Source organism: Hypanus sabinus, chromosome 10 (genome assembly GCF_030144855.1).
Source record: "Hypanus sabinus isolate sHypSab1 chromosome 10, sHypSab1.hap1, whole genome shotgun sequence".
Classification (NCBI taxonomy): domain Eukaryota; kingdom Metazoa; phylum Chordata; class Chondrichthyes; order Myliobatiformes; family Dasyatidae; genus Hypanus; species Hypanus sabinus.
The window spans coordinates 144,958,605-145,030,693 of record NC_082715.1 but is presented as its reverse complement, the minus strand read 5'-3'; the positions used below and the strand labels follow the sequence as shown (position 1 = coordinate 145,030,693).

The following is a 72,089-nucleotide window of genomic DNA, read 5'->3' as shown; positions in this document are numbered from 1 at the left end:
ACTTAGGTTATCAATATGCCTTCCCAGCTTTTTAAATTTCTCTTCACAATGTAATTACCTATTTGTCTTTTTGTCATCGGCGAATTGGAAGGACCTGAATTGGTTCACAGATTCTGAGATATATCATTCCAGAGACTCGACCATTAACGTCAGCACATCGTTTTTTGTCAGCCAATCAATTTTTTATTCATGTCAACATGTTATCACCTATTATTCAAGGCAGATTCAAATATTGATTAAAATTCCTTCGACTTCGAACAAATGCTTTCAACGAATATACGAACGATTATATGATACGATATAATGGCCGATCTGATGACTGCAGGTAATGGCTTAACAACGCCGAAACGATCAATCAACATCAACTGTGAACGAACAATTAAGCAATGAGATCGAGTAATAAATAACAATCCAGATCAGGGAAGACATTATACCTGTACCATAAAGGTTTATTTTCCAAGTTAGCTATTGATATGACTCTTCTCAATGTTTCAGTGCGGAAGTGCACGGAAATGACAAATCCAAAGAAATTACAACGTGAGATTCTTCGTCTGCTAAAACGTAGAAATACTGCGCATTCCAAGACTTAATCAAACGACGGCCTGTGTCTCTATGAACCAATATGCGCGCACCTGGGTGTCACGTGTGCATGCGTTGCTCAAAAAACAAGAAAGACATTGGAAAGCCATGAGGTAAAAACGATGATAACATGTATTTGCCTTTTTATTCTTGGAGGAAACGATCTCATTCAAACGATCCAATATATAATGCAAAATATGGTTGTCACAAAGGCAGTAAAAGCTGCCAGATGTTCGCGGGTTTAGATATTCCGAAAAGCGTCAGGGAGGGAGGTAAAGGAGATCGAGGAGTGGTATTGCCAATCAGGGAGAGTATCGCAGCTACAGAATGCGAGGATGTCGTGGAGAGATCGTTTTTTGAGTCTCCGTGGGTGGAATTCAGAAATAGGAGGAGTTGCAGTCACTCTAATGGGAGTATTGTACAGCGCACACCTCCCAACAGGAACTTCGAGGAGTAGGTCGGCAGGTCGATTTTGGACAGCTGCAAAAACACGCTCTTCCCTAAAGATTTAGACAGGGCAGAATTTGTTAGGTCTGTTAATGAAGGATTCCTGAATATGTGGACAGGCCAACTAGAGGAGAGGCCTTACTGGATCTGGCGCTAGCCAATGGAACAGGCCAGGTGTCTGGTTGCTCGTGGGTAATCACAACTCCCTAATTTACCATAACCTTGGAGAGGGATAAGAGCAGCTGGTTTTGAAGGAGAGGGAATTATAATGCTATTAGACATGAGCTTGTGAGCAGAAATTGGGAACTAATATTACCAGGGAAATAAACAAGGAAATGTGGAAGTTGTGTAGGGAACGCTAATGGGGTGCTGGGTAAGGTTCTCCCAAATGAACATGGATGGTAGGGAGAAAGGGGCATGGTTGACAAGAGATGTGAAGCATCCCAACAAGAGGATTAAAAAAAGTTCACTAAAGGTTTTTGAAGGAGAGATTAGACATAACTCTTGAGGGTTACGATGCAGCCAGGAAGGAGCTGAATAATGAATTTATGAGAGCTAGAAGGGGGGAATAAGAAGAGCTTGGCGAGTATGATTAAGGAAAACCCCAAGACGTTCTACACGTAGGTGAAGAACAGACGGATGACTAGAGTGAGTAAAAGAAGAGGAACTAGTCGGAGGAGTTAGGGGAGTTCCTTAATGAATTAATGAATTAATGTCTTCAGTGTTCACCGCTGAGAGGGATCTTGACTTGTGTGTGGACAGCCTAAAACAGGCTGACATGCTAGAACATGTGACGTTAAGTAATAGGGCATTGTCGAACGTTTGAAAAAAAAACACATAAGGCTCTGAGGCCCAATGGGGTATACCCTGTTTACTACGGGAAGAGAGGGAAGTGAATGATCCTTCTTGGTGATAATCTTTGCACCGTCATTAGACACAGGAGGAGTAGCAGAAGGTTGGAGGGTCTCAAATGCTATTACTTTCTTGAAGAAAGGGATTAGGGATAATCCTGGGAATTATAGACCAGAGCTGTATGTCAGTGGTGGTCAAACTTTGGAAGTGATTATTAAAAGCAGGACTTATGAGCAGTTGGGGAAGCATAGTCTGATCACATAGACTACAGCTTTTTGAGGGGCATTTCATGTCTCACGAAAACTTTCTCGAGAGAATGACTAAAGAAATTGATAAAAGTAGAGTGGTGTATATGACGTACCTGGATGTTAATAAGGCTTTCCTATATTGTGTGCTGCTCTGGACTCCTTCCTACTTTCAGCGAAGATGTCAACAAAATTGAAAGAGTACCGAGGAAATTTATAAAGATAATTTCTCGACTTGAGGACGTAAATTATGTGGAAAGGTTGAAGAGGTTAGCACTTTCTTACTTGGAGCATAGGAGAATGAAGGGAGATTGAATAGAGATGTACAGAATGATGTGGGGAATAGATAGGGTAAATGTAAGCATGCTTTTCACACTCGGGTTGGGTAAGACTAGAATTAAAGGTCATGGGCTGAGGGTGAAAGGTGAAATGTTTAGGGGGAACGTGAGGAGGAGCTTCATCACAGAGAGTAGTGAGAGTGTGGAGGGAGTTGCCGTGGAAATAGTGCATGCAGTTCGAGTTCAATATTTAAAATGTTTTAAATATTAAAAGAATATGAATGGGAGGGTACGGACAGCTATGGTCTATATAAAGAGCGATGGGATAGTTGACAGAAGGCTGTTGGTGCTGTGGATAAGATTGCCGTAGATGGTTTTTAATGCGGAAGAATGTGAAAGAATGGAATTTGGAAAAGCCAAATCAAAGGTTAAAGAGTAGATCCTTAGCAGTGTAGATGAGAAAGAAATCCTGGGGTCCACACCCATAGATCTCTCAAAAATTGCTGCGCGTCAATAGAGTTGCTTAGAAGGCATGTAGCCTTCATTAGTCAGGGATCGAGTTCTCCCTGACTATAACCAGCTGTAGAAAAACCATTTCCATGAAGAATACAACGCTAAAACTGGAAATCGAACATGCCGACGATGTTCAAATAAAGGCAGTATCAGGATTTCTTTTACTGTGTATGTAAATTTCGCTGACAAGTAATTACACCACTTATCCTGATGTAGCCATAGTGAATACGATTTCTTCAGTAGGAAAACCTACCGAATAGCTAGTACAACGTTTAAGCGACGTTGTCTATTTTACTTCCTCGAATGTCAAAGTTTGATCATCTTCACTATCTTTGCAAGCTTTTGAAAAATTATGCTGTTGTCGGACATATTGATCAAGGCAAAACGGACGCAGTAGATCGGGTAGATTTTAATTACTTTGGGATAATATTACATGCATGATATTAATTTAAATGTTTATTTTCTCCGGGTTGAAAAATGTGTCAGCTACAATCGAAAGTTTAACATCAGTACATGAAATTCATTTGTTTTATTTTAAAGAAACAGCGTCTAAACATATTGTATTACAGACAGCTGGATCGCGCGATGTTTGTTTGAAATGGGGTTGCCTGAGACTCGTGTTTAACCACGCAGGAGTAACGCTCGTGTGAGTTCCAGTCTGAGGCTGGCAGAGTCAGGTAACTGCTCGCACTGAACGTGTTGTCGGCGTCCTGCTGGATCCGGCTGGTCTCAACGCCATTCCTTCTCGTACTGCCGTCCACAGTCCACTCGATATTCACAGCGGCCGGATTAAACCCGCTCACTAAACACACCAGGGTGGCGGTGCCCTGTCCCCGAATTTCTTCCGCAGACGGTCGAAGGACGGATACGGCGGGTTTTCGCGGACCTGTAGAGAGAAAGAAGTGCAGGGAAATTAGTTATTAATTGTTATAAATTGGAATCAATCTTTGCCTTCTTTCAACGATTTTACAACCATAAAAGTCAGAACGCATGAGAACCTGGGCGTTTTGATCTTCCACAAACGCAATAAAGGCAATATACATCATGAACATTAGAAATAACTCCAAAGTAAAGGAAAGAGAGGATTTCTCATAACAGCAAAATTCAAAGCAATAAAATAACAAATTTCGATGGAATGGCAAAAGAAAACCCGACTGGAGAAGCTTCGCTGACAGAAACCTCTATTCGTGAAATATTCTCTAATATACGTAAGATATACTTTATATATCCCATGATACACCGATCCAATCTGATGTAACTGTGCTATAGTTAATATCGTGACAGATTTTTGCCATGGTCCATGGTGTTAAATCGTAAAGACATGAATCACAGAACCAGTAAGAAACCCCGAAAGAGATATGGCAAAGCACGTGGCAAAACTCCGAAATGTCGTCGCAGCTATTCACGTAAAAAGCAAGAGAGATGGCGGTGGATTTGATTGACATACTGTGCCTTTGTCTCCTCTCGGAGATGCCAGAATTCGCCGCAGTAAAGGAGAATTGTGAATGGCTAAAAATCATGGAAATATTGTAATGGGAATAAATAATGGCAGTTAAAGTTTTATACTTGGATATTTTAGTTTTTAGTCCAACAATTAATTCCGAAAGTGTTGTTTGGACCGGGGTGATACACACTGAAGGAAAACCCGATAACAATTCTCAGATGTTTATGAAATCCAGAAGATGTGGACATCTGAGTCAAAGTATTCATCATCATTTTTTTTCAATGATTTGAAAAGTCGAACCCATTCACACAATAAGATATCAAGACTACAGAACTGAATTTACAAAGAAATTGTTTTACGGTAGTATCTCGGAGGAAAACGCAGCGAAAAGTCCGAAATGCTAAGGAGCGATTTTCCAGTGTTTCACACCTCAGAGTTGTTATTCAAGGAAAAATCACTTAGTACAGTAATGATCAAGTATCCAAATATAAGATATCCAGTGGCCATGCAGAACCGGGGAGTTTGAAATGTAAACAAAACAGGTGGGCTGAGTGATAATTTGATATCAAACCTGAGACATTTACACGGAGACGGCGCAGAAGTTCAAACACACTGGTGAGGCCGAGGTGGGCTTTGGGGTGGCGTCTTGCTGAAGGCAAATTGGGTAGAAGTTTGAACTGAGCACCAGAATCTTGATGACTTCCGGTTAATAGGTATAGAACAAGAGGAGCGCAAGTAACGTGAAAAGATCAAGTTGAGCAAACAAAGATCGAAATTAGGCCAAAATGGAAGTTAAACATAAGTGATAGTAGTTGCTATGACAAGGGAGAAGGAGCTTGGGAGGCTGAAAGATCTGAGGTTAGATAAGTCGACAAACTAGATGGACTACACTCCAGGATTCTGAAGGCGGTAGCTGGATAGATTAGACAGGCATTAGTAACGAGCTTTCAAGAATGGGCCAATGGGTCCGGTGTACTGGAAAATCACAAATATTACTCCACACTCTGAGAAGAGAGAGATGCAAAATGCAAGAAATTATGGGCCAATTGGTCTATTAATTTCTTAGTAAACATACTGATGTTTATTCGAAATATAAACACATTGAGATTGCTAGAATCCATTAGTAAGGAGGAAATTTCTAGGTACTTGGTAGCATCCGTTAAAATAAGCCGTGATCAGCATGGTTCCCTTAAGGGGTAATTTAGTTGACAAATCTGCTGAGATTCCTTGAGAAAATACGAGGTAGGATATACAAATACGAATCAGTGGATGTTATTGGATTTTCAGAAGACCATTGACAAAGTGTCACACATCAGGCTGCTTAACACGATAAGAGCATAAGCTATCACAGGGATAGACGGAGCATTTGCTGACTGGCAGGAGAAAAGCATGAGGATAATCTGTTCTGGTTGGCTACCGGTGACTAGTGGTGTTCTGCAAGGATCGGTGTTGAGTCTGCTACGTTTCATGCTGGAAGGTAATGATCTGAACGACGGGATGTATGGATTTGTGGCCAGGTTTGCGGATGATGCAAAGACAGGTGGAGGAGTAGACAGTGTTGAGGCAGTAGGAGTCTGCGGAATGATCTTGACGGATCAGGTGAACGGACAAAGAATTGACAGATGGAGTTTAGTGTAGCAAATTGTATGGTCGTGGACGATGGTAGAAGGAATAAAGGCACAGACTCCTAAATGGGGACCGAATTAAGAAGTCAGAGGTACAAGGAGACCTGAAAGTCATCCTGCAGGGTTCCCAAAATGTTAACCTGCAGGCAATACCAAGCTTAGTATTTATTTCGAGATGAGCAGTCTATAAAAGAAAAGATTAATTTCTAATGTTTTAAAAGACAATAGCCAGAGAAGATGTAGACCATTGTAAGCAGTTTTGGGCCAAATATCTCAGAAAAGATGTGCGTGCTGGCATTGGAGAGGGACGAAAGAAAAAATCCTGACAATGAAAGAGTTAAAGTATAAGGATCATTTGATGGTCCTGGGCTTGTACACGCTGGATTTCAGAAGAAAGGTGGCGGGGGGGGGGGGTGGTGCGGGGGGAGGATGAAGTCTCATTTTAACCTACCGAATACTGAAAGAGCTAGATTGAGTGGAAGTGGGAGAATGCTCCCTACAGTGTGAGAGGCTAAAACTGAGAGAAAATCGTTTGAATATAACGATAGCCCTTTAGAGCAGAGATGAGGAGAATTTGATTTATCCGTAAAGTGGTAAATCTGTAGAATTTATTCCCAAAGGATGCTGCGGAGAAATTTTGGGGAAATTTAAAACTGTGTTTATAGTCTCTTGATTAGCAACGGCTTCAAAGGTTATGGAGAGAGGTCAGGGGAATGAGCTTGAGAGAAAAATATACCAGCGATGATCAAATGACGCAGCAGATTCATGGGGTCGAATTCTGTTCCTAGGTTTTACTGTCTTAATGAAATAGAAGTTCTCTATCGTAATTCGGTAACATTCACAGCTCGGCTCTTGCCCCCATTAAGCTTCAGGTTCAGAATAAATTCTATCGTCAGTCAACTGTGAAGATGTATACGGTCAAACATAACAACGCTTTAGGAGACCAAGGTGCACAACACAATACACACAAACTAAAGTAATACTAGCAGAAATAAATTATAAAAAACTAACAGAAATTATTCCAGACGATTGGTATTCGGATCATTTATATAGTAACTTCCGGGCTCTAAACTCGACTACAACTCGGTTGTCTAGTGCAAAAGCTCATGCTGGGAATATATTTTAATACATTTGTTCCCTGGGAAACTTTTAAGAAACACTTGCTAGCAGCACGAAGCATTTATTCACGAAGCTATTTTAAAAATGTCATGGCAATGAACTCAGATTGTTTTGAAGATACTTTTCAGCTAAATTAAGTAACTACCAAGCAAACAGGATGCATATGTGTTAGTTTTCTGCCTGCGGTATTGGAAAACTAATGAGAGGCTGACTGTAAATCAGATCGAAGCATTAGGATTGATAATATTATTCCAAGGGTCAAACAAAAAAAAAACCCAAACAAAATCAAAAGGTGATTAGACCCCAACAATTATTTACTTACTGTTGAAATTCAGTTTGGTTTCTGTCCCAAAGATGAATATGTCGTTGCTGTCGTCCCAGACACCACAGTAATAATCGGCGGCGTCCTGCCATTGCACGCTGGTAATGGTTAAATGCATTTGGTTGTGCGATGAGTCTACGGAACCGGTGAATCGATCTGGAATTCCCGATCCTCTCGTGGAGCTTTCATACCACACAAAAACTGGGGCGCTGCCGGGTTTCTGCATGTACCAGCTCGTGTAGTAGCTGTCGATGCTGTCCCCTGACATGGTACAAGTGATTTTCACGGTTCTACCCGGAGATGACGATACGGACGGAGACTGAGGAGTCAAAGTTATCACCGCGTTTGCAGCTGGCGAAAATAACAAACAATTATTTAAAACCCTTAGGTAAAAAAGATAACATAAAGGACAGTATAAAGGATTAAGTATTCTACTTACTGAACAAACAGGACACAAGCGCGGCAAGAACCAGGACACATTTAGCCATGGTGAAGCTGATAAGAATCAGAAGTCAAAGGCTTTCGGACACAAGTCCTGTTCAGTGCTTTCGAAGCTGCTCCTTAAGAACTGTGGAAGACTGCAAATCACTGAAATATATATATTCATGTAAATCTCTACTCCCGAATGAATTGGATCTTGATTTCAGGAAATGGGCGGGGCAACTATGTAAACGATGCTGGGGTCGAGAGTGTTGAGAATTTCAAGTTCAGTGTAGTGGACGCCACCAACAACCTATCCTGGGCCAACCACGTAGATATCACGGCAAAGAGCGCTCACTAGCGCTCTAACTTTGACTCAACAATTTTTATCGATGAATTCTGTCTGGATGCATCACGGCTGGGTCTGGTGTCTGCTCTGCTGGTAATTGAAATAAACTAAAGAGAGTTGCGCATTGAGCTCAGCACATCACGGAAGCCAACTCCCCTCCATGGGTTCTGTGTACATTGTCGCTGCCTCGGCAAAACAGCCAATATAGGCAAAGACCTCATCCGTCACGGACATTCTCTCTCCTCCCCCATCCCACCGGGCAGAAGATCCAAAAGCCTTAAAGGCACAGACCACCATGCTCAAAGACAGCGTCTGTCTCGGTGTTACGTGACCACTAAATGTTTCCCTACTGTGATCAGATAGACTCTTGGCCTGACAATCTATGTCGTTATGCCCTTCAACCTTTCTGCCTAACTGTCCTGCACTTTCCCTGTAACTTTAACACTTCATTCTGCTCGTGTGTTCTGTCTCAATGCACTGATGAACTGATCTGCATGAAAAACAGTTTGTTCTCTGCACCTCGGTACATGTGACAACATTTAAGCAATTTGAAAATTTACCAATTTATGACCGATTCACAGTTTCACTGTCACTGACCCAAACTCCACCCCCCACATACAAATGCATCGGGGGAACATAAACGAACATAAATCAAAATGGGGCGAAGCAGCTGAAGTACTGTGGGCTTGAGGTTGCCATAGGCGGGAATATCTCACAGGAGAAGGATTGCATCTGACCAGAAATACGAAGCGATTAACTGACAACAGACGAACAATAAGATTAGCTTACAACGAATTGATTATTGCGAGAATACAGAAATGTTATAAGGAAAGCTGAGAAGGAATTTGAGTCGAGTCTCTGAGGCGTATCCACTTGTTATTTACCAAATATAACTCGGAAATTCACCCTCATGTTTCTGCTATGTTGCACCCTTGTCTCCGAAGCGGAAAGTATCATCAATACAATTCACAGAATATTGTGTTAAACTGGTGGAGTAAAAACATTCCCGTGTTGCATGTTATACGCTTATAACATCAATGTAAAACGCCGTGAGGATTAATTACCAAAATGCATTTAAAGTGTTGGCTGCACGGATGAGATGAAGGGCCTGTGATGGTAGACAGACAATGCAACTGTTTGGCATTTCACACAGAGTGGCGAGAATGAAGGGAGTGCTGCAGTGAAACATGATACTTGGAATATCGATGGAACATGTTTCAGAATTACAGCGGAATTTTCTCCTTTGCAGTGTTTCAGTGAGACTCAATAATCACCGCTGGTCTTAGGTTGATTTATTTATGTTGTTTTATAATTCAAATTATTATTTATTCTTAGTTTACAAAGCAACACAGCATATCATAGAGCAGATGCAGTACAGAATATTTACACAGCCATCCCATGACCGGAAAACATATAAAACTAAGAAACAGAAAAAAACTTTCTAATTTAAGTTTAAATCAACATGCAACCAAAATTGATCCCACGCGTCTTGCACTTTTCCCTCACTGTTAATTCTTCCCAACATGTGTTCATATGATGAAATCTTAATCCCTTCCTCAGTCCGTTCCCTCACAGTGGGACATCTGGGTTTTCTTCCAGTTTGTAATATAATTCTTGCAGCTGTGATGAGACGCGCCTTGAAAATAGTAAATTTGTCATTGTTTACATTAGGTATCATTCTCCTATCACCCGGGAGACAAGGCCGTGGGAACAAGGCCAGTCTAGGATCCGACCAATTCCCCAACAAATCAAGAACTTTACACCAAAATGGACGAACCATGGAACGCTCAAAACCATGTGAAAATATGTGCTCACCTCAATTTTACACTTCCAGTATAAATGATTATCAACAATCCCCATTTTGTAGAGTCTAGTTGGTGTTCAATAATATCTGTGTACAATCTTATACCGAATACATTTCCCTCTCTCTCCCCTAATAGGTATACCCACATTTGATAAAATATTTGACCACTCATTATCTTCAATATCACTTCCAAGATTCTTCTGCAATACTGCTTTGAGATTGTTACACGGTTCACCCTCAGAGTGATTGAACATTTTATAACACACTGATTGAGGCTTTATGAACTTCCTGTGGTAATGTATTCACTTAAAGGGTTACTTTGTGGGCCACCATTCATGAATATGCGACTAACGCAATGTCTTATTTGTAAATACTTCCAGAAACGCCCTTTATCTACAAAGTTATATTTCCTCTGCAAATCCACATACAACATAAAAATCTTATTCTCACAGAGATCACCTACTGTATTCACACCTTTAATCTTCCATTCTTTCCAGTACACCATTCTTTTCCCAATGCGTTTCACAGGGTCATTCCAGAGCGAGGAGTATAACTGATTTAAATGTGACATTTTACAAAATTTATGAATTGTACTCCACACACTCCTTGAGTTAAATAGGATAGGATTTAGATTAGTCTTGTTTTCCACATGTTGTGAGAGTATGTTAAGGGGAGAATGAGGTGCAGCCAAGCTTCGTTCTATAACTAACTAATCTAAATCAACATCTGCCCTGTCCCAGTGTTTAGCTAACTTGGTCATTTCAAAGGATAATTTATATGCCCTGACGGCTGGTCGACTGAGCCCACCCATGTCACTGGACATACACATCTTACTAATGTTAATTCAGGGCTTCTTCTTATCCCATAGAAAGTCCCTAATAATTTTGTCGTATTGGTTGTAGATCATATCTGAAATATTTAAAGGAAACATCATAGAAAGATAGTTAAACTGAAGTCCTATGACCATTTTAACTACATTGACTTTACCCCAGTGTGACAGTCGCAGTGGCCCCCCACTCATCCAGATTATTTCTTACTTTACTCAATAATGGATCATAATTTAAAGTAATTTTTTCATCCAAATTCTGACTGAGTTTGACCGCTAGATACTTCATTCCAACTGGCACACATCTAAAATTAAACTGAGATACTGAATTTGAATAACACAGTTTTGACATTGGCATAGCCTCAGATGTACTACAGTTGATTTTATAAATAGACACTTCAGAATATATTTGAATTGTTTTCATTAGTGGGGGGAAGAAATTAGGAGGGTCACTAATCTGTAATAAAATATCGCCAGCATATAGCATCAACTTTTGCTCCTTTCCGCCTCCCTTCACCTCTCTAATATCTGGAACTGCTCTAATCACGACCTCCAACTGTTCCAAAAAACAGTGGCGAGAAGGGGTATCCTTGGCGTGTACCCCGTAAAATGTTGAAAAATGGGGATATGGTACTATTTGTAATAACTGCAGCCTGAGGGTTTTTATACAAAATTATAAACCATGATTTAATGATAGAGTCAAACCCAAGGAATGACAAGGCTGTGGTTAAAAATCTCCACTCAACTCTGTCAAAGGCCTTTTCAGCGTCCAGGGAGATGGCAGTAACTGGGATACTACTTGGGGAGTTCAGCCATATTAAGTGCGGTAATCTCCTTAAATTGTCAGCTGGGGATCTGCCTTTAATGAAGCCAACCTGGTCAGAGTTATTTATCGACGGCAATACTTTCTCTAATCGCGAAACCAGTATTTTATTCAGTATCTTACAGTCCACATTAATTAAGCTTATAGACATATAATTGGAAGGATCGATTGCATCACAATCTTTTCTCGGGATCAACGATATTAATGCTTCATTAAATGTTTTAGGCGAAGATTCCAAATTAAATGCTTCTGAATAGATTTTTGTTAGAATAGGAGCCAATGGTGTCCAGAAATTTCTTATAATATTCAACTAGGAAGCCATCCATAACTGCAGATTTCCCCACATTTATAGCTGCAATAGCCCGTCCGACCTCATCCTCAGTAATTGGGACATCCAAGGACTCAGCTTGTTGTGGGGATAATGTAGACAATTTTATGTTAGCGATAAACTGATTCAGCTCCTCCTGGTCATGATTAAACGGTGATGCATATATATGTTGATAGAACTGTTGAGTGACTTCATTTATTTCTTTAGATGATGACACTAATGTGTCCCCTTCCTTAATTACAGGTATAGCACTATTCGTCTTCTGCTGCTTTAAGTATCCTGCCAGCAGCTTACCAGCTTTGTCACCACCATCATAGAAACTTGTTTTTAATCTAAATAATACATATTCTGCTTCTTTGTTATATATGTTATTTAACTGGAATTTGAAATTTCACAGATCTTTGTGTGGGTCGTCGGTATATTGTCTTGATAAGACCTTTTCCAATGTGGTTATGTCTGCCTCCAGATTTTTTATTTACTCCATGCGTTCTTTCTTCTTTTTAGATGCTTGTGCTGTTAGTTTTCCTCTTTTATACGCTGTGGATTCCTCCCATACCGAGGACAGCTTTACTGTGCTCCCTGCGTTCAATTCAAAAAACGAAGTCAGATCCTCAGCCAGTTTATCACTGGAATTCTAATCTTTTAACAACATAATATTCATTCGCCATCTACCCCTCCTTCCCCTTTCGGTATTTAAATCAATTTGAATTACAACCGGAGCATGGTCTGATAATGCGATTGGGACCATTTTACAGTCTATCAACTGTACAACAATATAGTTGGATATTAGAAAAAAAATCTATTCTAGAGTAGGATTTATGTCGATGAGAGAAAAACATATATTGTTTTCCGAATGAATTCACCAATCGCCATATATCCACCAGACCGATATCCTCAATATATTGATGTAAGGCTGCCCTGTCCCTAGGTAAAGGTGAAGTCTGAAATTTGCTTTTATCAATAACAGGGTCCATTACTCAGTTAAAGTCTCCTGTTAAAATTATTTTTCCTTCCTTGGCGCCTAAAATTTCGTTCACCTTGGTAAGAAAGTCTGCGTCTTCCTTATTAGGTGCATCTATGTTGCAAAGTACTACCTTCGCCCCATTAATAAGTGCATCTATACAAATTATCCTGCCTTCCTTTCCTTAAATTCTCCAAGCAATACAAAATTAAGTTTTTTTTTGACTAAAATCATTGTCCCATTTTGTTTGCTGTTAAATGACGAAAGAATACCTGGCCCACCTAATCACTTCTAAATTTCAGTGCTTCAACATCTTTAAAATGTGTTTCCTGGCCAAATGGAACATCAATTTGTTTACCTTTAAGGTATGATAATATCTTTTTTGCTCTTGATTGGGTTTCCTCACGCACTAATGTTACATGATATGAAATTAACTATTTTCCTGTCCTAAACTTCATGCACTCATGTGCAAAAACATACATTTTCCCGGATGACTGATTCTGGAATGCAGTAATTCCAAAAAAAAAAAAATCCAAAGTAAAACCTGCTGTACTCTATCCCCATGCTCAATTATTACCAGGAAACTCTGCAAATATTGCGCTTTCAAACAAATAAACAACCAACATAACCCAAAAACATAGCGGTAATATATTCCTGCAAGATTAACTAACAAATAAAAGCAAATAGGCAGAATAACCTCTACAAAGAAACGGAAAAGAAAAAGACACAAGAGATGGTCAGCGAAGTACCGTGCCAGCTAGTAAGCCTCGCACTAATCAGAGCGCTTTATCCTGTTGTACCTAAAAAGTTATCTCCACCTATTACTGTCTCTCAGTCAGTGCCAGCTGCACACTTTTCCTGGATGAATTTCACTGCTTCTGCAGCAGTAATAAAGAACATGTTCTTTCCTTTCCACGTGAATCGTAGAACTGCTGGATAAGCGAGTGTATACCTCATGTTGACTCTTTGCAGCATTTTCTGAGCCGTAGTAAATGTCCTCCGTTTCTCAGCCAATTCTCTAGACATATCCGGAAAGAAGGAGACTTTGCACCCCTCCCACTCAACTCCTCTTTTTGCTTTGGCCGCTTGTAGCACTGTCTCTCTGGCCGAAGAGCGCAAGAATCGTATTAAGACCAACCTGGGGGGAGGGGGGCGATTCTCGCCCGACCTCGGAGCCGGGACCAGATGCGCCCTCTCAATCCCAAACTCTGCTTTCACTTCGATGCCAAATCCCTCCGACATGATTCCTTGCACACGCTTAATCAGACCGCCCGTTTCCGCACCCTGCTTTAGTCCGACCAGCCTGACGTTGTTCCGTCCGCTCCTGGACACGGTTCCACTGCAGGTCCAAACGTTTATTATTCTGCTCGCTGGCACCCACCAGCTGCACAGTGGTGTCCTCCACGCTGGAGAGGCGACCTCGGCTTCCGTCAGCCTCTCTTGAATGGCATTGACGGAGTTCTTCAACTCCATTGTCGTTTCTTTAATTGTAGATAAATCAGTAGCCACCCCGAGCAGAATGGAATTTATACGACGAACCTCAACCAGTAAATTTTCCATGTTGGAGCCTTAGTCAGTCTGTGTCGTTAGCGTGCCTTGATCTTCGGATTGCTGGCCCTGTCTTGTAGCCACATGACTCGCTGTAGCGCTCTTCGAAGTTCTTGGCATCGTCCTGAATTATCTCGCAAAGTTGTTATTTTTCAGTAAAAAAAACAAACAATTTGAACTCTAGAAAAGCTGTATCCGAATAAGGCGGGATAAATATGCTCTAATTGATAGAATTTTATGTTGGGTCGTCGGAGCTCCACTAACATGCAGCTATTTTGCCCACACCCACGTGACATCCCTCTTACTTATGCTTTTCTATGAAGTTGAGAAGTATCCTGGAGGGGAGGTTTGCTAAGGCTACTGGGGAGATTTTAAACTAGGATTGTTGGGGGTGGGGTGGGAACCGAACTGAGGAGACTGGGGAAGAGGATGTTGGATCACAAATAGAGAAACCTTGTACACAGTGCAAGTGGGAGGATAGGCAGTTGACACAGAAAGGACGCGCTCAGACCCAAGGCTTGAGTTGTGTCTACTTTAATGCAAGCAGTGTTGTGAACAAAGCGGATGAGGTTAGAGCGTGGATCAGTACCTGGAGATATGATGTGTTGGCAATTACAGAGACATGGATATCTCAGGGACAGGATTGGTTATTTCAAGTGCCGGGTTTTAGATGTTTCAGAAAGGACAGGGAGGGAGGCAGAAGAGGTGGGGGTGTGGCACTGTTGATCAGAGATAGTGTCACAGCTGCAGAATAGGTGGGCACCATGGAGGGATTTTCTGCGCAGTCTCTGTGGGTGGAGGTTAGGAACAGGAAGGGTTCAATAATTTAACTGGGTGTTCTTATTGACTGCCCAATAGTAACAGGATTATCGAGGAGCAGATAAGGAAACAGATTCTGGAAAGGTGTAATAATAACAGAGATGTCGTGATGGGAGATTTTAATTTTACAAATATCAATTGGCATGTCCCTAGAGCGAGGGGCTTAGATGGGTTGAAGTTTGTTAGGTTTGTTCAGAAAGGTTTCTTGACACAGTATGTCGATGAGCCTGCAAGAGGAGAGGCTGTACTTGCTTTGGTATTGGGAAATGAACCTGGTCAGGTGTCAGATATCTCAGCGGGAGAGCATTTTGGAGATAGTGATCATAGTTCCTACCTTCTTTACAATAGCATTGGAGAGAGATAGGGCCAGACAAGTTAGACAACATTTAATTGGAGTAAGGGGAGTTATGAGGCTATCAGGGAAGAAATTGGAGACTTAAATTGGAAACAGATGTTCTCAGGGACAAGTACGGAAGAAATGTAGCAAATCTTCAGGGGATATATGTGTTGAGCTCTGTACAGGTGCGTTATAATGAGACAGGGAATTTATGGTAGAGTATAGGAACCGTGGTGTGCAGAGGCTGAAATAAATCTATTCAAGAAGAAAGGAAAACTTACAAAAGGTTCAGTGAGCTAGGTAATGTTGGAGATCTGGAAGATTGTAAGGCTACTTGGAAGGAGCTTAAGAAGGGAATTAGGAGAGATAGAAGGGGCCATGAGACGGTCTTGGAGGGCAGTGTTAAGGAAAACCTCAAGGCATTCTACAAGTATGTGGAAAGAGGATTAGACGTGAAAGAATAGGACCTATCAAATATGACTGTGGGTAAGTGTGTATGGAACTGGAGGAAATAGCAAAGGTACTTAATGAATACCTTATTTCAGTATTTACTATGGAAAAGGATCTTAGTGATTGTAGTTATGACTTGCAGCGAACTGAAAAGCTTGAGCGTGTAGATATTAAGAACGAGGATGTACTGGAGCTTTTGGAAAGCATCAAGTTGGATAAGTCGCCCGGTCCGGATGAAATGTACCCTGTGCTACTGTAGGAGGTGAGGGAGAAGATTGCTTAGCCTCTGGCGATGATTTTTGATTCATCAATGGGGAAGGGGGAGGTTCTGTAGGAATGGAGGTTTGCGGATGTTGTTCCTTTAAGGGAGTTCCGATAACCATTGAAATTACAGACCATTGAGTCTTACCTCAGTGGTTCATAAGCTGATTGTAAAGATCCAGAGAGATCTTATAAACATTCTGAGAGGTATAATATTAGTAGGAGTAGTTAGCATGTCTTTGTCAAGTGCCTTATGATCCTGATTGAATTTTTTTGAGAATGTGACTAAACGCATTGATGAATGAAGAGCAGCAGATATAGTGAAAATGGATTTCAGCAAGGCGTTTGATAAGGTACCCCATGCAAGGATAGTAGAGAAAGTAAGTCAGATTGGAAGTTCTTGTCACCATAAGCGAACGTTAGGAGGGAAGAAAATTCCTAACTGATTCCCAGTGAAGTGTGGGAAATTATTTGCATTGGAAGGGTATGAGGTAAAATTCGATGATAACATGTATTTGTCTTTTTATTCTGGTAGGAAACGATCTCTTTACCGATCCAAAATATAAACCAAAATATGGTTGTCACTAACGCAGGAAAAGCTGCTGAATGTTCCCACGTTCAGATATCTCGAAAAGGGTCAGGGAGGGAGGTAATAGAGATAGAGGAGTGGCATTGCCAATCAGGGATAGTATCGCAGATACAGAAAGTGAGGAAGTCGTGGAGAGATCGTTTATTGAGTCTCCGTGGGTGGAATTCAGAAATAGGAGGGGTTGCATTCTATCTGATGGGAGTATTGTACAGCGCACACCACCAACAGGAACATCGAGGAGTAGGTCGGCAGGTCGATTTTGGAAAGCTGCTAAAACACGCACTTACCTAATAATGATTCCATTCGCTTACATGCAAAAGATTTAGACTGGGCAGAGTTTTTTTAGGTCTGCTAATGAAGGATTCCTGAATATATGGACAGGTAACTAGAAGAGAGGCCTTACTGGTGCTAGTGGTAGCCAATGGAACAGGCCAGGTGTCAGATTGCTTCTCCCGAATCACATTCACGACTCTCTAATTTACCATACACTTGGAGAGCGACAAGAGCAGATTGTTTTGGAGGAGAGGAAATTATGATTCTATAATACATGAGCTTGTGAGTAGAAATTGGGAATTAGTTTTATCAAGGAAATGAACAAGGAAATGTGGAAGTTGTGAAGGGAACACTAATGAGGTTCTGGGTAGGGTTCGCCCAGTTGAATATGGATGGCAGGGAGAAGAGAGCATAGTTGGCAAGAGACGTGAAGCATGCCACCAAGAGGAAGGAAGAAGTTCAATAAAAGGTTTTGAAGGAAATATCAAACAGATCTCTTGAATGTTACGAAGCAGACAGGAAGGAGCTGACGAATGAACTTAGGAGAGCTAGAAGGGGTAATGCGAAGAGCTTGGCGAGTATGATTAAGGAAATCCTCAAGACGTTCTACACTTAGGTGAAGAACAGAAGGATGACCAGAGTGAGTAAAAGAAGAGGAACCATGTGCCTGGTGTCGGAGGAGGTAAGGGAGTTCCTTAATGAATAGTTGTCTTCAGTATTCACCTCTGAGTGGGACCGTGACTTGTGTGTGGACAGCGTAAAACAGCATTAAACGTTAAGAAATAGGATATTGTCGAACTTTTGAGTAAAAGACAAAAGGCCCCGAGGCCGAATGGGGTATACCCTGGTTACTACGGGAAGAGAAGGCAGAGAATGTTCCCTCTTGGTGATAATCTTTGCGCCCTCATTGGACACAGGAGGAGTAGCAGAAGACTGGAGGGTCTCAAATGTTATTACGTTGTTGAAGAAAGGGATTACGTACTTATTTATTTTCTTACCTTATTGTCACCAAACAATTAATACTAGAGCATACAATCATCACAGTAATATTTGACTTTGTACTTCGCGCTCCCTGGAGTACAAATCGAAGTAAATATAATTAAAAAATTAAATGATCAATTATAATTATAAAATAGAAAAGCGAAAGTAAGGTAGTGAAAAAACAAACCGAGAGACAGGGATAATCCTGGGAATTATAGAGCGGAGCTGCATTGCAGTGGTGGACAAGCTTTGGAAGTGATTCTGAAAGGCAGAATTAATGAACATTTGGAGAAGCATAGTCTGATTACATAGAGTACAGCTATCTGAGGGGCAGTTCATTTCTCACGAACCTGATTGACTTTTTCGAGAAAGTGACTAAAGAAATTGATAAAAGTAGTGCGGTGTATATGACGTAACTGGTGATGTAACTTGTGTGGAAAGATTGAAGAGGTTAGCACTTTTTTCCTTGGAGCATAGGAGAATGAGGGGAGATTGGATAGAGATATACAAAATGATGTGGAGAATAGATAGTGTAAATGTAAGCAGTCTTTTTACACCAGGGTTGGGTGAGACTAGAACTAAAGGTCATGGGCTGAGGGTGAAATGTGAAATGTTTAGGGCGAACATGAAGGCGAACTTCATCTCAGAGAGTAGCGAGAGTGTGGAACGAGTTGCCAGTGGAAGTAGAGCATGCGGTATAGGTTCAATATTTAAAATGTTTTAAATATTAGAAGAATATGGATGGGAGGGGCATGGAGAGCTATGGTCTACGTACAGGTCGATGGGATAGTTGACACAAGGCTGTTGGCGCTGTGGATAAGATTGTCGTAGTTTACAACGGGATCATTGATGGGATGCGAAGTTGGGCTGTTAAGTGTCAGATGGCAAATATATAACAGGGACATCTATGGATCTCTTAGGCTAATGAATGAAAGAAAAATGGACGGCTCTGTGGAAGGGAATGGTTAGATTGACATTGGATTAGATTAAAAGGTAGGTACAACATCTTGGTCCAAAATGCCTGTGCTATGGTTAACGTTTCTGTGTACTCCTTTCAATAATACTAACCGCGATCAATCATATATTTCTCTGTACACACCAACTCTCCGTTATGCGGGCAGCTCAACCTGTGAGCTGATCCACAGCTTGGAATGTACTGTTAATAAAAACATTCCTGTCATCGAGCCACAACATTTTTTTGGATGGGCTGTCATTTTTACATGGAAAAGCCAAAATTTTTCGATATTGTTACTGGCAGAATTCAATCCATCTGCCCGATCTCCATCTGCATTCCGCAGAACTTACACTTCCCGACTCTACAAGTATTCAGCAATGGAGTGGAACTCACTGCACTCTTTCACTTTGCCTTCGGAGCAGACGCAGAAATTCCAGAGGTAATTTGCTTCAAAGCGGATTGTGAAGATGTTCGAAAAGAAGGATGCGGTGGATGCATCACAATATATCCATTCGTGTGCATTTTCGTTTTAGATCGTTTAGGTATTGAGTTACTGTTTGATTTAATAATTATTAAATATATTTTAAGATTTTAAACGTGTCTCAATGTCAGAAAAAAAACTGAGTGAGCCATGGCCTTTGACAAAATCTCCCATTTTACCGATCTTAAACGTGTCTGAAGGACAGAAGACAATCAGAATTGTTGAATGAATGCTTCCAAACTTTGATAATTTGAAGTCAGCCATGCCCTTTGACAAAATCTCCTCGCGCAGTTCTGGTCATTTTATCGTCCTATCACAACACTGAATGCTCTGCCACACCAAGTACAACCGTGCATCTGCCGCGCAGGAAATGGAATGTCCCCGCACACAGACTTACGGGCGCGAAACTGGAATTTACTTTGTATAATGTGATTTTAAAGTACAGCGCAGTTTACAGGCCGTGTAAAAACGTCCTGCTTAGAGCAATGGTTGATCTGAGCAGCTGTAAAGTGACAGGGAACTCCTTCGGCCTTCCATGTTCAGAGAAGGCAGGTCCAACGGCCTCAGACCAGAGTGACTGATGAAGACCACGTGATAGTAACGTCCCAGTTTCAATAACCCATGTATGAATTTCAATGATGAGCTGCAAGCTTGCAAGCTATTCTTTTCTTATCGGGATAAAGCAACGTGTATAAGCAATTCGAAAGACGTGAGTACAATTCGTATTCTCATTCGCCTGAAAATGATAATTTCGTTATTTATTGAACATATGTATCTTATGTTTAGGATACCGTTCTCTCGACCTGCATACTATGGCCACGGTGTTCTACATTTCATGCAGAGAACTATCATCATATATATTGTACAAACTAATGTACAAATGTCGGTGCGATATCTTCAGTGCTTCACTGTTTTGAATTCCGAAATAGCTTTAGATAATCAACCACCGTCTAACTGTATTTACTAGAAATGCTTTGGACTACCATTTGCAATGTTTGTTAGGTATTGTAAGCCGAAATCACCTCGAAGTTAAACCTGTAGATTTGAAGGAAACTTGAGCAAATATGTCATTAGTATGCACTTTAATAAGTGCTACTCTGCTCTGCGCCGCTGCTGACACAGGGTACACAAGCCCTTGTCTCTCTGAATATGACCAGCTGTAGAAAAACCATTTCCATGAAGAATACAATGCTAAAACTGGAAATCGAACATGCCTACGATGTTCAAATAAAGGCAGTATCAGCATTTCTTTTAATATATATGTAAATTTCGCTGACAAGTAATTACACCACTTATCCTGATGTAGCCATAGTGAATATGATTTCTTCAGGAGCAGAATATACCCAATAACTAGCACGACGTGTAAGCGACGATGTCTGTTCTATTTCATGGAATACCAAAGTTTGATCATCCTCATTATTTATGCAAACAATTGAAAAATGATGCTCTTGTCGGACATATTGAAGAAGGCAAAAACGCCACAGTAGATCGGGTAGAGTTTAATTACTTTTGGATAAAATTACATGTACGATATCAATTTCAGAACGAATGCTATTTAAGAACGTCCAGCAGGACGCAATGCCTGTTTTCTCCCGTTTGAAAAATGTGTCAGCTACAATCAAAAATTTAATATCTGTACATTAAATTCGTTTGTTCTATTTCAAAGAAACAGCCTCTAAACATATTGTATTACATACAGCTGGATCGCGCGATGGTTGTTTGAAATGGTGTTGCTTGAGTCTCGTGTTTAACCACGCAGGAGTAAAGCTCGTGTGAGTTCCAGTCTGAGGCTGGCAGAGTCAGGTAACTGCTCGCACTGAACGTGTTGTCGGCGTCCTGCTGGATCCGGCTGGTCTCAACGCCATTCCTTCTCGTACTGCCGTCCACAGTCCACTCGATATTCACAGCGGCCGGATTAAACCCGCTCACTATACACACCAGGGTGGCGGTGCCCTTTCCATTGATTACTTCTTTTGAAGGTCCGAGGACGGACACCACGGGGGGTTGTGGACCTGAAATTTAAAAAAAAACATGAATTGCTGCCAATCAGTTATTGATTGGTTAATCTGAAATTAATCCTATCCTTGGAGATACGAGAGATTGCACATGCTGTGATTTGAGCAAAATAACTAGCAACCGACTGATTACAGCGGGTCAGGCAGCAATGGCAGTCGTGCATTAGGACCCCTTTGCCTGGACGCATGCTGCCTGACCGACGGAGTTCCTCCAGTAGCTTTAACTTTGCTAAAAGATTTTCCTTTATTGATTGTACGACCGACATCGCCAAATCAGTATCAAAACAGTTATCCGTCGGAACCGCATTTATTGAATTTGAATAGCGATTGAAACCGAGGTGACTGTAAATGCAATAACCTGGGGGTATTTCCAGAATATAAACAGGACAAAAAGCAAAAAAACGAATCTTCCTTTTTCAAAGAAAACAATGTTGACCAATCAGATGCTTCGAATTTCAGAATTAACCCCGCGTCAATCAAAGAGGCTGTAGATACAAACAAGCTGGATGAACTCAGCAGGTCGGGCGGCATCTGTGGAAATGAGCAGTCAACGTTGACTGCTAGTTTCCACGGATGCTGCTCGACCTGCTGAGTTCATCCAGCTTGTTTGCATGTGTTGATTTGTCCACAGCATCTGCAGTGTACTTTGTGTTTAAGAGACTGTAGAGTTGTCAATTTTATGCATTTTCTTTACCTCATGCAAGATTCGAATGGAATTCGGAATAAATGTTGATGGGGGAAGGTCGGCGAGCAACGGAGAATGAATAAGGAACTTACTGTGTGTATTAAAATTGTATCTTCTTTGTCGCATTCACATTTTGACATGTATGTAGACTAGGTTTAACAAATAATAGATATGAACTTTGAATAAACGCCTAAGCGTGCTGAATGGAAAATCTGTATATTGTAATATGTAACTCAAAACATTGAGGTTAATTCCAGTTGCTGAATCTATCATTAATTTATTTTTGCCTTCCATTTGGCTCTAATGTTGATGACAGTTGCAAATATCAGACCTCTGGACAATGACGGACCGAACTATTGGACTATTTGACTGGTATATTTTGCAAAAGTCCCACGGCGCCAATGAAGAGCATAGTAAGCAAATTCCACTCCCCCCTCCAGAAAAATCCAGTAATCCAGTCACATTCGGAATCTGCTTGGGCGGACGGAATCAGACTGGGAATGTCAGACACTACTTGACTAAAAGCAATTTTTTAAATTAAAAACAAAAAAAAAATCTTCTAAACAATCAGACAATGTTAAATTTAAGTTCCTGGAGATAATCTGTTTTTACATCTGGAGTTATCTGGCCTGTAGATATCCATCATTCAATAGAGACGAAACAAATAATCTTCTTGTTTTTCACATTGCTAACTCTAGGACAATTGTCTTTAACTCACGCCGGATTGCGATGCTGACTGCACTCACGAGCTTTGGGATAGTCCGCCATCAATGCAGGCTTGCTCTTTGTCTTCATGCAAGCTCGCAACGATGTTAAGGAAATGTACTGAGTAAAGTTACTTAAGCTATCTTGTCCTAAACTTCTCCCTCCTCGACCCTCCAGCAACACATGTGAATCCCCGACCCCTACATATCATAGAGAAAACTGACGGCGAGTATTAAAATCGGAATAGTATTTAATATCGTGAACGATTATAGGCACATCCTTCGATATTAACACATTTGGTAGTGCTTCTACTACCCATAGTGCTTTCCCCTTACATTTCTCCTTCATCTTTCCTGCCTATCCCTTCCCTGCTTCCACTCCCCAGCCCTTGATCTTTCCTCTGATTGGTTTTTCACCCGGCACCTACCAGCCTTCTCTTTCCCACCCTCCCCCACCTTCTTTATAGGGCTTCTGTCACCTCCATCTTCAGTCCTGACAAAGGGTCTCGGCCCCAAACGTTGACTGCTCGTTTCTACGGATGCGGCCCGACCTGCTGAGTTCCTCCGGCGTGTTGTACGTGTTGATTTGAACCCAGCATCTGCAGAGTACTTTGTGTAAACACTTTTGGTGACGCAAATCTTAGAAAAACTGGCAAAAGCCGGTTAAGTTAATGCACAGAAACTCTGACAGGGTATTCCGATACAAATCATATTCAGATCTTCCAAAGGGAAGTACATAGTCGTGGAATTAAGGCTTTTAGTGCGATGTCAGAGATGACCTGAGCTGAAGCAATCTGCCACACTGTCCACGAAGAAGTTAATGTTCTACGATCACACGGAGAATAAATGGTAAAATATCAGCGTTTCATGTCGTCTTTTTTTGTGCCGATCAGGCAATCCGGAAAGCACTCGAAGACAACCCGAGTCTCTGAATCTTAAGATTTAGCAGTTCAGAAGAGAGTCGATCTGGTGTCCACGTTTTCTTGAAACCTCCACTCTCTGACTCTGTCTTTTGTTAAATTCCCTAATCGCCTCACAAATTATACAAAAATCCTTTATATAGTGCTTTCAACGACACCAAAACATGTCATAGTAATACAATAAGACCATACTTGAGCCCATAAACTCGCGAAACCAGAGGAGCAGAATTTGGACAAAGTCATACTTTTTAAAAGTCTTTAAAAAAGAACAAAGAATGGTAGCGACATAGAGTGATTTAGGGATGGCATTTCATCTACGCATGAAAGCGCTGCTAACATGATTAAGTGGCGAGAATTAGATCGCAAGTTTGAATATTACAGAAATGAAATTGACCGAAGCCTGAGAACGATATCATATCAAGGGTGACATTTTTCTCACTACTGTACGTAATTCCTTAACTGGGAGAAATTATAAGTTAACAAGCATAGGAAGGGAACAAGGGAACAGGACGAGAGGGAGTTGGGAAACGGAAAACAGAGTTTAGAAGAATTCAGGTTCCTGGAGCACAGAATGGGGGAAGATTACACGTAAATTTGAAAAGTCGTGAGTCGATATTGCGGAGGAAGAAAGAAGTGTTCTCCATTCTCTGCTCAATAACTTCCGAGCTCTGTTTCAGTCCCACATCATTCACTGGGGAAGTCGGATCAACGCATTTGGAACTTACTTTCCTGCAGTTTCCAGTTTGTTATCGGAGTTGAAGGCACGTCGTTATAGCATTGTAATAAATGTTTTGTAACCCCTCTTCATGATTCGACACCATCAATAATATCCCGCGCCATTTCGACATATTATTCTTAAAATCTCGTTCGACTCTGATGCAAAGCTGAATTAGTATATTTTAATGACAGTGTTTCCCCCGACTTAACCTGACGCATTATACCAATCAAGTGAATTCTGAATTTTTTTGTGGTTAATATTCCATTGAGGGTCAACTTATGCAGCATTTTGAAATCGAATTAACTTAAAACGACCATTAGAAGAAACAGAAATACTTACTGCCCAAATTTAGTTTGGTTCCTTTTCCGAAGGAGTTGACATAATCTTTATCTACAGCGCAGTAATAATCGGCGGCATCCTCCGATTACACATTTGCGATGTTTCAGTACATCTGGTTGCTAGATGAGTCTACGGAGCCGGTGAATCGACCAGGAATACCGGAAGCTCTGCCATAGTTCTGATGCCGCACATACACCGGAGTGCTGTCGGGTTTCTGCCAGTTCCAGCTCGCGTAGTACCTACGTATTTTGTCTCCTGACATGGTACAAGTGACCTTTGCAGTTTTCCCCGCAGAAGTGAGATCGACGGGGGCTGAGTCAAAACAAAATCCGCGACTGTATCTGGGAAAATGTAAATTAATTTTAGAATTATCAAACGTCCATACGAATTGAAATGCCGCGATATGATAGATTATGCGTTATGCTTACTTTGGAAGCAGAGCACTAGTACGACAAGACACCGAATCCATTCAGCCATGCTGAAGGAGAAGATGGGTTGTTTTCCGACATAAGTTCGGTTCTCAGTTCCTTCTGAACGCCTCTTTAAGTAGTCCAAAGTATAATTACGTCACTGTATATTAATTACTCATACAAACTTATAACCAAGTGACACCAGAACACGAAACTGTTGGCCTGAACTTTTCTTATATTTACATTGTACCAGTTCTTCGCGACAGGCAAATAGCAGAAAGCATCAGAGTAAGCCGTACAGTAAAACGGGAGAAACAATAGATTCGCCACAGATGTGACCGATGCAAGCCCAAAGATTATCTCAGAAGGAAGTAGTTGGAGGCCGATAATTGCAAAGGAGACTGTCTCATGCCCTGCCAAGATTTGTAAACCGAATAAATTATTGCACGTTAACAAACATTGAAGATGTTAAGAAGCTCACGTGTTCTATCCGAAGTGCGGTGCACACTATCACTTTGAAAACAATTATGTTAGATTTCCGTTTCATTTGAATTTAAGCACTTAAATCAGTTTTTCTCTTTTAGTTAATCTTTGGAGTTGTAAATCCTTGAAAGAATGCACGAAATGATGGACTTAGATCAAAGGTATCTTTGGGGCATTTGCTATTGACTGCGTGGTAAGGGCATTCTGGTGGGTGTGTGGTCGGTGCTTTCGCTGCCGTTTGTGTGTGGAGGAGGTGGGGGGTACTTTGAGGTTCTGATGACACAATCATTCTATACTATCGGGTTTCTTGCTCCGTGGATATCTCTGTGAAGCGTACATCCCCAGATATTAAATTGAACCATTTGAAAGCCAGGAAGTATGGGCATTTTAAGGGTGACACCAAAGGGGGAGGGTAAACGGGTAGGAGAGCAAGAGTGAGAAAGATCATGGTTCAGGAGCTGAGAGTGGGTGAGGCAGGCATTTCTGCTACGAATGGAGCGAATGTTCAGAAAGAATCACTGCCAGGTGTCTAAATGAAAGCGATTGAAACTATTGTATAAGAAAAGGCATCGCTAACAGAGTTGGGTGGCGGCTGCAGGTGTATCTTTAACAAATGAGTTGTAAGCCATTCCTTCCCTCCTTTACCTTACAGATCATCTTTGGGCAAGGGTGTAGCAACTGCTTAGCTTCCCCCCCCCCCCCAACACCACCCCGATCAGGATCACGTGATCCCGTGAAGCCATGCAAGCAGCTGGTAGATAGATTTATGAGCAGTTGGTGCATTTCACTAGACCTGGTAATGCGACCAGTGACGCTCGGCAGACAATCTCTGAAGAGTATTTGATAATTGCTGAGGGTCACTCGTCTTGTAAAGACACCGTTCAAAAAAAGGCAATAGCAAATAATTTCTGTAGAATTTGTCAAGAACAATCATGGTCACTGACAATGTCATACAACGCAACACATAATGTCAATCATATTGACACAAACTGGGCAGTTGCATTGAAAGGTGTGACTGTCGAGAGACACTTTTTAACATTCAAAGAAACGTTGGACAAATTAATGGAGCCGAAATCCCGAAAATCAACAACCATGATAGTAAAGTAAGCAGATGTGGACGGAATAGTTTCGTTTATTGTTTCGTTTCCATTTTATATTGTTGGTGAAAATTCTGGCGTTCGCAAATGTAATCTCATCACCGAGGAAAGGAGGTGGAAAGATGAAGAGCAATTACAGGCGTATAGTTATGAATAAAGTCCTACCTCGTAGTTTAGAGTCGAAAAATAAATCAGTTGGAACTGGGGCAATATACTGGCATATCTTGAGAATTTCGTGACTGACCGGAATCTTATAAAAGGAATAAAGAGAAAGCAGTCATTAACTGCAGGAATCAGTGCTTGGACCGCACCCATTTAGAATGTATTCCAATAAGTTGCTTGAAGGAAGAGAATGTAATATTTCTGAATTGGGCAATGCCGTGACATTGGGCGGGATCTAGTTGCCACAGAGGGAGTTGAAAACATTCCCGGGATCTCGGACTATTGTTTAGGAATTACAATATGACATTCAAATTACTTATCAGTCATAATCGCACTGTGTGAAAGAACACCCGAAGGTCCGAAATACTAGCTCCCGCTCCCAAATTCCTATTGTTATTAATGTTCATATTTGCCGTTTCTCGCTACTTTCATACCGAAGACAGTTAGGGTCGTGTAGGATTAATTGAAGTTACACGGTATATTATGTAAAACAGCCCCACAATACTCCCTCTAAAGTGTAAGCATACACATTTTTTGCGACGAGCGCACAAAGGAATTTAAACTGCGCACAAAATTTTGTTACCCCCCCCTCCCACTTCGTTAAGTACACTAATCACATTTCTTTTTCCCGCTTATGATGCAGACGGCGTTGACACCGTGGAATTTGCGATGGTTTGTCTGCAGATTTTAGAGCAGGCTCATTTATACTGTTTTTATTGAAGAAATTATTTGTTTACCGGAGTCGAATTCCATCGAAGCGAAGGGCGTGAAGCGTAAAGGAACTGCTAGTTCATTTAAAGCGGAATGGCTTAACGAAACATTAGAAAATGCTACACTTGAAGCTCACGAGGGTAGGAACGTGTAGCCGCGAGAAAGATTTACGTAAAATGCAGAAACTGGAGTTACTGCGTGTATTGTCCCGATGAAAAAATTGATGGATAGTTTCCAAGTGGGAAGAAGTGGAGTGATGTTTGGAAGGTTGACTTTTTAAATTGTGGTTTAGCAAGCAAGTCATTTATGGCGGTACGTAAAAGCTCCTTCATTAACCGCTGCAGGTTAATGTATTTTTTTCGAGTGCAGATGAACGGGAATGGAAACGGTCAAACCCAGATGAGATCAAAGTTCTTATTTACATTTACTTTATTTCTTTTAAACAATGAACAATAAACTGGACTTGGTAGCTTATCATCTTTAGTCTCGCTTCGGGTTTACTTCCACTTTAAAATTCATTGTGCACATGTTGTTGTCAAAAAAAAAAGAGAATGGCACAGCACAAGATTTTTGCGCGCACAAATTAGATGGAACATTATTCCCACAGGTGTTTTTCATTTGACCGGTTTTGTGTTTACAATTTTAAATAGAGCATATTAGCGATAAGCCCCTTCACTGCATGTAGAAGTTCTAACTCACTTGGTAGCCCGAAGAGTTTGAGTTAATGATTAATTTCGGTGGCTAATAGATTACTTGAATCAAGAATCAAGTATCTGAAAAGAGGGAAATGTAGAAATATAAGTGACTCTGGGTAATTCTTTCGAACATCGTCGGGATGTTGCGAAAACAACGCCTGTCCATCTATAACACTTTAGAGCCGTGATTATTTTCAATGAGTTACAGATTTTTATTTTATCTTATCTGATGATTTGGTTGCAGGAGGGAGTTAAAAGATGTTTGGGAATGGAGTTTACTTTACCCACCTCATCCTGTTGCGTTGTTAGACGCTGCGCTGATGTACAGAGCATCCGGTCTTGGGTCCGTCCGGCACTACAGAGCAAATATTTTCGAAACACTGTCGGAACAGGCAACATCTGAGAAGGTAACTGGGTGATCGACATTTTGGATCGGGATTCTGGTTCCGGACAAAACTTCCATTGTCATAGACACACGTACGCTGACCTCACGCATTTCTCAAGTTATCAGGCGTTCGACTTACGATAAATAGCGCGGACAGAGAACAATATTACTTGTCTTAAATAAAAGCAGAGGGCTCGAAGAACCAAAACCATTTATAAAATGTTATTCCAGCGACAACTTGTAACGTAGACATTCGTTCAGTTTTCTAGGGCCAAAGTTCAAATCAAATTTTATTACCCAAATGCATATATGCCACAGTATACTTCCCAGGGATTAATTTTCTTGCAGGCATTCACAGTAAATAAGTAGAATCATAATAGAAAGATGAATAAACAAACAATATGCCACAGAGAACAATTTGTGAAATTATAAAAGGAAAAACCCGAAATTATAATAATATAAATATCTGTCATAAATATGGAGAGCATGAGTTGTAGAGTTCTTGAAAGTGAGTTCGTAGTCAATTTATCTGGGTTATACGGGGTACAAATCAACAATTCTTAAAACAATGTTCTACATTACCTTGTATTTTTGCCAGCAACACAGATTTGTCAACTGTTCCATAGTTTTATATGCTCCTTGATTCTTACAAATGTCATGGTACCAATACATCATCTGCTTTCTTTCACCTTCTTGCATGTCCCCTAGCTTCCAATGACAGTAAATATTCAGTCATCTATTATAAACATACATACTATCTGAGGATATGATTTCAAGGAAATCTCTCCCTGGATGGCTGGCAGCAAAAGCTACTGCAGCAAGCTCTGCCGCTTGTGCACTCATTGGTTTAGGTAACTCCATCTCCAATATTTCTTCGTCCTCTACATATATACCACATTCTGTCACTCTCTCATGAGGTTCATACCTATAAGTTAAATCGTTAGCGAGCATGATTGTCGTGTTACCGCTGTTAGCTGTGACATTACAAACCTCTAATAACAATGTTCATCTGACTTATCCAGTTTTACTGGATGTTGCAATCTTTAACGACATCTAAAAAAAACTAAGTTGTAGTATGCTCTGGTAAAATTGTTAGTGGGTTAAGAGCCATAATAGGTGAAATGCTCAACTGCCTTAAACAAAGCTAATGGATTACACTCACGTGTTGTATGCCCTTGGTTTACTGGAGTAAGCTTTCGAGGTGCATACGTCACCGGCTCCAGTCGAGCATGTGTCTCCGAGAGTAACACTGCTGATATCATGCTACTGGTCGCAGCGACCTCTAAAGGGCATGGCTCGGAACTGTTTGGGGTCTTAAGAGATGGTGGTTCTGCGAGGCCATTGTTGAGATCTAAAATTGCCTTATTTGTGTTCCAGTTTTCATTCCAATGAACAGTGCGCTTCAGGAGCTCCATAAGTGGGTCGGCTTTGGTGAAAAACTCATCTGTATGGCCCTACAAAACCCGATCAGAAGGAAGAACGATCTCGGTCTCCTCATATCCATCGGGAGAAGTAGTTTAGCCACTACATGCACAAGCTGATTATGTGTCCCCTTCTCCCGTGGACTATGACCACTACCAAGTAACTAAAATGCCGCTTCATGATTTGACCATTTGTAGTGTAAACCTTCAAAGCCATGTCCTGTAACATTTGCAGTAGTTGTTTAATAATGCTGATGCTGATTTTAGGTTTTTGTCTGTAACAGTCGATCATCTACATACTGAATGAAACACTATGGAGCTGAGAAGGCTTTCAGCCCACTTGCTGAAAAATTTATGAAAAATAGATGGGGAATTATGAAATCCTTGTGGCAAAACTGTCCACCGTATACCACTGTGCTTTCCAAGTGAAAGCAACTTTATATTGACACTCTATTTTCAATGAGACAGATCATATTCCATTACTTATATCCAGTAGTACTACTACAATATTTTGCTTAATCATAGTCTCAGAACTTAGCCTACAGTAGAGGCAGTTAAAGGGATAACTTTATTCAATTCCCTGTCACCTATGGTATGCTTCCAACTTTCATCGGATTTTTGAACTGGTCACATCAGCGAATTATTTGTATATGTTATTTCTTGCAAAACTCCCCATGTTAACAAAGTCTAGATAACTTTCTCTGCATCTACCTCTGCTTGTCCTGGAAATCCGCATTGCTTCTGGGGTTTCGGATCAGGACGCCTGGCAATTTTCAATGACTTGTCTGATCATTCCGTCCTCCATCATATTTTCTGCCTCACTTACACTTCCCCAACAGTGCATGTCCCGTAATCATAACATCCGACTGTAGCGTCAATAGGGACCTGCTCTGTATCAACATTAAGCTGCAAATTAATCGGATCAAAACTCAAACCTGCTTTCTTAATAAAATCACTTTCCAGAAAATATTACTGAGCAGCCTGTAACACTTAAAAATTCTGTTATGTATTTCTATTTTTGGTACAGTATATAAAGGGAAATAGAAGATCCAATAATGTCCAGCAGAAGATGTAATGACTAGAATTCGATCAATAAAACAGTGATGTAACTTTGCAAGGAGTAAGAGACATTATCGGAGCTAAGGATGTGGAGCAGTTTAGAATTCAACAGCAGTAATGACAACAACAAAACACAAACTATAGATAAAGATAAAACATTGCCTATAAACGCAAACTTGCAATGACATAAGATTATTACAAATACATCTGCAAGCATATAAAATATAGGAATGCAGATATATGAATCCCTCACAATGAGTACACAACAGATATATAAAGAGGAATAAAGAACCCTCTGTACTATCTTAACTGTAAATATGACAAAACAGCTCCCAGTAATGCATGGAACCAGTAATCAATTAGAAGCACAAAATAAAGAATATTAGTAATAATCAAACTGCCGTTAATGAGAGATTTGATGTTCCAGGCCTCAACAACCGCCCCCCCCCCCACAAACACACAAAACAAAACATGAATCCCATAACACTGAAGCAAAAATATGTGAACACATTGAGTGAATTTATTATGGAATTATGAATTTTTATAGCAACTGAAGACACTGAAGTTTGGCAAATATAATGGACCATGTAAAATGACAGAGAGAGAAGGAAAACAAGGAAGTAGAGACTAGTCAGGTTAAGATTGGAAATATTGATATCTATTGTAAAGGTTGTGATATTCAGACACTTAATGGAACGAGGCAATGTTAAAATAGATTTATGAAAGAGAAATATGTTTGACAAACCAGTTGGAGATTATTTTTTCAGAAGGTGGAAATCTTTGGATAGACAACGGAGAAGAGGATGGTGTAATTGCTGTGAATTTTAAAAAATACAGATTCTGGTCTGAAATGCAGGCAAGGCCACTGCTTCAAAGCCGAAGCTTCTCCCCTGCATCATTGTCGAACAGATTATTACACTTTATTGCGCTTTGGAAGGACAAAGCAAGGTAGAACATACAAGATAAATGGTAGGACACTGAGGAGTGTAGTTGAACAGAGGGATCTGGGAATACAAATACATAATTTCGTAAAAGTGGCGTCACAGGTAGATAGGGTCGTAAAGAGAGCTTTTGGTACATTGGCCTACATAAATCAAAGTACTAAGTATAAGATTGGGAATGTTATGGTGAGGTTGTATAAGACATCGCTGAGGCCGTATTTGGAGTATTGTGAGCAGTTTTGGTCACCTAATTGCAGGAAGGATACTAATAAGGTTGAAAGAGTGCAGAGAAGGTTTACAAGGATGTTGCCAGGACTTGAGAAATTGAGTTACAGAGAAAGGTTCAACAGGTTAGGACTTTATTCCTTGCAGCGTAGAAGAATCAGGGGAGATTTGATAGAGGAATATAAAATTATGATGCGTAAATATAGAGTGATTGCAAGCAGACTTTTTCCACTGAGGCTAGGGGAGAAAAAAAAACAGAGGACATGGGTTAAGAGTGCAGGGGGAAAAGTTTAAACCGAACATTAGGGGGGGCTTCTTCACACAGAGAGTGGTGGGAGTGAGAAATGAGCTGCCAGAAGAAATGGTAAATGCGGGCTCACTTTTAACATTTAAGAAAAACGCGGACAGTTCAGCACAGTTTAGCTGTGAGCAGTAGGACCATGTTACTTCGTTGAGTAATTTCTCAGTTTTTGATGTGAGATAGGGGAGGCCGTTGATAATTGGTTAGCGCTGCATTGCAGGGAGGGGAGGACTGTAGGCTAATGATTGGCTAGCGCTGTATGGCACGGAGTGGAGGTCGGCAGGCTGATATGTACGAGCCTGTATGTACGGAGGGGAGGACAGAAGGCTGATAATTGATTAGCGCTGTATTGCATGGAGGGAAGGGCTGTAGGCTGATGAGGAGCAAAAAGTGCGTTTTATGTGCATTAAATGGACTCGCACAACTTGGGCTGTGATGTCACTCTCTCCCATCGGAATTACCAACCCCAACCCCACAACCTCCCCTTACTTGCTTCTCAACGTCCCCTTTTATTAGCTCCTGTGTTTTACGAACTTGTCTGATGGTCCAATGTGGCGATTTTGGAAGAGGGGTTGTGAGATGGACGAGGAGGATTCTAGGCCTATGGCTATGTTCAATTCTGATAAAGGTGATGATGAAGACTTATAATCCTGTAAGACATTTGCCTGCACTTGCAACAACAGACACAGACAAGTCCGTCTTCGCAAAGCTAGAATGGGCACACAAAAGCAGCATTTCTCATCTGAGGTTCCATGGTATCCTAAGGTTTCTTGGGAGGTTGCTGGGGGTTCAGTGGGAGATCGTGATTAATAAAACTAAACACCGTTTTTTGAACTTCGCCCAACACACAATGACAGCGCTCGCAGTGGTGGGCAGTGGACGATGAGCTCCGTTAGCAACTTCATCAGAGGTCACTAATCACAGTTTATCTGTGCGCAGTAGGACCATGTTATTTGGTTGAGGTATTTCTCAGTTTTTGATGTGAGATAGGGGACGCCGTTGATAATTGGTTAGCGTTGTATTGCACGAAGGGAGGGCGTTAGGCTGATAATTGATTGGCGCTGTGTTCCGCGGAGGGAAGGGCTGTAGGCTGATGAGGAGCTTGACGTGCGTTTTATGTGCATTGACTGGACTCGCACAACATGGGCTGTGATGTCACTCTCTCCAATCGGAAATACCAGCACCCACCGCCAAACCCCACAACCTCCCCTTACTTGCTTCTTAACGTCGCCTTCTTTTTTCCGGGTGTTTTACGGATATGTCTGATGGCCTAATTTTGGAAGAGGAGTTGTGAGATCGAAGGGGAGGATTCTAGGCGTGTTCCTTTGGAGAATTCTGATAACGTTAATGATGGAGAATTATAATCCTCTAAGTGAATTCCCTGCACTCGTGCAATAACAGACACAAAGAAGTCCGCCTTTGCAACGAAAGCTACTTATCAATCGGCTTTATATGGACTGGTGATCCAAGTTGTATTCCATTGTGTCCAGTCTGTGGCAGAAAACTTACAAATGTCGCATTGTCTCCAGAAAACTAGAAAAGACACTTAACCTCAAATCATTGCCATGTGATACGTAAAGGCACCTTTAAACCTTGTCCTCTCGTGTTAACCATTTTAGCCCTGGGAAACAATCTCTGACTCTGACTTTGGAGATGATGAATAGCTGCAGAAAGTAACCTACTTAGCCGACACGTTTCACCATTAGGGAAGATGAAGGACTTTGTTGACAACAGTCTGATCATACACTCAAGATGAGATTTACTGACCCTGGAGAAGTTCTGGACTTCTGTGAAGAAGAGTATCCTGCCGTTCATAGGAAACCAATGAATATAGCCCTGCAGTTTCCAACTTCTTACATGAATGAGCAAGCTTTTTCTTGTTTACCAAGCATCAAGAGCGAGGATAGAAATCGTGTCCTTTCAGTTGAACGTGAAATCTATTTCAGTTGAATGTGAAATTTGGATTAGTATATCTACAACTTACTGATCATGCTAACATACCATGAGATGAGATATAATAATTTTTTGCAGGGGTTGCCTGACATTCTGTAAATTATTTCAATCGTTCCTCCAGGGGAAAAAGATTGACAAAAGCTGCACTAAAGTTCGGATTGTATAAGGCTGTATATTTGGGAGGAAATGAGTCTAAGAGGAATCGGCGCTAATTTCAGGCGCGTTGAAGTCTTAGGCCATGGACGAGGCTCCGACAGGAGATCTACTAATTGCTTAAAACCTATTGAATTCTCCCAGCATATGAATCAGAATTACCCAATATAGAATACTATATGGAAGAAAGATTGTCATAAGAAGCGATCTATAAGCGACCTTGACACAATGAACCACAATAATGTTAAAAGTTGGCTGGTTGTAGGATTCAAGACTGATCATATGTAAAATGAAGTGGAGGAAAACAAAACTTTGACTGCCATAGATGCATTGATTTATTGCATCGTTCACAAGATTATCTACTACGTAATCGTTATGTTAGTTGGCATTAGATTTGAGATACATGATTTGGATGGAAAACAGTATTATTGCATTTAAAGAAGGCATCTTTATGATCCTTTGGACTATAACATATTCCAGCAAAAATTTGCCGTTTCTACATTCCTAATATTTCCACTAAAATTTGACCGACTATAGGCAAATGCACCTGGATAGCAAGTGTCAACCACAGTAACTAGAAATAACAACTACACGCCTTCTAAGGCACAAACATAGAAAATTATGCACTAGTGTTTTGCCATCCGCGGTCCATAGGCGTCAACAATTCGGTGAGATGGAAGGTGTGATTCCATGAACACAGTGTATAAAAGAATGAATGCTAAGGTAAGAAAGAGTAAAACTTTCACAAAACTCTTCAGCGTGAAATACCAACTGCATGCATGATTTAAGTCCCCGCCCAAGATCCCAGTTACCACAGGGTCCAGGGTTTAGCCAACACACTGCGTTTATCAATAAATATCGGTCACACTAGAAAAGACAGGACATTGACAACATCCTGACTGTAGCTGCATTCTTGACGTTTTTGAAGAAAAATCTTGTGATGCATCTAATTGCTGTTTGTATGACTGTATTCTAAATCTGAAGTAACAGAGAATAGATGGAGAGTTTGTGTCCGGTGAGTATTCTTGGCCGTGACATAACGTGGCTGAACCAGGAGAAGCAATTGTTGAAGCTGCCCTCTCAAATGTGTACTGCGACTTCCATTTTCTGAAGCGTTCTTCCTTTTCTTTTGTCTGGTTGACATTAAGGGAAAGGTGTGGTCACGGCACCATGCCACTAAGTTCATGTCCTCCTTCATGTACTCCGAATGATCGTTATTGGAAATGCGACAGTTTACAGGCGGGAACATCTGCAAACTTTCAGATAAGATTTAAGCAGGATTTGACAACGCAACCATGAGTATTCAGGGAGTCGAGCTGCGGCCTCTCCTTAATGTTTGCAGTGTATTGGTTAGAAAGTCAAGGATACCATTGCAGAGGAAGGTATTAATTCCCAGTGCGCAGGGTTTTAATGATGAGTATTGAAGGCAGGACTTTAGTCAATGCAATAATCAATAGCCTTTGCTCTGCAAATGCTGCAGAATTAAATGTAGGGTTAGGGAGATGCATCCGCCATAGACCCGTATCGGCATTGTTCAGATTGCAGCGATACGAGTTTATCTGGAAAGCTGGGGTTGATGCGTGCCTTGAGCAGCTACCTGAAGCACCGCTTAGGAAATGTTACAGCCTCTGGTTCTAGTCATTAAGATACCTTATTGGGCTTTTCTTTGGTACCAGGTTGACAGTTGTCTTCTTAAAGAAGAAGCAGGTTAAAATGTCTGCAAATAACCCTGCCATCTGATCCGCTCAGGACCTAAGTACACAGCCGGAAACACCACCAGGGCTAGGGACTCCGCTGGTTCATCCTCCAGAAGCCTGATCTTACGTCCGCGACAGTGACAGTAGATTCATAAGCATCATGTCATACCCGGTCCTGTCTGCATAAAGTGTGGATAGAATCTGTGAAATTCTTTGGAAGGACTGTGCTATTTTTGGCGTTGCTGCCCATTTGGTTGTGTAATCCTTTAAAATATGTAAGGACTGCCATAGCGGACGACTGGACAGAGACTCGATTCTGGACTGGTATAGTCTCTTAACATCTTTATAGAAGTTACAGTTTGATTTCCTATAGGGTCAGGTTTACACTTCCGAAGAAAGTAGATCTCCGAGTTCACCCATGGCTTCCGGTTTGGAAACACTCGTGTCCTCTGTAGCACACATACCTCAACACACTCTCCGATAAAATCTGTGAAGGTAGTGACATCCTCATCTAGACTGGAGGCTGAGTCTGTGATCGTGGTCCAGTGTACCAACTCAGAACATTCACGTAGAATCTAGACTGTTTCCTGAGACCAGCACTGTATGACTGTCTGTTCTGATTCCTCCAGTTTCGGCTACTTATTTCGACAAAGCTTCTGTTGCTAAATTCAGCTTCTGTTGTTAATATTGTTTCTAAAGTAACGAAACGGTTATTAAATGTGTTTTGGTCTACTTGCTCATGGAAAGTAAGTTCTTTGTTGTTGTTAATTGCAGAATTGCCTAACCATTAAAATGCATACACAAGTATTTAACGCGACGGGAGGTACGAAACATTATGTAATACGTTTCTGCCATCTGCTGGTCAAGTCGCAGAAGACGCAAGCGCCAGATGTGTTCAGAAATGCTATATCGTACTGAGAATTCCATGAAAATCTGTCTGTGTGTGCCAACTAACTTCTGACCTGAATTTTGGAAATCCACCGAAACGCGAATAATTGGAACTTACTGGCGACCCTCTTCAGAAAATTTCAGAGAGTCCTCAAAAATAACGTTCTAAGTGGAGTTCACGTGAGGTCGAGCAGTGAATGATAAAATCATTAACATCAGAGGTCGTTAATCTGGTCATCTAATTAAGAACGAACAATTGAATGAAGGGTCGCGGTTGCGCGGGGAAATTGATCAGTCTAACAATATTCAAAAGTTTTGAATTAACTAACCATTGTTTACAGCTTGAAAATATATATAGAGACTGACTAGCTACTAATTAAACTTCTCAACAGCAATCCTTTAAATTTTATTCTACTTTTCAATGCTTATGAGAGATTTCAAGTTCTTCTGCGTGCCAGTAACATTCAACGGCTTCAAGTGTTCTTGAGGGGTTTCATGACTGAGAAAGCTTCAAGACCTTTCTCAGACTTGCCATTTCAGATTACACTATGCTAACAAACATATCAGTATTAGCAACAGTAAATCCAACCTTAACTGTAAAATGTTCACCTGCGCATCTGGCATGCCACTCGTAACGTATCCGATCTTGGTTTTCAAGGAAAATTATTAACATAGAAAGATAGAAAACATACAGAACAATTCAGGCCCATGGCACACAATGATCTGCCAAGCATGTACTTACTTTAGAAGTTACCTAGGGATACCTATAGCCCTCTATTTTTCTAAGCTCCATGTACCTATCCAGGATTCTCTTAAAAAATCCTATGGTACACGCCTTCACCACTGTCGCCGGCAGCCCATTCCACGCACTCACCACACTCTGTGTGAAAATCTTGAACCTGACATCTCATCTGTGTCTACTTCCAAGCACCTTAAAAAGGTGCCCTTTCGTGTTAGTCATTTCAGCCCTGGAAAAAGCCTCTGACACGATCAGTCCTTCTCATCATCTTACGCACCGCTGTCAGGTCACCTCCCATCCTCCCTCACTCCAAGGAGAAAAGGCCGAGCTCACTCAACCTATTCTCATAAGGCATGCTCCCCAATCCAGGCAACATCCTTGTAAATCTCCTCCGCACCCTTTCTATGTCTACAACGTCCTTCCTGTAGTGAGGCGACCAGAAATGAGCACAGTACTCCAAGTGGGGTCCGACCAGGGTCCCATATTGCTGCAACATTACCTCACGGCTCCTAAATTCAGTTTCACGATTGATGAAGGCCAATACAGCGTACGTCTTTTTAACCACAGAGTCAACCTGGACAGCTGCTTTGAGTGTCCTCTGGACTGGGACCCCAAGATCCCTCTGATCCCCCACGCTGCCGAGAGTCTTACTATTAATACTATATTCTGCCGTCATATTTGACCTACCAAAACGAACCACTTCACACTTACCTGGTTTGAACTCCATTTGCCACTTCTCAGCCGCGTTTTGCATCCTATCAATATCCCGCTGTAACCTCTGACAGTCCTCCACACTGTCCACAACACCTCTAAGCTTTGTGTCATCAGCGAACTTACTAACCTTACCCTCCACTTTCCCAACCAACGCATCTATAAAAATCATGACGAGTAAGGGTCCCAGAACAGATCCAGGAGGCACTCCACTGGTGACCGTCCTCCATGCAGAATATGACGCTTCTACAACAACTGTTTTCCTTCTGTGAGCAAGCCAGTTTTGGAAGCACAAAGCAATGTCCCCTTGGATCCCATCGCTCCTTACTTTCTCAATGTGCCTTGCAATGGGATACCGTATCAAATGCCTTGCTGAAATCCATATACACTACATCTTCTGCTCTTCCTTCGTTAATGCGTTTAGTCACATACTCAAAAAATTCAATCAGGCTCGTTAGGCACGACCTGTCCTTGACAAAGCCACGCTGACTATTCCTAATCATATTATACCTCTCCAAATGTTCATAAATCCTGTCTCACAGGATCTTCTCCAACCACTGAGGTAAGACTCACTGGTCTATAATTTCCTGGGCTATCTCAACTCCCTTTCTTGAACAAAGAAACAACATCCACAACCCTCCAATACTCCGGAATCTCTCGCATCCCCTTTGCTGATGCAAATATCATCGCCAGAGGTTCAGCAATCTCCTCCTTCGCCTCCTACAGTAGCCTGAGGTAAATCTCATCTAGATTCGGTGACTTATCCAACTTGATGCTTTCCAAAAACTCCAGAACATCCTTTTTCTTAATATCTACATGCACAGACTTTTCAGTCTGCTGTAAGTCATCACTGCAATCACCAAGATCTCTTTCCATATGAATACTGAAGTAAAATATTCATTAAGTAGCTCTGCTATTTCTTCTGGTTCCATACACACTTTCCCACTGTCACACTTTATAGGTCCTTCTTTCACGTCTTATCCTCTTGCTCTCCACAGACTGTAGAATGCCTTGGGATTTTCCTTAATCCTACCCGCCAAGGCCTTCTGATGGCCCCTTCTGGGTCTCCTAATTTCCATTTTAAGCTCCTTGTTATTAGCCTTATAATCTGCTAGAACTCTAACATTACCTTGTTCTCTGAATCTTTTGTAAGCTTTGCTTTACTTCTGACTAGATTTATCACAGGCTTTGTACACCACGGTTCCTGCACCCTACCATAACTTCCCTGTCTCATTGGAAAGTACCTTTGCAGAACTCCACACAAATATCCCCTGAAAATTTGCCACATTTCTTCCGTACATTTCCCTGAGCCCATATATCAATGGGCGAGGAATAAGCAAGACTTGTACACGTCAATTTTATGGTGAAGTGAAATTCATGTCAATATATAACCGTGATAATTAAAATATCCAACATTACGCGTGAAAGCGATTATACTCATTTTCCTGTGTATCTGAAGAATATCACGATATAATATTTATCAGCATTTGCTCCGTGGAGTCGGATGTGTCAGAGGAACATGGATCACCAGATCAGAAATCCCAAATAAATCTTAATTAGAGTCAGTATCTGCTTACAATCACTATATTCTAAGTTGTTACGCACCTGCACAGTGATCTATAGTTTCAATATTACCCCGTATAACGATGCAAAGTTCTCATGCGTGATGTTGCAGATGAGGGTGAAGGACGCATGAAAAGTGAAATTGAGAATGCGATTGAAGCAGAGGAAAAAATGCAGGATTTTGCATTCTAACGTGGCTGAGGAATAATAGCAGAGACTGAGATAAGGAAATGTCCGCTATAAATGTGGAACTGCGTGCCACGAGTATTTGCGGGAGCAGATTGCATGAGAGGGGTGTAAGATCACATTGCTCTTAATTTTCCCGAGTTCATGAAGGTAAAGATAGGGGCGACTGGGTAGTATGTGAGCAGTAAACTGTCGTGGTTAAAATGGGGGTGGAGAGTCAGCGTTCTGGGGATGCCAGTAAAAGCAAATTCAGATGTGGTTATTTAAAAAAAACATAACTTGAAGATTGTATTGGATATCACAAGGTAAAATGTCAGCGGTAACTCACGATGTTGCCCATGAACTCTTGACCAAAGAATGATCCTCATAGACGAATCAGTATGTGGTCGTCACACAGTTGTTTAGGCTTTGTTTTCATTCGAAGCAGAGAGCCCATGTAATTCTACTTGAGCCATTGTTATATTATTTCGTTGTAATAGAGGCTTTAACCAAGGCAATAATTATATTGTCCAAATGATCAAACAGCCAACATTTGTTTGAAGTGCAGGTGAAACCGGAGGGCCGGGAGACCCGGGTTTGGAGGAGGGATAGAGACCCCAGACGGTCACAGACCGAAAGTGCAAGTTGCATTCAGACTTCATGCAGCAGTGAGACAGCCTCTTCACATGCACTGGCAGTGTGTTCCATGGCAGGATATTTTATGGAGGCAAGAGATACAGCCCAAATCCCAGAGAATCGTAAAACTGTGCTTAACGCTTCCGTACGATCCATTCATTTTACCTTACAAAGTTTGCGAATGTAAAAAGAAAGCAAAGGTATATTACTACTGTCTTATTTGCTGACCTTATATTTCAACAATTAATTATTTATAATCTTCCCCATTTTAGGATTTAGCTGTCAATATTTGCATTATTTTCCGAATGTCCTTAAAGATTGTTCGAGAGCAGAGCTTGGAATAGAGAAAACATTCTTTTTCCAGAGCGGGATCCATTAGGCGGTCACATGATGCGGCGATTCCCACCGATTTCTACGGCTTTCTTGGCTATACTTCTTGCTCTGTCTCCTGTAAAAATGCTATTTCTCAATTCGTTTGTGCCCTCCGCATCCTTTCCCTGGACGAACCTTTCCTTTCCAGGACATCAGAAATGGCTTCCTTCTTCAAAGAACGGGGTTTCTCTTCCTCCATCATTGATGCTGCCCCCTCACGCATCTCCTTAATTTACCGTCTCTCAACGCTCACCCCATTTTCTTCTCATCTTATGAGAAATGAAGTTTCTATTGTCCTCATCTACTTCCCCATGAGCCTTCGCATCCAAAACAAGACATTTTCCAGCAACTTCTGCCATCTCCCTTTTGGCACGTTTCTGTTTAATCGACAGATGCTCCACACCTGCTCCGTCAACTATATTCAGGGCCCCGAACAGTCCTTCCAGCTGAGTCAACACTTCATCTGCGGATATGTTAGGGTCGGCTTCTGCATCCATGTTTCTGATGCGGCCTCCTCTACATTCGTGATACTCAACTTATAATTTGGGGGTGGGGACGTGGGAAAGACCAATTTGGTCACCACCCCCGCTCCATCTGCAAAAGCCGGAATTTCCCAGTGGCGGAAAATTTTAATTCCTATCTGCATTCCCTTTGACATGTCGGTCTATGGTCTTCTTTTCTTCCACGATGAAGCGAATCACGTTGGGGGATCAATACCTGATATTCGGCTATGGCGCCTTCTAATGTAATGACATAAACATCGGTTTCTCTAACTTCCAGTAATTTCTTTTTGCTCCCTCCTTCTATTCCCCAATCTGTGCTGTTTCTCTTTCTCCTCATCTGCCTTTCACTTCCTTGGTGCCTCTCCTCCTTCGTTTACTTGCACGATGCTCTCTCTTCTATCAAATTACTTCTTGTCAAACCCTTTACCTTTACCACCTGTCGACTCCAGGCTTCTTACTTCATCACCCTTCCCCTCCCAACTGGATTAAACTTTCATTTTCCTGCTCGTCTTCCTTCCCCTGTCCCTCCTTCTTATTATGGCATCAGCCCCTTTCCATTCCAGTCCTGATGAAGTCTCGACCCGAAACTTCGACTGTTTATTCATTTTCATAAAATCTACCTGACGTGCTGATTTCCTCCAGCACTTTCATGGATTTCTGGCAGCTGCTGTACCTCTTCTGTGCACAACGCAATTATTTAAATAGAGAGTGTTGGGTGTGAAATATAAGACCAATGTAAATTACGTTTGGTTTAATCACTCGGGGTTCTGCTGCACTCAGCGCTTCAGCATTGTTTTACTTGGGAAACCTCGGCCAGAGAATGTGGTTCTTCCACGTCCAAAGAAAAGAATCTCTGTGAGCGGTGAATGCGGATGACAAAACGTGTCCTCAGTAAGTAATCTCCGGAGGTAAAAATAAATCCATCCCGATATATTTGCTCATCTCCTTGTACTGGTACACATCTCTCTCTCTGCTCTGACCCTAAGGCAATTGCACATATTCTGAAAATCAGGGACAAATTTGAAGCCCAGCCTTTTGTCTCGCACTTCCTGTACAACTGCCAGGCCATACTTCCAAGCAATTATATAGTTGATGCAACCTTATATTTATCTAATCTCATTCCAAACCTACCCGTTGTGGGAGCACCTTCTCCAAGTCACATTGTCTCACGTTTCCCTTACTAGATACTAAATCTCCCTACATATTCCCTTATCAGAGCAAATTATCAGCATCACAATAGAAGAAAGGGAATTACAGAGGAATGAGAGAGCAGCTGGCCCACTGGATAGGAGAGGGATAGTGGCTGGGTCATACCTGCCCCAGCAGTGTTAAAAAAAAAACCTGAAGACTTTCCCTCAGCTCTAGCTTCTCGGTCAAACATTCATCTGTCAGCTTTTCCTGATTCTAACCTCAATGGTGAGTGACACACGTAGCAATCCAGAAATTCCTGTCTTGAGGTCCTGCTTCTCAGCTTTCTGCCTAGCACACTAAATTCTCTCTTAAAGATCTCTTTGCTTTTCCATCCTATGTCATTGGTACCAGAATTTACCAAGACATCTGCCTGCTCTCGCTTCCCCTCTAAAGTGCCGTGGACGTGATCCAAGATATCACTGACCCAGGCAACTGCGAGGCAACATGCCACCCGTGTGTTCCGTTCACCTGCACAGAATCTCCTGTCTATTCCTCCGACTATTGAGTCCCCTATCACTACCGCTCAACTCTTCTCCCTCTCTCCCTTTTGTAGCACAGACACATGTTCAGCGCTAGTAACCTGGACTCTTGGTTTTCCACTGGGAGGTCATCCCCCCACAACAGCATTCAAAACGGTATACTTATTATTGAGGGGATTGGCCACAGGAGTGCTCTGAACTAACTGCTTATTCACTGTCCCACTTCTTTTCCTGACAGCCACCCAGCTACCCGCCTCCTACAACATAGGGGTGACTATTTCCCTGTAACTCTGGTCGATGATCTCCTTACTCTTCCGACCAATCCGTACAAGTTGCTGCACAATATAACAGTTGTTGCCGTTATAGCGGCTGAAGTATTAGAAGTTTATGGAATTGATTTGTGGTCAACTTCATCACAAGCTAAATTCTCCCTTGATCTTATTTGCAAAAGATGCTATCCTTCAAATTAATCGATAAAGGATTTGCACACCAGTCAATGTGAAATACAGTAACGGCATCTGCATTTGCAATCGCATGTAACACACAGGTCAGACTCGCTGGGATCTGTTCGCACTTTTGTGCCCATATTTACTACACGACCTGTACTTGGTAGCTGAGCCCTTCAGCACTCTCCAACAGTTTAAAATGGTTAACGCTTCTTCAAATATTAAGTGGAAAACTAAGCTCAGGTAATTCCAGAATAGCAAAATTAAGGTATTTATCAGAAGCAGTGAAGCAGAAGGTCAATGATACCCTTAGCAAATTTGTCTTTCGTTCCTGCCACATGGAGCACTGGCTTATTTCATCTGAAATACTGACGTATGGATGGCGTGCAATCTTGGAATTAACTGAACATTTCTATCTTTAAGTTTTAGAGGAGACTTACTGGACATATTCATGGCTATTCGAAGGCCTTGAAGGGTTTTTTGGCCGGCGAAATTTTAAACCGTTTTCCGTCATCGCTTTTTAGGCTTGGATGGGCACTTGTCAGCAGTTGAATATCCGGAAACACCCCAGTGAAGGCAAACTGCTCCGGCTGCTGTAGTATTTTGATTTAGTTTTCAGGCATTCTGGGAGCTTATTGAAAATATACTAAAATCATTTAAGCTTGTTCATCCGGTATGTAAAACTGAGAGGTTGGGGAATAAAGAGAGATTACATATTCTGAATGGATTTTAAGCGCAGTAATGATTACAATGTTAAAAACTGATATTTCTATCCACGCAAAATTAGAACATGTTTCTATCATTTAATTTTCATTTGTTGCAGCGACAAATTATGAACAGTCCCTTGCTCCTTCTTAGGTGTAGAAGACAATGAGAGGCATTGATCTTTTGTATAATCAGAGGCTTTTTCCAGGGCTGAAATGACTAACACGCTAGGAAACAGATTTAAGGTGCTTGGAAGTAGGTACAGATGAGATGTCAGGAGTAAGATTATTACGCTGGAATGGGCTGCCAGCGACTGTGGTGGAGGCGGATACAATAGGGTCTTTTAAGAGGCTCCGGGATAGGTACAGGGAGCTTAGAAATATAGAGGACTATGTGTAACCCTAGATCATTTCTAAAGTAAACACATGTTCGGTTTTTTATGCTTCTATAAATATTTCTGCGAAAATATGCAAACGAATATGTAGTGGAATTCTCTCTTTTCTGAATCAATTTCTATTGAAAGTACTTTTGAAATTATCTATTTATTCAGTATTTAATCTTTGGTGGATTGAATTACATATTCTAACTGGCATAAATGTGAAAAAGTGCTGCAAAATATTGCATCTGAAAGATATAATTTTAACTGTAAACTGCAGTATGTTTCATTATTATTCTTGCAGAGGATTTTGCCCGCTTTGTCTACTAAATAGAATTCCGTCGTGTAAATTACCATTATTGGATCAATCCATAAACCCTTCCTGTCAGCTCAGTGAATTTCTGTGTCATCCCTCAAACCAATAACATCTTTCCTGAACTCCAATGCCCCAAATTAACTGCAATACTGTATATGAAGTATCAGCGTCTGTTTGTTCAGAAATTTACTTCCTCGTACTTTGGGACTCTAATTCTCCTCAGATGAAGGACATGCCAGTATTAAAAAAAGGACTTTAAGGGAGGAATTCAAGAATCACTCATTGTGCCACGTGCCACCAAGGTGCAAAGTGGGAATATAGTGCAATTTAAGAAATTGATATAGTGGGAAGGACGTTAAGTAAATCGATCGTTTTTCTCTTTTCCATTGCAGGTGGGCTTGTACGAGAAGGATGGGTTGTATTTAAACTAGGTGAAGTGGGTGGGGTATCAACGCAATTGAATTAAGATTTAGGAAAAAAAAGATACAACACCGCAGCTCAGTATAGGCTTTTTTTTAACCAACGATCTAGTGCCGACCTTACAACTCTCTCTAAGATCTGTCTATAATCGTGTATACAACCCTAGATAGAAATGGCTGGAGGGGGAGGGGAGGGTGTAAGAGAGCCGGTGCGGGACGCTGGTGCGTGTTATAATAGGGCAGCAAAAACTTGCATTCTCTTAAGCATATGGTATTTAGAGCAAGGAAGATCCGTGAGTAACGAACCCATGTCGGCCGATGTTACACCGGTGTATTTGGGAATTCTGCTTTTTCCTTTGGTCATCACTGTCTCCGCTAATTTACTTTTAAATGTATAATCCATGCCTTTGCTACATCCGCTGCATCTCGTTTCAAAGTGGATTTGTCTCCGGAGGAGGGTCATTTTATTTAGAGATTCCAGTACCCGCTTGAAGCTGTTTTTTTTTTTAATGGAGACGCAAAAGACGGCAGATTCTGATGTGGAGAAGAGCGGCCTGGTTCGTCCACGGTGGTGACCTTGACGGCTTTCCCTGAAAAGTAGGATTAAATCTAGGGCACCGAGTAAACACAAGCTCAGCGTTTGTAGCTGAGAAATAATAAAATTAATATTCGGAAGGAACGTAAAGCGCTGCTGTCTTAATATCTAGCTTTTACATTGTAAACGGAATACGACGCAGCGAGCATTGGAACCTATCCAGGTACCGTGAAAGAGATGGTTGAGGTTCAGAGACGAAATGTTTTCCAACACAAGTCCGGTTCTGCTGTCTTTACTTGCCTGCGTTTAAGAAATCTGAAACACAACAACTTCACTAAGTTCTAATTATTCCTGCAAATCTCTGTCCATTGAATCGTGGCAAATGGAATAACTGAAAATGTTCTGCCTTTAGGGTTAAAATTGCTAGAACCAGATATAGGAAAAGCGATTTGGAAAGTAATCATCCTACAGGCAAACCTCTCTCTCGCTTTGTGTACATACACACACACACACACACACACACACACACACACACACACGCACACACACACACACACGCAGATATCTCTCTCTCTCTCTGTTTGCACATATATAGCGAGAGAGAGAGAGAGAGAGAGAGAGAGAGAGAGAGAGAGAGAGAGAGAGAGAGAGAGAGAGAGAGAGAGAGAGAGAGAGAGAGAGAGAGAGTTCTTGCCTATAGAAAAGACTCTTTTTATTTAGGAAGGCATTATTCAGATTTCTTGAGCAATTAATTCACATTTTTTGATGAATTTAAGCTATACATTGTAAATCTTTGCGTATATTTGAAGTAATTTACTGTCAGACGAGTTAACATTTCAGAATGTGCTCTCACTACACTGGTAGTCCACTCTGGTTTATTGAACGCCGTAATATTTTTATTGCCGAGTTGAAAGGCACAGTAACTATTGTACAGCCTTAATCTGCACAGTGGGAGAGAATGAAACGCAAAGAAGACCTTGTAGAAAGTCCACGATTAAGATATTTAGGACGCAACTACGAATTCTGCAAATAAATGTTTGCTTCTTCTGAAAACGAATCTAGAATTCTATGAATAGTGTTTGAGAGGTAATGTGAAAATATCAGTCACATGGGTGCAAGAGGGCAGATGGTTGAGAACATTGTCGATAGATCAGTAAGTTTAAAAATATAAATTCTTTGTAGTCTGCCCGGTCAGATCATTCTGGGGATTGCTGTCAGACACTGGACAAAGATGGGCAATTGTCTTCAGTTTCGGCACTTGTTAATGCTTTGGATGTTTGTTGTCAATAGACAATAGACAATAGGTGCAGAAGTAGACCATTCGAGCCTGCACCGCCATTTTGAGATCATGGCTGATCATTTACTATCAATACCCGGTTCCTGCCTTGTCCCCATATCCCTTGGTTCTCCTATCCATAAGATACCTACCTAGCTCCTTCTTTTCCGAGAATTAGCAGGAGCAAAATAATTCCTAGACCTGCACCTGTCCAAGCTGACAGCAACTTTCGCAATTCTTTCCTTGGCGGAGATGGCGGGTTATTATCGGCGTGTTGGGATGGACGCATGAACGTGGAACATGCGGGACTGCGCGGCTTTTACAGGTCTGGAGAGTAATGAGATCCGAGTTGTTGCGGCACAGGACCCAGCTTTCTCTCCATATGAGTAGATTATTTTATCAGTTTTTATTTCCTATTTAATATTTTATGATTCTTTGCCAATACGGGAGAATTACAGCAATAGTGAAACACCTTAAGTAGGGCACATTGGAGATGTGTATTTTGCAGTCTTTTCCGGAGAAGATTTGTGAGTATGACTTATTCTCTTCACCCAATACCCTTTCAAGAAACAAATAACTAGGAAATTGCTACCGACGCCCTAATTCTGGAATAAAGGCTGGAAATATTTTAAATGTGAGATTGCATTAGTGGTAAGCGCAGTACTGACGATTCATATCAATGACGCTTGGTTTCATTGGGAAATCATTCTTCCACTGATTCCACGCTCACAGTGTCCCACCGTGGACAGCCATCCCCCACGAAAATTCCTTAACACATCTACACAAATATAGATTTTTGGTTATCATCGATTTTTTTAATATTCAGATATTCAAAACTTTACTATTGTTAGAGAAGTATATGTCAATATGGGAGATAAGAGATATTATTACATTTCTCCACTTGTGAAGTTACACTGGCACACCACAGACAATGCATTCAAGTGATCACTGTTCATACGCTACGAATAAAAATACATCCAGCAAAATCTAACAGGCAATGTCGAAACGTGCCATTTATTTTCAAATGTAAGGAATCAGTACATAGATTGCTTGAATCAGATACAGCTGGATCTCAAGACATTTGCTTTAAGTGGGGTTGTCCGAGTCTCGTGTTTAACCACGCAGGAGTAAAGCTCATGTGAGTTCCAGTCGGAGGCTGGCAGAGTCAGGTAACTGCTCGTACTGAACGTGTTGTCCGCGTCCTGCTGGATCCGGCTGGTTTCAACGCCATTCTTTCTCGCATTACCATCCATAGTCCACTCGATATTCACGGCGCCCGGATTAAACCCTCTCACCAAACACACCAGAGTGGCAGTGCCCTTACCCCTGATTTCGTCCGTTGAAGGTCCGAGGACAGACACCACGGGGGGTTGTGGATCTGAAATAAAAACATGAATAGCTGTAAATTAATGCCTTTCCTCGGAGCTACGAGAGATTGCACATGCTGTGATCTGGAGCAAAAGAACTAGCAACCGTTTGAAATTCAGCGGTCGGGCAGCATTTGTCGGAGCAAAGAGACAGTCGTGCATTACGACCCCTTTGCCTCGACACATGCTGCCAGACTGGCTGAGTTCCTCCGGTGAATTTAATTTTGCTAAAAGCTTTTTCTTTATTGATTGTACGACCGCCACCGCCATATCAGTATGAAAACAATTATCCATCGGAACCGCATTTATTGAATTTGAATAGCGGTAGAAGCTGTGGTGACTGTAAATGCAATAACTTGGGGTATTTCCAAAATATAAAAAGTGCAAAAAGCAAAAACAGATCTGTCTTTTTGAAAGAAAACAGCGTGGACTAATCTGATATTTTGAATTTCAAAATTAGCAATTTCAAAATTTCAAAATTAACAATAACGTTAATCACAGAGGCCGTAGAGTTTTCAATTTTATGAATATTCTTTACTTTGCGCAAGTTTCGAATGGAGTTCGGAATAAATATTGATAGGGGGAAGTTCGGCGAGCAATGGAGAATGAATAAGGGACTTACTGTGTGTATTAAGATTGCATCTTCTTTGTCGCATTCACATTTCGACATGTATGTAGACTAGGTTTAACTAATATATATAATTAACCATCCATAATTAATTGAATTAACTCCTAACTCTTAACTCCTTAACTCCTAACCGTGCCGAACGGAAAAACTGTACATTGTAATATTTAACCTAAAACATTCGGATCAATTCAAGTTGCTGAATCTATCATTAATTTGCTTCTGCCTCCCATTAGGCGCTGATGTTGATGACAGCTGCAAATACGAAATCTCTGGACAGTCACTGACAGAACTATTTGAACCAAGGCACCAATGAAGAGCGCATCGAGCCAATTCCACTCCCCCCCCCCAAAGAAAGTTACAACAGTCCCTTCACATTGGGTATCTGCTTCGGCGGACGGAACCAGACTCGGAAAGTCAGACACTACTTGAATAAAAACAATCGTTTTCTTAAAACTGAAATTTTCTTCTAAACAAATCAGACAATGCTATATTTAACTTCCTGGAAATAATCAGTTTTCAAACCTGGAGTTTTTTGGCCGTTAGTTGTCCATTATACAAAAGAGACGAAACAAATAATCTTCTCGTTTTCACATTGCTACCTCTGGGGCAATTGTCTGTAGCTCAGCCCAGTTTGCGATGCTGAATTCACTCTCGTGCTTTGGGAAAGTGCGCCATCAATGCAGGCTTGCTCTTTGTCTTCATTGAAACTCGCAACGATGTCAAGGAAGTGTTCTGAGTAAAGCTCCTGAAGTTATCTCGTTCTAATCTCTTCTTTCCTCTTCCCTCCAGCAACACACATGAATCCCCGACCTCCACATATCACAGAGAAGACTGACGGCGAGTATGTGAATCGGAATAGTATTTAATATCGTGAGGGATTCTAGGCACATTCTTTGATATAACACTTTTGGTGAACGCAAGTCACAGAAAAACTGGTAAAAACCGTTTAACACACAGAAACTCTGACAGGGTATTCCGACACAAATCATATTCAGATCTGCGCCTAGCAAAGGGAAGTTACGTAGCCGTGGAATTAAGCCTTTAAGTGCGATTTCAGAGATGACCTGAGCTGAAGCAATTTGCCACACTGTCCACGAAGTGGTTAATATTCTACAATCTCACGGAGAATACATGGTTAAAAATTAAGCTTTTCATGTTGGTGCTTTAGTTTGTGCCGATCAGACAGTCTGGAAAGCACTCAATGACAACCCGAGTCTCGGAGGTCTTAAGATTTAACAGTTCAGAACGGAGTCGATCTGATGTCCAAGTTTTCTGAAACATCCACTCTCTGACTTTGTCTATCGTTAATTTCCCTAACCGCCTCACAAATAATACAAAAATCCTTTCTTTCAACGAAACCAAATCGTGTCATAGTAACACAATAAGACCATATTTGAGCCCATAAACTCTCGAAACCAGAGGAGCGATATTTGGACAAAGTCATACATTTTAAAAGTCTTTAAAAACGAAGGAAGAACGATTGCGACATAGAGTGATTTAGGGATGGCATTTCAGAGCTTGGAACATCTACACATGAAAACGCTGCTAACATGATTAAGTGGCGAAAATTAGATCGCAAGGTTGAATATTACAGAAATGAAATTGGCCGAAGCACGATTATGGTATCAGGACAAGGGGGACATTTTTCTCAGTACGTAATTCCCTAACTGGAAGAAAATATAAGTCAACAAACACAGCATGGGAACAGGGGAACATGACGAGACGGAGTTGGGAAATGGAAAACAAAGTTTAGAAGATTTCAGGTTCCTGGCACAGAAAGGAGAAGGTTACACAAACATTTGAAAAGTCGTGAGTCGATATTGCGGAGGAAAAAAGAAGTGTTTTCCGGTCGCTGCTCAATAACTTGCGTAGCTCCGTTTCAGCCTCACACCATTCGCTGGGAAATCGGATCAACACCTTTGGGACTTACTTTCCTGCCTTTTCCAGTTTGCTATCGAAGTTGCAGCCACGTTGTTGTAACATGGAAATGAATGGCTTGTACGCCCTCGTTATGATTCGACACCATCAATAATAGCCGGCGGCATTTCGACTTATTGTACTTAACAGCGTATTCGACATTGATGTACAGCTAAATTAAGATATTTTAAGAACACTGTTTTCCCGACTTAAACTGATGCATTATACTGATCAAAGTGATTTCTGAAATATTTTTAGTGGCTAATATTCCATTAAGAGTCAACTTAAGTAGCATTTCGAAAGGGAAGTAAAATAAAATGGGAGTAAAAGAAAAAAAAACACTTACTGTCCAAATTCAGTTTGGTTCCTTTTCCGAAGGTGACGACACCACTTTTCTCAACAGCGCAATAATAGTCGGCGGCATCCTCCGATTGCACGTTTGCGATGGTTAAGTCCATCTGGTTGTTAGATGATTTTACGGAACCGGCGAATCGATCTGGAATACCGGAAGCTCTGCCGTTGCTTTCATCCCACACATACACAGGGGCGCTGCCGGGTTTCTGCCAGTACCAGCTCGCGTAGTAGCTACCGATGTTGCCTCCTGACATGGTACAAGTGACCTTTACAGTTCTCCCAGCAGAAGTTGAGAGAGACGGGGACTGAGTCAAAACAAAATCCGCGAATGTGTCTGGGAAAATGTAAATTAATGTTAGAATTGTCAAACATCCACAAAAAGTGAAATACAGCGATATTATAGATTATGCATTGTACTTACTTTGGCAGCAGAACACCAGTACGACAAGACACCGAATCCATTCAGCCATGGTGAAGGAGTCGAAGAGTTGTTTTCCGACACAAGTTCGATTCTGAGTTCCGTCTGAACCCTCCTTTAAGTAGTCCTAAGTATCGTTACGTCACTGCATATTAATTATTCATACAAACGTCTACCCACGTGACTGCAGAACACGAAACTGTTGGTCTGAAGTTTCCTTATATTTACATCGTACGAGCACTTCGGGGCAGGCAAATATTCAAAAGCATCAGAGTAAACCGTGCGGTAAAACGGGAAGGAACAATAGAATCGCAATAGATGTGACCTATGCAAGTCCAAATATTACTTCAGACAGGAGTAGATGGAGGGCGATAATTGCCCAGGAGAATGTCTCATGCTCTGCCCAGAGCTAGGCAGATAAACATATTGTAAACCGAATAAATTATTTCATGGAAACAAATATTGAATATTTAAAAAAGAAAAGCTCACGTGCACTACCTGCAATGCGGTGGCATGGTATTACTTTGAAAACAATTATGTTAGATTTCCGTTTCATTGCAATTTAAGAACTTAACTCAAGGTTTCTCTTTTAGATAATCTTGAGATTTGTAGTTCCTTGAAAAGAATGCACCAACTGCTGAACTCTAGTTCAAAGTTGTCGTTGGGGGCAATTACTATTGACTGTAGTGTGAGGGCGTTCGGGCGGGGGTGTAGTCGGTGCTTTCGCTGCTGCTTGTGTGTGGAGGAGATGGGGGGGAGACTTTAGTGTTATGATGTCACTATCATTCATACTTTCCGGTTTCTTGCTGTGTGGACATTTCTGTGAAACTAAGAATTTCAGGTTATATGCTGAATACATCCTCAGATTGAACCATGTGAAAACCATTTTAAGGGTGACACCAAAGGGGGAGTGTAAACGGGTGAGGGAGCAAGAGTGACGAAGATCAAGACTGAAGAGTTGAGAGTGGGGAGACAGGCATTTCTGTCCCTGCTACGAATGTAGTGAATGTTCAGAAAGTGTCAATACAAGGTGTCTAAATGAAAGCGATGGAAATTGTTGTATCAGAATTGGCATCACTAACACAGAGTTTGGTTACGGGGTGCAGGTACATATCAACCAAAAGAGTTGTAAGCCACTCCCTTCCTCTTCTACTTGCAGATCACCTTTGGGTAAGGAGTCGCAACTGCTTAGGCCACCTCCCGATCAGGATCACGTAAAGCCATGCAAGAAGATAGTAGATGGATTTATGAACAGCTGGTGCATATCACAAATCCTGGTCATGACCGAAGACAGGGTTGCGTCGGATTAAGTGAAATGACACGGTGTATCATGAAAAACTGCTCCACAATGCTCCCTCTAAGGTGTGCGCGTGTGTGCGCGCACACATCTTTTGCGAGGAGCGCACAAAGGAATTTAAACTGCGCACAAAATATTGCTACCCGCCCCCCCCCCCACCACCACCTCGTTGGCATGCAAAGTACACAACCTATATTTCCTTTTTTTCCTTTCTGATGCGGACGGTGTTCATACTGTGGAATTTACATTGATGTGTCCGCAAAAGAATGGCTAATTTATTTAAAGCGGATTGGCTTAACGAGACATTAGATACTGCTACACTAAAAGCTCACGAGGGTATTGTCCCGATGAAAAAATTGCTGGATTGTTTGCAAGTCGGAGATGTGGAGTTATATTTGGAAACTTGACTTTTTAAATTGTGATTTGGCGTACAAGTCACATATGGACGGTACGTAAAAACTCTTTCATTACCCGCTGCAGGGCTGGTACGTATGCTTTGTGCGAGTGCAGATGAACGAGAACGAAAACGGTCAAGACCAGAGGAGTTCAAAGTTTATATTCACATTTACTTCTTTTCTTTTAATCAACTGGAATTAGTTGTTTATCATCTTTAGACTCGCTTCAGGTTTACTTACACTTTAAAATACACTGTGTACATGTTGTTGGCAAAAAATGGTACAGCGCAAGATTTTTGCGCACTGTTCATTACAAATTAGATGGAACATTGCTCCCACAGGTGTTTTTTTTCGTGGCCTGTTTTGTGATCACACTTTTAAATAGCGCATGTTAGCGATAAGTCCCATCATTGCATTTAGAAAGTTCTAGCTCATTGGCAGCCCAAAGAACTTGAGATAATGCTTAATTTCGGTGGCTAATGGATTACTGGAATCGATCCTCAAGTATCTGAAAAGGAGGAAATGTAGAAACATAACTAACTTTGGGTAATTCTTTTGAGCATGGTCGCGAAGTTGCGAAATCAAAGCCTGTCAATTTACAACGCTTTGGAGCAGAGGTTATTTTTTCAGTGACTTACAGATTTTTATTTTATCTTATCCGATGATTTGGTTACAGGATTAATTGAAAGGTTGTTTGTGAATGGAGTTTACTTTACCCACCTCATCCTGTTGCGTTGTTAGACGCTGCGCTGATGCACAGAGAATCCGGTCTTGGGGCCGTCTGGCACTACAGAGGAAATATTTTCGAAAAACTGTCTGAACAGGCAACATCTGAGAAGGCAACTGGGTGATCGCCTTTTGGATCGAGATTCTGCTTCAGAACAAAACTTTCATTGTCATAAACACATTTATTCAAAATAAACTGACCTCACACATTTCTCAAGTTATCAGGCATTTGATTTGCGTTAGATAGCTTGGACAGGGAACAATCTAATTTGTAATGACCAGTCTTCGCAAAAACCTTGTGCTGTGCTATTTTTGGATAACAACATGTGCACAGTGTATTTTAAAGTGGAAGTAAACATGAAGCGAATCTGAAGATAATAAACTACCAAATCCAGTTTATTTAGTTGCCTTAAATCAAAGACACACAGGGCTCGAAGAATCAAAACCATTTATAAAATGTCATCCCACGATATCTTGTAACATAGACATTCGTTCGGTTTTCTAAGGCCAAATTACAAAGCAAATTTTATTACCCAGATACATATATGCCACAATACACTTCCCTGGCATTCAATTTTTTGCAGGCATTCACAGTAAGTAGATAGAATCACAATAAAATCAATGAAGAACTGTACAGCGAAAGATGGATACACAACCAATATGCCAAAGACAACAATTTGTGAAATCATAGAAGAAATAAAACTAATAATAATATATAAATAAGTCATATATATGAAGAGCATGAGTTGTAGAGTTCTTGAAAGTGAGTTAGCAGGCTGTGGAGTCAGGTCAGAACCACTTTTCTAGCAATTTATTTGGGTTATACAGGGTACAAATTAACAGTTCTTACAATAATGTTCTACAACATCACCTCGTATTTTTGCCAGCAACACCAATTCGACCACTGTTCCATAGTTTTATCTGCACATCTGCATATCCCTTAGCTTCCCATGACGGTAAGTATTCAGTCAGTCTATTACAAACGTACAAACTATCTGAGTATATGATTACTCCTGAAGGAAATCTCTCCCTGGATGGCTGACGGCAAAAACTACTGCAGCAAGCTCTGCCGCTTGTGCACTCATTGGTTTAGGTAACTCCATCTCCAATATTTCCTCGTCCTCTACATATATAACGTATTTTGTAAGTCTCTCTCCATCCTGAACTCATGACGATGCATCAATAAACATCCTTAAGGATCTTTAACTTTCCAGTCACATGACTTTATTTTCCTCTCCTGATTTTTGATGGGAATGAATGGTCCATTCCGTACTTGGACTGCTGTCACCTGACATTCATGTGGTTCATGCAGATAAGTTAAATTGCTAGCGAACATGATTGTAGTGTTACCAGTTTTAGCTGTGACATTACAACCCTCTAATAGCAATGTCCATTGGTCTAATCAATTTGACTGAATGTTCCAATCTTTAACGACCATCCAGCCGAAGCTAAATTAAAATGATTAGTGGATTAGTAACCATGATATGTGAAATACTCAACTGCCCTAAACACTGCTAATAGATGACACTCACGTGTTGTATATCCTTGGTTTACTGGAGTAAGCTTTCGAGACGCATACGGCAACGGCTCCAGTCGACCATGTGTCTCCTAGAGTAACACTACTGATATCATGTTACTGGTGGCAGCGACCTCCAAAGGGCATGGCTCGGAACTCTTTGGGGTCTTAACAGATGGTGGTTCTGCAAGGCCATTGTTGAGATCTAAAATTGCCTTATTTGTGTTCCAGTTTTCATTCCCATGAACAGTGTTCTTCAGGAGCTCCATAAGTGTGTCGGCTTTGATGGAAAACCCATCTGTCTGATCCTACAAAACCCTATTAGAGGGAGAAACGACCTTGATTTCCTCACATTAATGGGCAGAGGTAGTTTAGCCACTACATCCACAAGATGTTTATCTGTCCCTCTCCTCCCGTGGACTATCACCAGTCCTAAGTAACTAAATTGCCTCCATGAATTGAACATTTTTAGGATTACCCTTCAAAGACATCTCCTGTAACATTTGCAGTAGTTCTTTACATAACTTATAATGTTCTTTTCAGGACTTTGGCTGTAACAGTCGATCACCTCCATATTGAATGAAACTGTGGAGGTGAGAAGGCTTTCAGCACACTTTACAACTATCTATGAAAAACTGACCACGTATACCGTTGTGTTTTCCAAGTGAAAGCAACTTTATATTGACACTCTTTTTTCAATGGGGCAGACCATATTCCATTAGTTACATCAAGTAGTGCTAAAGAATTTTACTTAATCATAGTCTCAGAACTTATGCTACAGTAGAAGCGTTAAATGAGTAACTTATTCAATTCCCGGTAATCTATGGCAAGTCAACTTTCATCGGATTTTTGAACTGGTCAATGGCGAAATACTTGTATATTTTATTTCTTGCAGAACTCCCCGTGTTAACAAGGTCTGGATAACTTTCTCTGCACCTACCTCTGCTTGTCTTGGAAATCCACATTGCGTCTGGGGTTACAGATCAGGACGCCTGGCAATCTAAAATGATTTGTCTGGCCTTTCAGTCCTCAATCATATCTTCTGCCTCACCTACAATACCCCAGCAGTGCATATACCGTCCTCATTTCATCCGACTGTAGCGTCAATAGGGACCTGCTCTGTATTAACATTAAACTGCATATTAATCGGATCGAAACTCAAACCCGCTTTCTTAATAAAATCAATTCCCAGAGTATGTTATTCAGTAGTACGTAACACTTGAAAATTCTGTTATATATTTCTATTTATAGGTAGAGCGTACAAAAGGAAATAGAAGATCCAATAACGTCCAGCGGAAGATGTAATGACTAATATTCGATCGATAAAACAGTGATATAACTTTGCAAGGAATAAGAATCATTATCAGACCAAAGGACGTGGAGCAGTTTAGAGTTCAAGAGCAATAACAACAACAACAAAACTCAAATGATATATCAAGAGAAAACTTTGCCTATAAAAGCAAACTTGCAATGGCATAAGAAGATTTGAAATACATCTGCAAGCATATAAAATATAGGAATGCAGATATATGAAATGGAGTCCCTCGCAATGAGTACCCAACAGATACATAAAGAAGAAGAAAGAACCCTCTGTACGATCTCAACTGTAAATATCACAAAAAAACCTCCCAGTAATGCATGGAACCACTAAACAATTAGAAGCAAAAAATAAAAAAAAAATTAGTAATAATCACCCTGCAGTTAATGACATATGTGATGTTCCAGGCCTCAACACCGCCCCCCCCCCCGACAAACATATAACACAAAACATGAATCCCATAATACTGAAGCAAGAAAATATGGACATATTGATTGCATTGATTATAGAGTTACAGATTTTTATAGCCTCTGAGGACACTGAAGTTTGTCAAATATAACAGGATCATGTAAAATGGGAGAGAGGAAGTAGAGACGAGTCAGGTTAACATCGGAAGTACGGATGTCTATTGTAAAGGTTGTGAATGTGTTTGACAAACCATTTGGAGATTATTTTTTCAGAAGGTGGAACTCTTTGGATAGACAATGTAGATTAGGTAGGTGTGATTTTAGCGGATTTTCAGAAGTACAGATTCTGGTCTATAATGCAGGCAAGGCCCCTGCTTCAAGGCCGAAACTTATCCCGTGCATCATAGCGTAGTCGATTATCATCCAGCTGTGAATGAGATCCCAGCGGCAGGATGGGCACACGAAAGTAGAATTTCTCCTCTGAGGTTCAATGAAACCCTAGGGTTCCGCGGGAAATCGTGATTAATAAAAATAAAGATCGTTTTTCGAACTTCGCACACTTACAGCGCTTGCGGTGGGCTGTGACCGACCAGCCCCGTTATCAATCTCATTAGAAAACTCTCAGTACAGTTTAGCTGTGCGCAGTATGACCATGCTATCTGGTCAAGTTATTTCTCAGTTTTCGATGTGAGATAGGGGAGGCCGTTGATAATTGGTTAGCGCTGTATTTCAGGGAGGGGAGGACGGTAGGCTGATGATTGGCTACCGCTGTACGGCACGGAGTGGAGGACTGTAGGCTGATGATTGGTTAGCGCTGTATGGCACGGAGTGGAGGTCGGCAGGTTGAAATATATGAGCCCTGTATGTACGGAGGGGAGGACAGTAGGCTGATAATTGATTATCTCAGTATTGTACGGAGGGAAGGGCTGTAGGCTGATGAGGAGCATGAAGTGCGTTTCATGTGCGTTGAATGGACTCGCACAACTTAGGCTGTGATGTCACTCTCTCCCATCGGAATTACCAACCCCAACCCCACAACCTGCCCTTACTTGCTTCTCAACGTCCCCTTTTATTGGCTCCTGTGGTTTACGGACATGTCTGACGGTCCAGTGTGGCGATTTTGGAAGAGGGGTTGTGAGATGGACGAGGAGGATTCTAGGCCTGTGGCTATGGCCAATGCTGATAAAGTAAATGATGAAGAATTATAATCCTCTACGTCATTTCCCCACACGTGCAATAACAGACGCAAACAAGTCCGTCTTTACAATGAAAGCTACTTATCAATTGGTTTTATATGGACTGGTGATCCAAGTTGTCCTATTCCATTGTGTCCAGTCTGTGGCAGACAACGTAGAAATGTAGCAATGTCTCCGGAAAACTAGAAAGGACACTTAGCAGCAAATCATTGCCATGTGATACGTAAGAGTGCTGATAATTTTAAACAGCTATTTGAATCTTAAAACGATCAGAGTAAAGCTTTTGACAACAAAGGCACATTTGGTACGAGTGTTCGGGAGGCAAGCTATTTAGTAGCAGAACTTCTGACCAAGAAAAGGAAAAGTCACATAGTTAGTTAGAACCTAATAATGCCAGCATTTGAAATTATAATGGGTAAAATGCTAGGGCATAATATAATGCGACAAATTGAAAATAATTCACGTTCAAACAATGCGATAAGTCGATGTATTGATCACACGTCACATGATGCTGAAAGTGTTTTGTGTGATAAACTGGAAAACAACAAACTCTCTGTTGTTGTGTGAATGAAATCACTGAAGAAAAGTAGTGTTAGATAGAAAGCAGTTTCTTTATTCCATGAAACCAGGTACAGCAAGCATCATATGGAGACTCTTTTTGTCGAAAGATCTCGCTGGCCTTATCATAGGGTTGATCTCGCTGGCCCATCATAGGGTTCGGCATTTTATGTGCCAAACATCAAAGGAAATTCCATACTTATTAAGTATAGAAATTGCCTTCTTTGAAACTACATACCAAGTTCACACCCCCAGATTCACCTCCACAACACAGACTTCCAAAGGAATTTTAATCTGGATTGCCTGGTCTGAGATTCACGGCTTTTAGGAACCCATTGTTCAGAGCTGCACTCCAAATTAATTTCACAAAACATATTCAAATATGAAGACTGATAGCCAAACTCATTTGCTAAAAGTAAATATGCTAGACTCAAAAAATTGTTCTAACATTCTATATCCAGGATGAGTAAGAAACAGGCTTCACTAATAAATGTCACGCTGCAGCATTTGTAAGATTTGTTAATTTTTGGTGAAATTTCAGATAACCTTCTCTGTTGCAAAGAACTACCCGAAACAAGCAAAGGCCAACATTAATTTAACGTTTTGTCTTCATATCTGGAGACAAAAGCTCTGACTTGGAGGGGCTGTGTGAGTATCCGTACTGGTGGTGTCACACCAATGGCTGGCTCCACGAGACGTTTTGTTTCTCTTGCTCAAATGAAGAAAATCCTGACGTTGTCACAACATGCTGCTTTCTTCACAGAGAGGTGTGATTTCAAAAACTCTTGACGATAAAATGGGAAATGTTCTGGATGACGCTATAAAAGTGATTAACTTTACTAAATAAAGACCAGTTCACTCGAGAATGTTTATAAAGCTCTGTGAAAGCATGGACAAAGAGCACGCCAGTCTCCTGCTACATACAGAAAACCAGTGTCTTAACAGAGAAACAGTTCTCAACGGGGTGTCTGAACTGAAATGTGAATTGCAGGTCTTCTTTAGGGAAGATAGTAGGCCAGATGTTGCTGAGTGCTTTAGAAACATACAAACATAGTAAACCTGCAACACACTACTGGCTCTTCGGCCCACAAAGCTGTGCCGAATATGTCCTTACCTGAGAAATTACCTAGGGTTACCCATTGAGCCCTCTATTTTTCTGAACTCCATAGATCTGTCCAGGAGTTTCTTAAAAGTCCCTGTCGTATCCGCCTCCACCACCGTCACCGGCAGCTCATTCCACGCACTCACCACCCTTTGCGTAAAAAACTAACCCCTGATATCTCTTCTGTACCTGCTTTCAAGCATCTTAAAACTGTGCCCTCTTGTGCTAGCGATTTCAGCCCTGGGAAACAGTCTCTGACTCTGAAGGTGATGAATGGCTGCAGAAGGTAACCCATTTAGCCGAAATTTTACACCATATGAACCAGCTAACCAAGTCTCTGCAAGGCCCTGGAGAACATGGCTTGAATTCAAGTGTCAAGATTCTTGGAATTAAAAAGGCAAAAGATTGACAAAAGCTGCACTAAAGTTCGGACGGTATAAGGCCGTATATTTGGGAGGAAATGGGTCTAAAAAGAATCGGCGCTAATTTCAGGCCTATTGAAGTCTTAGATCATGGACGAAGCTTCGACTCCATATAGAATACTATATGGAAAAAAGATTGTCGTAAGAAACGATCTATACATTTACGCAGCGAACCACAATAATGTTAAAAGTTGGACGGTTGTAAGATCTAAGATTGATCATACTGAAAATGAAGTGGAGGTAAACAAGATTTTGACTGTCATAGATGCATTGATTTAATATATCGTTCACAACATTATCTACTACATAATCTTTATGTTAGCTGGCATTAGCTTTGAGCTAATTATTTCGATGGAAAACAGTAGTTTTGCATCTAAACAAGGCATCCTATGATCCTTTGGACCACAACGTATTCCAGCAAAATCTTACCGTATCTACATTCCTAATACTTCCACTAAAATTTGACCGATTATGAGCAAATGTCAACCAGGATAACTAGAGGTAACAGCTACACACCTGCTGATACATAGAAGTAAAAATTTATGTACTAGTGTTTGCTATCCGCGGTTCATAGGTGTCAACAATTCGGTCAGATGGAAGGTCTGATACCATGAACACAGTGTATAAAAGAAAAAAAGAGTATGTTAACGTAAGGAAGACTGAATATTTCTCAAAACTCTCCGGCATGAAATTCCAATTACATGCATGATTTAATCCTCCGTCCAGGATCCAAGCCACCAGAGGGTTCAGTGTTTAGCTAACCCAGTGTAATTATCAATAAATATCGGACACACTAGAAGAGACAACATCCTGACTGTGGTTGCTTTCGTGACGTTTTATATTGTGATGCATCTACTTGCTGTCTGTCTGTCTGTATTCTAAATCGGAAGTAACAGAGAATAGATAGGGAGGTTGTGGCTGGTGAGTATTCTTGGCCGTGACATTACGTGGCTAGCCCAGGGCAAGCAATTAGTGAAGTTCACTCCTAGGAGCCTGAAGCTGCCCTCCCAAACGCGCACCCCGATTTCCACTTTCTGAAGCGTTTTTCACTTTTGTTCTTTTTTAAGGTTTGTTGTTTTGTTGACATTCAGGGAAAGGTATGGTCACGGCTCCATGTCACTAAGTTCTCTCTCTGCTTCATGTACCCCGAATGATCGTTATTGAAAATGTGACACATTACAGCGGGAACATCTGCAAACTTGCACTGAAGAATTAGAGCAGGATCTGGTAATGCATCCATGAGTGTCCAGGGAGGCGAGTAGGGGGCTAACGACGCAAACTTGTGGAGTAGCAGTGTTTTAAATAATTGGGGCGGAGGTGCTGCGGCCTCTCCTTAATGACTGCAGCCTATTGGTCAGAAAGTCAAGGATACCATTGCAGAGGCAGGTATTAATTCCCAGAGCGCGGGGTTTTAATGATGAGAATTGTGGCAGGACTTTAATCAATACAATAAACAATAGCCCTTTACTCTTCAAATGCTGCAGAAATAAACGTAGGGTTAGGGAGATACATCCTCCATAGACCCGTATTGCAGCGGTTTGAGTTGGTCTGGAAAGCTGGGGTTGATGAGTGCACTGAGCAGCTACTTGAAGCATCGCATAGGAAATGTTACGGCCACTGAGTTGTAGTCATTAGGACACCTCATCGGGCTTTTCTTTAGTACCAGCTTGACAGTGGTCTTCTTAAAGATGGAGGAGGTCAAAATGCCTGCAAATACTCCTGCCATCTGATCCACTCAGGACCAAAGTACCACATCCGGTCTAGAGGCTTTACGTGGGTTCATCCTCGTGAAGCCTGAACTTACGTCCGCGACAGGGGCAGTAGATTCATAAGCATCATGTCATACCCGGTCCCGTCTGCATAAAGCGTGGATGGAATCTGTGAAATTCTTTGAAGGACTGTGCTATTTTTGGCGATGCTACCCATTTGGTTGTGTAATCCTTTAAAATATGTAAGGACTGCCATAGCTGACGACTGGATCGAGACTCGATTGTGGACTTGTATAGTCTCTTAACATCTTTATGTATGTTACAGTTTGATTTCTTATAGGGTGAGAGTCACATGATTATAATACTGCAGACCTACACTTCAGAAGAGAGTGGATCTGCCAGTTCACCCATGGTTTCCAGTTTGGAAATACTTGTGCGTCCTCTGTAGCACGCAGTCCTCAACACACTCTCTGATGAAATCTGTGAAGGTAGTGACATCCTCGTCTAGACTGGAGGCTGAGTCTGTGTTCGTGTCCTGTCTACCAACTCAAATCATTCAAATAGAATCTTGTCTGTTTCCTGAGACAAGCATTGTTTGAATTTCTGTTCTGGTTCCTCCCGTTTCACCTTCTTATTTCGACAAAGCTTTTGTTGCGAATATTTTGCTAAATTAGCGAAACGGTTATTAAATATGTTCTGGTCGACTTGCTCATTGAAAATAAGTTATTTGTTGTTGTTAATTGCAGAATTGCCTGACGAGTAAAATGCAGTCACAACTATTTAACGCGACGGTATTTACAAAAGATGTATTATGTAATACGTTTCTGCCATCTGCTGGTCAAGTCTTAGATGACGGAAACGCCAGGTCTGTTCAAAAACGATGTATTTGGGAGTTACACGAAAATCTGTCTGTGTGTACCATCTTCAGAGAAGTCCTGAGAGTCCTCAGAAATAAAGTTCTATGTGGAGTTCACGTGAGGTCCAACAGTGAAGGATAACATGATTAACGCCAGAGGTCGTTAAATTGGTAACCTAATTAAGGACGAACAATTGAATGAAGGGGCACTGTTGCGCGGGGAAAATGATCAGTTTAACAATATTCAAAAGTTTTGAATTAACTAACCATATTTTACAGGTTTAAAATATATTCAAAGGCTGATTAGCTACGGATTAATTTTCTGAATAGCATTCCTTTAACTTTTATTCTACTTTTCCCTGCTTATGAGAGACTTCAAGTTCTTCTGCGTGTCAGGAACATTCAGCAGCATCAAGCGTTCTTTAGGGGTTGCATGACTGAGAAAACTTCAAGACCTTTCTCAGACTTGCCACTTCAGATTCAAATATGTCAACGAGCAGCTCAGTATTAGGAGCTTCGCAGACAATAAGTCCAAACTTAATGGTTCACCTATGCAGCTGGCATGTCACTCGTAACGTATCCGAACCTGTTTCTTAGGACAGCTCATTAACATAGAAACATAGAAACCTTACAGAACAATTCAAACCCTTCACCCCACCACGTTGTGTCAAACATGTACTTACTTTAGAATTGACCTAGGGTCACCCAAAGCCCTCTATTGTCCTAAACTCCATGTACCTATGCAGGAGTCTCTTAAAAACCCTATAGTAGCTCCGAAGATGAAATAATTGGTTATTTGGGGAAAGAAAGAAATATATATACTAAAGTTATTACGAACTCCATGGAGCATGTGGGGATCTTCCGATATCCAGGCACTCTTTCTTTCTTTTTTTTTTCTTTCTTTCTCTTTTTTTTCTATTGGGATGTTAGGGGGGAGGGGTTAAGGGGAGGGAGGGATGGGTAATATACATTTTTCCACACTTTTATTTTGTAACTACTTGAAATACAATAAAAAATCCCAAAAAAACCAAAGAAAAAACCCTACAGTATCCGACTCCGCCACCGTTGCCGGCAGCCCATTCCACGCACTCACCACCCTCTGCGTAAAAAAAAATGGCCTCTCACATCCCATCTGTAAATACAACTAAGCACCTTAAAACTGTGCCCTCTCATGTTAACCATTTCAGTCCTGGGAAAAAGCGATCAATGCTTCTCATCATCTTATACACTTCTATCAGGTCACCTCTCATCCTCTGTCACTCCAGGAGAAAAGGCCAAGTTCATTCAAACTATTCTCATAGGGCATGCTCATAACACATGCTCCCCAATCCAGGGAATATCCTTGTGACTCTCCTCTGCACCCTGTCTATGATTTCCACATCCTTTCGGTAGTGAAGTGACCAGAACTGAGCACAGTGCTGCACGAACGTTCTGACCTGGGTCCTGTAAAACTGTACCGTTACCTCTCGACTCTCAAGCTCAATCCCACGGTTATTGAAGGCCAATGCACCGTTTGGATATATACTGCATATATCAGAGGGTTAGAAATAAGAAGACTTGTCGACGCCACTTTTCTGGCGAAGAGAAATTCATCTCAATGTATCAACGTGTTAATTAAAATATCGGAGCATCGTTCGTTAAAAGCGGCTATCACGTTAACACGAACCATTTGATGCAGTATATTGAATCGGCGAAGAGAAGTATGCAGGAGTTGGAGCTTTTCATCAGCGAATTTTCTGTAAAAAAATCTGCTGAAGTTGCCAGCATCCCATGAAAGAAGAAGGAAAGAATCTCAAAAGAGGATCATGCCGCATATTCTTGCCTGCAGATTGGAGTAAATTTACAGCAATACAGGCGTTAAGACGCAAAAAGAGATGGATATTACAGTGTAATCGTTCCAAAAGGAAGGCAATTGCCGAGCTTATCGATGCATCATGTAGCAAGTAATATGATTTTTCTCTGCAACTTAATTCCGACTTAACTTCAGTGAAACCAATTTTACTCATTTTCTTGTATGTCTGAAGAACATCGCGATGGAATATTTATAAGCTTTTGCTCGGTGAAGTCGGATATGTCAGAAATTTATGGCAACCGGGAAGAGTCGAGGAATGTGGATTATTAGATCGGAATTCCCAAATAAATCTAAATCACAGTCAGTATCAGGTGTATAAATTCTGATTTGCTAATTAAAAAAATTAAAACAAAGCTTGAAGATTGTAGTGGATATCACAAGGTAAAATGTCAGCGGTACTCAGGATGTTGCCTATGAACCCTTGATGAAAGAATGATCCACACAGACGAATCAGTATGTCGTCGTCTCGCAGTTGTTTAATAAGCCTCTGTCTTCATTCAAACCAGGGAGCCAATGCAATTCTATTTCTTCCATTGTTACATTATTTCGTTGTAATACATGCTTTTAGCAGGGCAATAACTATATTGTTCAATTCATCAAACAGCAAACATTTCTTTAAGGCGCAAGTGAAACGGGAGGGCAGGGAGACCCGGGGTTGGAGGAGGAGCGGAGAAACCCAGTAGGTCAAAGACCGAAAGTTCAAGTTCCATTCAGACTTCCTGGAGCAGTGCGACAGCCTCTTCACATTCACTGGCAGTGTGTTCCATGACAGAATATTGTCTGGAGGAAGAGACAGAGCCCAAATCCGAGACAATCGTAAGTCTATGCTTAAAGCGTCCGGACGATCCCTTTATTTTACGTTACAAAGTTCGTGAATGTAAAAGGAAAGCAAAGGTAGATTACCCTTCTTTTATTTGCTGACCTTATATTTTAACAGTTACTAATTTATAATCTTTCCCATTTTAGGATTTAATTGTCAATATTTGCATTATTTTTCCAATATCAGAGAAAATAAGACAATTAAAATCCTAGAAGATAGGTCGAAGGCAGCTCGACCAATAGAGAAATTGGAATCTAGAAAGCCTTTGTTTTCCAGAGCGGGACCCATTAGGCCGTCACATGACGCGCCGATCCCACCGATTCCTATGGCTGTCTTGCTCTGTCTCCCGTAAAAATACTATTTCTAATTTTCCCCTTGTCTGTCGCATCTGTTCCCAGGATGAAACTTTCCTTTCCAGAACTTCATAAATGGCCTCCTTCTTCAAAGAATGGGGTTTCCCTTCCTCCATCATTGATTCTGCCCTCACTCGCATCTCCTCAATTTTACGTCCATCAACGCTCACCCCATTTTCTCCCCATCTTATGAGGGATAAAGTTCCTCTTGTCCTCATCTACTACCTGATGAGCCTTCGCATCCAAAACACACTATTTTCCGAAACTTCTGCCATCTCCCTTTTGACATGTATCTCTTTAATCGACAGATTCTCCGCCACTGCCCATTCACCTCCTACCACACCTCTATTCAGGGCCCCAAACAGTCCTTTTAGCTGAGGAACCACTTCATTTGAGGATCTGTTGAGGTCAGCTTCTCTATCCCGTGCTTCTGATGCGGCCTTCTCTATACTGGTGATTCTCAACGTAAATGCGGGTGGAGGGGTCAACTAATTTGTTGACCACCGCTGCTACATCCGCAAAAGTGAAATTTCCCAGTGGCGAACAGTTTTAATTGTTATCCGCATTTCCTTTCTATGACCTCTTTTCCTGCCACGATCAGGCCTCTCAGGTTGGGCGACCAATACCTGATATTCGGCGATGGCATCCTCCAATATAATCACATAACCACTGGTTTCTCTAACTTCCAGTAATTTATTTTTGCTCTCTCCTTTGATTCCCCAATCTGTGCTGTTCCCCTTTCTCGTCATCTGCCTTTCACCTCCTTGGTGCCTGTCCTCTTCCGTTTTCTTGCACGATGCTCTTCCTTCTATTAAATTCCTTCTTGTCAAACCCTTTACCTTTGCCACCTATCAACTCCAGGCTTCTTACTTCATCACTCTTTCCCTCCTTCTGGATTAAGCTTTCATTTTCCTGCTCGTCTTCCTTCCCCTCTCCCTTTCTCTTATCATGGTATCAGCCCTCTTCCATTCCAGTCCCGATGAAGAGGCTCGACCTGAAACTTCGACTGCTTATTCATTGCCAATAGATTCTGCCTGACGTGCTGAGTTCTTCTAGCATTTTCTTGGATTTCCGGCATCTGCTGTACCTTTTCTGTGCACACCACATTTATGTAAATAGAGAGTGTGGGTGTGAAATATAAGACCAATATAACTTACGTTTGGTTTAATCATTCGGGGTTCTGCTGCACTCATCGCTTCACCGTTTTATAACGTGGTCAACCTCGATCAGAGAATGTGGTTCTTCCAAGTTCAAAGAAAAGAATTTCTGTGAGCAGTGAATGCGGATGACAAAACGTGTCCTCAGTAAGGAATCCCCGGTTGTAAAAATAAATCCATCCCCATGAAATTGCTCATCTCCGTGTACTGGTACACGTTTCTGTCTCTCTCTCTCTCTCTCTCTCTCTCTCTCTCTCTCTCTCTCTCTCTCTCTCTCTTTCTCTCTCTCTCTCTCTCTTTCTCTCTCTCTCTCTCTCTCCTCTGACCCTAAGGCAATTGCACCTCGTCAGAAAATCGGGGTCAAGTCTGAAGCTCAGCTTTTTCTCGTACTTCCTGAACAGATGTCAGACCATACTTTCAAGCAACCATATAGTTGATGCAGCCTTATATTTATGTAATCTCATTGCAAACCCTCCCGTTGTGGGATCACATTCTGCAAGTCACATTGTCTCATATTTCCAATACTAAATACTAAATCTCTCTATATATTTCCCTATCAGAGCAAATTATCAGCATTGCAATGGAAGAAAGGGAATTACAGAGGAATTAAAGAGAAGATGGCCCACTGGATAGGCGAGGGATGGTGGCCAGGGTGACAACAGAACAAAGGTGGCTGAAGTATCTGGGAAAAATTCATAAATGTCCTCCAGAAGAAGTTGTTCACAAATGGCAGAGTTAGGCTACCGTGGCTGACAAGGGAAGTTAAGGACATCCTCCGGTTCATTCCATAACACCCAAACCTGTAGACTCAACGACACGCTGCTCTAATAAGCCATCTCGTAGGCATTAAAGAAATTCAACAAATTCACTCTCTTGTGATCCATTACCAACCTGATTTTTCCAATCTACCTGCATGGTAAAACCACCCATGACTATCATAACATTGAGCTTTTGACACGCCTTTTCTATTTCCGGTTATAATGTGTTGTCCACGCCATAGCTACTGTTTGAAGGCCTGTATATAACCGCCATCAGGGTCCTTTTACCTTTGCAGTTTCTTAATTCAACCCACAATGATTCAGCTTCTTATTATTCTATGACACATCCTTCTCATGATTTGATGTCACTGTTTACCATCAGAGCCACGCTACCCTCTCTGCCACTCCTATCCATCCGATAAATGTGTAACCTTGGACATTCAGCTCCCAACTACAATCATCCTTCATCCCTGATCCAGTGATGCCCGCAACTTCATATCGGACCATCTGTAATTGCAACAAGATCATCCACTTTATTTTTATATTCCATGCACTATAATACTTTGTGTACAGCATTGGCTACCTTTTTTTTGGTTCCATTTCTCTAATGCACTGAAACTCCCCTGCTGGCTGCAGTTCTGTCCTATAATCTGCCTGCACGCATCCCCCTCCACAGTCTGACTCCTCGATTTCTTTGCTTTTCTACCATCCGTCCCATCCTGAATCCCTTCACTCCGATTCCCACCCCCCTGCCAAATTAGGTTAAATCTCCCCAACAGCTCTACCAAACTTGCCCGCCGGAATATTGGTCCTCGTCGGCTTCAGGGGCAACCAGTCACTTTTGTACAGATCATACCTGCCTCAGAAGAGATCCCAATGGTCCAAAAACCTGAAGGTATTCCCTCAGCTTCAGCTTCTCAGACGCACATTCATCTGCCAACTTATCCTGATTCTACCCTCACTGGCGCGTGGCACAGGGAGCAATCCAGAAATTCCTACCTTGAGGTCCTGCTTCTCAGCTTTCTGCCTAGAACAGTAAATTCTCTCTTAAGGACCTCTTTGCTTTTCTATGCGATGTACCAATATGTACCATGACATCTGCCTGCTCTTCTTTCCCCGCCGAAGTGCTCTGGACGCGATTCAAGACGTCCCTGACCCAGGCACTTGGGAGGCAACATGCCATCCGTTTGTTCCGTTCACCTGCACAGAATCTCCCGTCTGTTCCTCGGACTATTGAGTACCCCAATCACTACCGCTCACCTCTTCTCCCTCCCTCCCTTTTGCAGCACAGACGTATGTTCAGTGCCAGTAACTTGGACTCGTGACATTTCTTTTCCTGACAACCATCCAGCCTGACAAGCCTCCTACAACTTACGGGTGACTACTTCCCTGTAACTCTGATCGATGATCTCCTTACTCTCCCGTACAATCCGTACTAACTGCTGCACGATATAACAGTTGTTGCTTTTATAGCGGCTGAAGTATCCGAAGGTTCCGGAATACATTTGTGGCAAACTTCTTAACAAACTAAATTCTTCCTTGATCCTACTTGCAAATGATGCCACCCTTCAAATTAATCGATAAAGGATTTACACACCAGTCAATGTGAAATACAGTAACGGCATCTGCACTAGCAATCGCATGTAACGCACAGGCCAGGCTCGCTGGGCACAGTTTGCAGTTTTGTGCCCATATTTACCACACGACGTAAACTTGGTAGCTAAGTGCCTTCAGCACGCTCCAACTGTTTAAAATGGTTAACGTTTCTTCAAATATTAAAAGGAAAGCTAAGCGCAGATAAATGCAAAATTGTAAAATTCAGGCAGTTATCACGAGCGGTGAAGCAGAAAGTTAATGACGTCCTCAGCAGTACTGTTAGAGACATTGGTCTTTCGTTCCTGGCACACGAGACACTACCTTATTTCATATGAAATTTTGAAGTGGATTGTGTTAAGCTTTGCAGTTTTGAACATTTTTATCTTTAACTTTTAGAGGCGAGTTAATCATTTTTTGTTGCTTAATTTAAATGTATATTCTGATTATTTAAAGGTCCAGTTTGTGAGGTCGTCTAAGTGTCTGAAATAATCGTGGTCATTCGAAGACTGAAATTTTAAACCGTTTTCCGGCATCGCTTTTTTGGATTGGATGGACATTCAACATTGGCAAACGGTCTCTGCGACCCCAGTGAAGGCAAACTGCTCCGGCAGCTGAGGTATTTTGATTTAGTTCCCAGGCTTTCTGGGAGCATAATGGGAGCTAAAGGGCGTTTAACCTCTTCCATCCGATATGTAAAACTAATTGATTGGGGATTAATGAGAGATTACCTATTCTGTATAGAATTTAAGTGCAGTGATGATTACTGTGTTAAAGTTACAATGTATCTATCCACGCAAAGCAGGCACCCAACTGAAATTATAGCATACTTCTATCATTTAATTCTCATTTGTTACGACACCAAATCAAGAATAGTCCCTTGCTCCTTCTTAAGTGAACATTTCCACTCTGGGGCAACTGAAAATACCGGAACTAATATATCGGGCAATTCTCTCTTTTCTGAATCAAGATGTATTGAAATTACTTTTAAAATTATCTATTTATTCAATATTCATAGGCTTTGGTGGATTGAGTTATAGATTCGAATTGGTATAAATGTGAAATAGTGCTGCAAAATATCGTATCTGGACGATACGATTTTAACTGAAAACTTCAGCATGTTTCATTATTATCCTTGCAGAGGATTTTCCCCGCTCCGTCTACTGTATAGAATTCCGTCATGTTAATTGTCATTATTTGGTCTCCCTGTCATCCCAGTGAATTTCTGGATCACCCCGGAAACCAATAACATCTTTCCTGAGCTCCATTACCCCAAATTGACTGCAATCTTGTATATGAAGCATCAGTGTCTGTTTGTCCAGAAATTTACTTCCTCGTAATTTGGGG

General features: G+C 41.3%; 2 protein-coding genes and 1 pseudogene across 2 annotated transcripts; all 3 read right to left on the bottom strand.

Moving 5' to 3' along the window:
• Positions 1 to 3,303: 3,303 nt before the first annotated feature.
• On the bottom strand, positions 3,304 to 7,988 carry LOC132400366 (immunoglobulin lambda-1 light chain-like). The gene is made up of 3 exons (XM_059981314.1): positions 7,864 to 7,988; positions 7,425 to 7,775; positions 3,304 to 3,800 (listed from the first exon to the last, which is right to left on the bottom strand). Exons 1-3 carry the CDS (start codon positions 7,910 to 7,912, stop codon positions 3,478 to 3,480), a joined length of 723 nt encoding a protein of 240 aa, XP_059837297.1. The 5' UTR covers positions 7,913 to 7,988; the 3' UTR covers positions 3,304 to 3,477.
• A 13,330-nt stretch (positions 7,989 to 21,318) lies between these two features.
• LOC132400365 (immunoglobulin lambda-1 light chain-like) lies at positions 21,319 to 25,487 on the bottom strand (annotated as a pseudogene).
• A 23,325-nt stretch (positions 25,488 to 48,812) lies between these two features.
• LOC132400364 (immunoglobulin lambda-1 light chain-like) lies at positions 48,813 to 52,845 on the bottom strand. The gene is made up of 3 exons (XM_059981313.1): positions 52,711 to 52,845; positions 52,282 to 52,623; positions 48,813 to 49,401 (listed from the first exon to the last, which is right to left on the bottom strand). The coding sequence occupies exons 1-3, from the start codon at positions 52,757 to 52,759 to the stop codon at positions 49,079 to 49,081; spliced, it is 714 nt and encodes a 237-aa protein (XP_059837296.1). The 5' UTR covers positions 52,760 to 52,845; the 3' UTR covers positions 48,813 to 49,078.
• Positions 52,846 to 72,089: the final 19,244 nt, after the last annotated feature.

Excerpts from the sequence above, each read along its gene's own strand:
- LOC132400366 (XM_059981314.1), bottom strand. The coding sequence starts at position 7,912 with ATGGCTAAATGTGTCCTGGTTCTTGCCGCGCTTGTGTCCTGTTTGTTC. Across the intron at positions 7,776-7,863 it reads GCTTGTGTCCTGTTTGTTCA|CTGCAAACGCGGTGATAACT; the intron begins GTAAGTAGAATA and ends TATTTTCGCCAG. Across the intron at positions 3,801-7,424 it reads AACCAAACTGAATTTCAACA|GTCCGCGAAAACCCGCCGTA; the intron begins GTAAGTAAATAA and ends TTCTCTCTACAG.
- LOC132400364 (XM_059981313.1), bottom strand. The coding sequence starts at position 52,759 with ATGGCTGAATGGATTCGGTGTCTTGTCGTACTGGTGTTCTGCTGCCAA. Across the intron at positions 52,624-52,710 it reads ACTGGTGTTCTGCTGCCAAA|ACACATTCGCGGATTTTGTT; the intron begins GTAAGTACAATG and ends ACATTTTCCCAG. Across the intron at positions 49,402-52,281 it reads AACCAAACTGAATTTGGACA|ATCCACAACCCCCCGTGGTG; the intron begins GTAAGTGTTTTT and ends TTTTTATTTCAG.